This window comes from Lithobates pipiens, unplaced genomic scaffold, assembly GCF_037356315.1.
Source record: "Lithobates pipiens isolate NorthernLeopardFrog02 unplaced genomic scaffold, aLitPip1_a1.2 Scaffold_16, whole genome shotgun sequence".
Classification (NCBI taxonomy): Eukaryota; Metazoa; Chordata; class Amphibia; order Anura; family Ranidae; genus Lithobates; species Lithobates pipiens.
In genome coordinates this window covers 652,007,820-652,079,908 of record NW_027507748.1, presented here as the reverse complement: position 1 = coordinate 652,079,908, position 72,089 = coordinate 652,007,820, and the positions used below count along the sequence as shown (strand labels likewise).

The window sequence follows — 72,089 nt, the reverse complement described above, 5'->3', positions numbered from 1 at the left end:
TTGCGTTCACAGGCAGATCAGTGGCTAACACCGCTCAATTTGACAGTTGGTAAAGTGGTGTGTGACAATGGTGCCAATCTGCTTAGCGCATTGAAATGGGGCAAAATCACGCACGTGCCATGCATGGCACACGTCTTAAACTTGGCCGTGCAGCGATTCGTTGTCAAATACCCTGGGGTCCAGGACATCTTGCGGCAGGCAAGGAAAATCTCGGCCCATTTCAGAAGATCTTACACAGCCATGGCTCGCCTTGCTGACATTCAGCGGTGACACAATCTGCCGGTCAGACATCTTATTTGCGATTGCCGGACGCAATGGAACTCAACCTTCTATATGCTTGATAGGCTGCTCCAGCAGAAACGTGCAGTTAACGTCTACCTGTATGAACTCTGCGGCAGAAACGGTTCTGGGGAGCTGGGGTTTTTTTCACCGCGCCAGTGGCTGCTCATGCGCGACGCATGCAGACTTCTGTGGCCATTTGAGGAGATCACCAAACTGGTCAGTCGCAGCCATGGCGCCATCAGTGACATGGTACCTTATGCCTTCTTTATGGAGCGTGCATTGCGTCATGTCATTGATCAAGCTGTGGAGGAGCAGGAGCGGGAAGATGAGGAAGTTGCAATGCTGGATGAATTCCCAGGGGGGGCTACTCAAGTGAACAACAGGAGTCTGAAGAGGAGTCAGAGGAGGATGGTGCCAGGGCGGATGAGGAGGAGCAAGAAGAGCATGCTTTAAACCTTTCTGGGATCCCTGTTGTGCGTGGATGGGGAGAGGAGAATGAAGAGGACGACATTATCCTGGATGATGAGCAGGAGCCAGGCCACCACACCGTTTCCACTTTAGTGCAAATGGGGGCCTTCATGCTCCAGTGTTTTAATAGGGACCCCCGTATAAAAAGCATAAGGGTCAAGGACCAGTACTGGGTGGCAACGTACTTAGACCCCGTTACAAACACAAAATGGCGGAAATGTTACCGCCGTCACAGAGGGCTGTCAGAATGCAGCACTTCCAGGCCTTGCTTCGAGAAATGCTGCATTCTGCTTTTGCGTGCGCTGGCAGAGGAGCAATTCCCACTCCCAGAGAAGGAGTTGCGGGTACCAATCCAACAGCGCCTGCAAGAAGAGGCCGGTTTGAAGATGTGTTGGTGACTTCGGATATGAGGTCATTCTTTCAGCCGACCCATCGACAGGTGTCATCCGGATCCAGCATCAGGGAACGCCTAGACCGACAGGTGTCCGACTACATCGGGTTAACGGCCGATGTGGACGCTCTGAGGAGTGATGAACCCCTGGACTACTGTGTGGGCAGGCTTTACCTCTGGCCAGAGCTTGCCCAATTTGCAATCGAACTGTTGGCTTGCCCCTCATCCAGTGTCCTGGCCATGTGGTGGGACTATGTTTGCACAGCTATTAATTATTTTGTGGCTGGGCTGCAAATTTGACCTGTAGGTTTGCGACGTTCGCCTCCCATTGAAGTCAATGGGGCCCGCAGTGAACGTTCCAGTTCATGAACTATCGGCCTCGTTCGCGGTCCGCGTTCACGAAACGTCCCGTCGGAAGTTCGTCCATCACTATACAACATTAGTTTTTGTTCATGGACAACGTTTGAACAACGTTGTCCATGAATAGGGATGAGCCGAACACCCCCCGGTTCGGTTCGCACCAGAACTTGCGAACGACCCCCGCGTTCGGTACGAACGTTAGAACCCCATTGAAGTCTATGGGACTCGAACGTTCGAATTGGAAAGTGCTAATTTTAACGGCTAATATGCAAGATAGTGTCCTAAAAAGGGTTTGGGGACCTGCCTCCTGCCTCAGGGGACATGGGTCACTGCAAAAAAAAGTTTTAAAAACTGCCGTTTTGGCGGGAGCACTGATTTTAATGACGATTAAAGTGAAAAAAAAAGTGAAATATTCCTTTAAATATGGTGCCTGGGGGGTGTCTGTAGTATGCCTGTGAAGGCATGGGCGCTTTAATTTTTATTTTATTTTTTTATTGTTCATTTTACTTTATTTATGTTAGTTTGACATTTTTTTCCCCAAAAATATATTTTTGATCACTTTTATTCCTATTACAAGAAATGTAAACATCCCTTGTAATAGGAATATGGGGTGACAGGTCCTCTTTACAGTGAAATCTGGGGGGTCAATATGACCCCACATCTCACCTCTAGGCTGGGAAGCCTGAAATAAAAAATAAAAAAAAGATTCTGGCTTTGATCGTACTGGCGAGTTGGTAGAAGCACCGGAGGGCGGTGAGGGGTGGGGGGGGGGGCGTCTATGGCTGGGTATTTCAGGGTATCACCGAGTATGGCTGGGTATCTCTGAGTATGGCTGGGTATGGCAATTTATGGCAGGGTATTACAGAGTATTGGCGGGGTATTGGTGGGGTACTACAGAGTAATAGCAGGGTACTGCAGAGTATTGGGGGGTACTACAGAGTAATGGCAGGGTACTGCAGAGTATTGGGGGTACTGCAGAGTAATGGCGGGTACTGCAGAGTAATGGCGGGTACTGCAGAGTATTGGGGGGTACTGCAGAGTAATGGGGGTTACTGCAGAGTAATGGGGGGTACTGCAGAGTAATGGCAGGGTACTGCACTGCAGAGTAATGGCAGGGTACTGCAGAGTATTGGGGGTACTGCAGAGTAATGGCGGGTACTGCAGAGTAATGGCGGGTACTGCAGAGTATTGGGGGGTACTGCAGAGTAATGGGGGTTACTGCAGAGTAATGGGGGGTACTGCAGAGTAATGGCAGGGTACTGCACTGCAGAGTAATGGCAGGGTACTGCACTGCAGAGTAATGGCGGGGTACTGCAGAGTAATGGCAGGGTACTGCAGAGTATGCACTGGTATTGCAGAGTATTGGCAGGGAATTGAGGGGTTAAATTCGGTGAGCAGCGATGTGGGCACTGCAGATGCAGCCCACATCGCTGCTGACACCGATCTCTTTCCCCTCCGCTGTACCGATCGGTACAGAGAGGGGAGGGAGGAACAGGCGTCATAACATGGTTTGTTTCCAAGTGATCACTCCATCATTTGACGGAGCAATCACGTGGTAAACGGGCGCTATGAGCGGCCGTTTACCGTGATCCGTGATGCGACCCGGCGGTCACGGATGCTCTCGAGTGCGCACACCTCGGGGCACGCGAGAGCAGAATTCTGGGAGGCCGTTAATTAACGGCCTCTCAGAGTTAAACAACCCCCCTGAAGCCGTTAATCGGCAATGGGCAGTTGTTAAGTGGTTAAAGCTAGATCACTAGCTATATAGGTGAGGTGAATATAGTGGTGTATACTGCAGTCAGGGCACAGACAACAACCACTACACAGCAGCAAGATAGGAAATCAGCCAAAAACGATTGGTGTGTACTGTGTTGAAGGTACACAGAACACCCACTGCTTCAGATGCTAAGTAACACACTACACGAGGCCGCCTCAAAGGCTGCCTTATATAGTGTGGGGCGTGCACTACACAGCCTGAGCTATGATTGGCCACCGGCAGGATGCCTGTGGCCAATCATGGCTCTCCTCGCTGCCGGCGCTGCGATTGGCCAAGCATGCGGGGTCACAGTGCATGCTTGGCCAATCATGGGGCAGCAATGCACTGCGCCACCGCAGTGCATTGTGGTCTGCGCGCGCGCCACTCGAATTTTGACGCGAACGGCCCAAACGTTCGGAATTCGCCAAACAGCCAATGTTCGAGTCGATCGTACGTTCGACTCGAACACGAAGCTCATCCCTATCCATGAACAACATTATATTTTGCGGCTCAGCTGTTTATCTAAACAAAGCTAAACTATGAACTGCCATATAAGGAACTATTTAATGAGTATAAAATAGTGCATTACAGCTTGTTCCTGGTGCTGCTGAACTACAGTTTCTTGCTTTGCTTTGCTTGACCGCACTAGTACATCACCCACATGCTGATAATAATCACATGCCCTTTTGATTAATAGCTATAGCTACTGTATATTAGCTATACTCTTATGCCGCGTACACACGATCAGACTATCCGGCGGACTTAGTCTGGCGGAAAAACCGAACAAATGGACCTGCCCACACACAACCGGACTTTTCCGGCGGGACTAGCGAAGGAGGGGGGCCCCTTATTAAAGGGGGGCTCCCGGATTCCGATAAGCCCCCCGCCCACAGACCCCAACAACCAACGGCCAGGGTTGTCGGGAAGAGGCCCTTGTCCTCATCAACATGGGGACAAGGTGCTTTGGGGTGGGGGGGCAGCAGGGCCCCCCCTTCCCCAAAGCACCCCCCTATGTTGAGGGCACGTGGCCTGGTACGGCGCTCGCTCTTCCCCACCCCCTTTTCTGACCGTCCGGGTTGCGTGCTCAGATAAGAGTCTGATATTGACCTGGGAGGGACCCCCACGCCGTTTTTTCTACATAGAGCATCCCCATACCAGGTGACGGGCTAGCGACGTGTCAATCTCGCCCATGGAGGCGGCAAAATTGACTTCCTTCGCTAGTCCCGTCTACCTGGAGTCGTGTTCAAAATGAACGGACTTTTCTCCGTGAGAGCAAGTCCGTTCATTTCAAAAGTCCGGTTGACTAGCGTACAGACGGCCAGATTGTCCGCCGGACAATTTTTGAGTCAAAACTACTTTCTAAGTCACCGGAGCCCACACACGGGCAGATTGTCAGGCGGACCAGAGTCTGATCGTGTGTATGTGCCATTAGGTGTATCTGTGGATATATGATGGTGAGATGTATGTGTGTATGTGCAGCTGCATGTCCCCTTTTTAATTGACAACATTGTCTTTCTTTTTAATGGTCTCTGGTTTATATATGTGGTCTCTGTTGTGTAGGTTTATTGATGTGGTTATTTTTGATATTTATTAAGATTCAGTAATCAACTTACAGGTCTCTCGCCATTCTTCTTGGAGGGAATCTTTTTCTCTCTTTTTTTCTAGAGAGCGAAGTGGGGCACAGAAACTCAGGTAAGAAAAAGACCCCTGAACTACACACCTGACTGGTGCCCTAGTAGCGAGGTCTTGGCACAGATCGAGACTGGGTTGACCGGAAATCTGTGGTGAGGGTAACATAAGTGTAACATGTATACCTTTACCTGAAATGAACTGGCGTTCTTCCCCTCCTTTTTTTTTTTTTATTAATATATTTTTTTATTTTATTATTTACCTGGGGAGATAACGTCCAACCTGGTGAAGGATGAAACCTGAACCGACCACAGGGTTGTGTGGTTGCAAGGGTCTCAATGGTTTGAGAGTGTGTGCTGCAGAAAACGTTTGTTGCAGAAACAGCCTGTGTCTGTGCTGCAGAAAACGTGGTTGCAAAGGGACAAATAGCTGTCTCAAAGGTAGTCTTTGACAGGCAAAGACACAAAAGAGAAAATTTACTGTGGAGGCTTAACAAGGTCAACAAGCTTCTAAAGGTGTTCTATGAGATACAAGTTCACACCAGGGCTCTGGAATATTTTTTCCTTTTCTTTGACATCAGTCTGATTGTGGTCTGGCCACAGCAGAGACTCTATATTGGATGACATCCGTGTGGGATGGTGAATAAAATATAACTGTATGAGAAATCAAGTATGTGACAAGATGACTAATATTAAAAAATGTGCTGTGCCAAAGCAAATTATGCAATGCAATCTCTGCCAGTTTATGTGTGTCGGATTTAAAAAAAATCACTTAAAGTATGTGAAAAAACCTGTGTCGCATACAGTAGCGGCTAGTGGTTTTTTGTTTGGGGGGCTGGTAAACAACCAAAACCCCCCTGTGGATGCAAGCATGAGCATGTAGGCTTTTCGTAAGTGCATGTGAAGAGCAGTGATCTGAGGTGTGACTGCGCACAGAAATCTACCTCCCAACAGTTTGAGATGGGAATGAGGGACACCTACTAACAAATGTATATAGGCATAGGACACACCCCCTGCCACACCCCCTTAAAGGAGAATTAACTAAAAAAAGTTTAAATAAATCCAGAAGGGCTTTTTTTTACCACTGTTATTCCATTATATTGGCTTTTAAAATGTACAAATACAGAAATTTAGAAATCAGATGAAAACTTTAGGCTGGGAAACACTTTTTGAAAGATAAAAAGTGCATTTTATATACAACTATATGGATCAGACCAAAATGAGGGAAAAATGAGGGGGAAAGAAGAACTGAGCGACATTGCTATAAATCAGGGACAGTCCCTCGAAATCAAGGACAGTTGGGAGCTATGCTTCCTGACACAAATACTAAAATCTGATATAGGCTTGAAACATATCAAGGTAATTTCCACAGTAAAAATAAATAAAGTTTGTATACTGTACCTTGTCAGTCAATCAGCACTGGGAACACTGGTGCTCAGAGCAGATTCCTATATACCTTCACATGCATACAGCAATGAGTCTGAATGTTTATTCAAAGCAAAAGCCTCTTGGGATACTCACGTCACCCATCCCAGAAGGTTTTGGGGCAATGTGCAATGTGAAAAAGGGGATGAAACCAAGAAATGCAAGGCCATGACCAGCCAAATAAGTATTACAGGAAAAAAAATTGCAGATTGTGTACTGGAGGGAGTGGAAATATGTAAAGTACATAAAGAAGGTGGCAGTATGCTTTAGGCCTTGTTCACACGGGCATACTTAAATGTACACCCATGTGAGGGCCGTGTTTCGCCAGGATGGGATCTGTAACGAAAACGTCCCACACTCCCCTTGAGTGCTTTCGTCATATACCACTTCCTCCCAGTCTGAATATAGATATTCAGACTGGGAGGAAGTGAGATTAGATATTCCAACCGCTCACAAGCACAAAACACGATGATACTTGTTTAGTTGCTGAACAAGGACTGTTTATTGGAACCAAAATACAAGTCTTATACACAGTAGAAGAGGAGGTCCCCCCTCCTGCTCATATTACTCTAACAATACACCTGTAACCAGAAACAGAATTAACATGAGCTAATTACCTAATCCTTTAAAGCAGCCGATGTGACTCCGTGCCCTCCTGAGCATTGTTATGATTAATCAGGATTTCCCTACAGGTCAGATTTGTTGTCACCGAGCTTCACACAGTAGATTATACATTATCATAAGTAGAAACACAGGACACCTTCTCACAATAACAGGAGCTGCGACAGGAGTTGGCCTGTCTTCTACATTGTACAGAGGCCAATGTGATCAGCTCTCTCGACTAAAATGTTGAGTTCAGAATAAAAAAAAACAAGAATAGTCTTTACATATATCCTGGGAGATATTGTGGATAAATATTACTCTCCCATTTTAAATAATCCAAGATATATTTTTTCTGTCACCCTGTGCCAGGATGGCACAGGGTGGCACAGTGTGACTTTTGGAACAGGGTAACTAATGCCGTGTACACACGATCAAACAATCCGGTGGAAAAGTCCAGCAAACTCAAGTACGCCGGACAATCTGCCCGTGTGTAGCCTCCGGCTGACTTTTTTTACCCAAAAGTACGGCGGACTTAGAAAGTAGTTTTGCACTCCAATCTTTCCGCGGGACTCACATTTCGGCAGACAATCCGGCCGTGTGTGTGCCAGTCCACCGTACTTTTGAAATGAACGGACTTTTCCCGCCCGGAGAAAATTCCGCTCATTTTGAGAGCGTCTCCAGGTAGCCGGGGCCAGCGAAGGAGGTGTCGCTGTCCCCGTCACCTGGTATGGACTTAAAGGGGAATCCCTACTCCGAAAAATCAGCGTGGGGGTCCCCCCCAGGTCCACATCAGACCCTTGTCCGAGCACGCTACCCGGCCAGCCAGGAAAGGGGGTGGGGACGAGCGAGCCGGCCAGGCCGCGTGCCCTCAACATGGGGGGTGCCTTGAGGAAGGGGGGCCGTGCGGCCCCCCACCCCAAAGCACCTTGTCCCCATGTTGATGAGGACAAGGGCCTCTTTCCGACAACCATGGCCATTGGTTGTCGGGGTCTGCGGGCGGGGGGCCTATCGGAATCTGGGAGCCCCCTTTAATAAGGGGGCCCCCGGATATCAGCCCCCCACCCTATGTGAATGAGTATGGGGTACAGTGTACCCCTACCCATTCACCTGTGGGAAAAATATACAAAAAAAACACAACACACAAGGGTTAAAATAGTTTATTGCACAGCTCCAGGGGTCTTCCGTTTTTGGGGGTCTTCTTGCCGGACTCCTCCGCTATCTTCTGCTAGTTCTTTTGCTAGCGGAGGAGCCCGGCTTTCTTCTTCACCGCTTCTTCCGACTTCGGGGGTCTTGTCCCCCTCTTCGGTTCTGCTTGCCGGGCCACCGCGCCTTCTTCTAGCTCTTTTACAGGCGGTGGCCGGTCTTCTGTCGCCGCTGTCGCCATCTTCTGTTCTTCTCTTCTTCTCTTCAGATGTTGCCTCATCGCTCTCTCCGCTCACAATGACGGGACACGCAGCGTGCGGCGACTTATATAGGGACATCACCGGATGAAGAGAAGAGAAGAAGAGAAGACGAGAACAGAAGAACAGAAGACGGCGACAGCGGCGACAGAAGACCAGGCCACCGCCTGTAAAAGAGCTAGAAGAAGGCGCGGTGGCCCGGCAAGAAGAACCGGAGAGGGGGACAGGACCCCCGAAGAGGGGGACAAGACCCCCTTAGTCGGAAGAAGAGGGCGGCGGCGAAGAAAGCCAGGCTCCTCCGCTAGCAAAAGAGCTAGCAGAAGATAGTGGAGGAGTCCGGCGAGAAGACCCCGAAGACGGACAGAAGACCCCAGGAGATGTGCAATAAACTATTTTAACCCTTGTGTGTTGTGTTTTTTATCCGATGGACCCTGACAACCAACGGCTAGGGTTGTCGGGAAGAGGCCCTTGTTCTCATCAACATGGGGACAAGGTGCTTTGGGGTGGAGGGGCTGCTCGGCCTGGCACGGCTCAGGAGAGGGGGGCGCTCGCTCGTCCCCACCTCCTTTCCTGGCTGGCCGGGTAGCGAGCTCGGATAAGGGTCTGATGTGGAACTAGGGGGGGACCCCCACGCGGATTTTCGGCGTAGGGGTTCCCCTTCAAGTCCATACCAGGTGACGGAGCTGGCGACGCCTCCTTCGCTGGCCCCGGCTACCTGGAGACGTGCTCAAAATGAGCGGACTTTCCTCCACGTGTGTGGGCATCTCATCGAAGCATCTGTGTATTCTGTGTAGGCAAGCACGGCCTCAACACAGCTTAAGTACGATTGTGTGAACAAGGCATTAAATAAACTAAATGTCATTCAGTTTTGATTTACATGTACAGTAGACATTGGATTATGAGCATAATTCGTTCCATAACAATGCTTGTAATTCAAAGCACTCGTATATCTAAGCGTAATTCCCCATAGAAGTCAATGGAAACTCAGATAATTAGTTCCACGGTGACTTCCATGGTATGCAAAGGTGGGGGACACTGTAGATGCGGCTTGGAGCCACTTGTATGCACTCAGAAACACTCGGAGAGGTTTGGAAACCTTCGGAAACAAAGTGAATCCGAGTGGCTTCGAGTGCATCCGAGCGGCTCTGAATGTCACTGATGCCCCCACACCTCTGGCCAAATGTGGTACTGCACACTGCAGTGGCTTGAATGCTGCTCATTTTGGGAGACAACACTTGCAAACCGAGTCGGGATTTAAAAAATATAAGCTTGCATTGCGAAACGTTGTCAACCGCATTACTTGCAATCCGAGGTATTACTTATTAATGTGTGCCAGGTGACATGGCAAGTGACAATCCATAACATGTGGCAGGTGCCGTGGCAAGTGACAATCTGCATCTGGTAATAGGAGACGTGGCAATGACAATCCGCAACTTGTGGCAGGTGACGTGGCAAGTGATAATCAGCAACGTGTGGCAAGTGACAATCCGCAACGTGTGGCAAGTGATGTGGCAAGTGACAATCTGCTTCTGGTGACAGGCAATGTGGCGTGTGGCAGATGACGTGGCAAGTGACAATTTGCGACGTGTGGTAGGTGACAATCCGCAAAGTGTGGCAGGTGACGTGGCAAGTGACAATCTACATCTGGTGACAGGTGATATGGCAAGTGACAATCTGCAATGTGTGGTAGGTGACGTGGCAAGTGGCAATCCACAGCTTGTGCCCGGTGACGTGGCAAGTGACAATCTGCATCTGGTGGCAAGCGACAGTGGCAAGTGACATACTCAGGGCTCCCACAGATTCTGCATTATGGTTACTTGAACTATTTCAACTTCAATTACAATGTAATAATATAAATAACACGCTTCAATCACCTGCACACCATAACAACCATGGTGCCATGATGATTGAAGTGCCAACACCAGCAATTTCAGCGATAAATTGCCCGCAAAAAAACATATTTTCTGGCAGTGCCCCTCCCAAGACTAGACTCTGGATCTGCCTCTGCATAGACACTCCTAAACCTTGTGGACAGCCTTTCCAGAAGAGTTGAAGCTGTTATAGCTGCAAAGGATGGGCCAACTCAATATTGAAATATTGAACCCTACAGACTTATGCTGCGTACACACGATCGAATTGTCCACATTACGCAGGACAATTAGTTTGTGTGTGGGCTCCAGCGGACTTTTTCATCGTAAAGTCCGGCGGACTTAGAAAGTAGTTTTGACTAAAAATTTGTCCGCCGGACTTGGCTTTCAGCGGACAATCCGTTCGTCAGTGTGCTAGTCCGGCGAACTAAGAATGACGCATGCTCAGAAGCAAGTACGAGAAGGAAGCTATTTGCTACTGGCTATTGAACTTCCTTTTTCTAGTCCTGTTGTACGTGCTGTACGTCATTGCGTTAGAAATCGCTGGACTTTCGGAGTGTCCGTGTGTGGCCAAGTCCATTTGTTATAAAGTCCAACTGTTTGCCGGATTGTTTGCCAGACCAAGTCCGCCAGACATTCCGATCGTGTGTACGCGGCATAAAACTTGGGATGTGTGTAAAGGCAGACATCCCAAAACTTTTGGTAATATAGTGTATGTAAAAAAAATAATAGTCACATCATTATTAGATGGAAGCTATACGCTATCTTGGAAAAAAATCCATAACCACTAGCCAGCTAGATCTTTTTAATTTTTACATTTATTGCTTTAATAGCCCTTGAAAAAAGCTGCCCCTAAATGTATTTGTCCTCACCTAAAACGCCTACCCAAAGACATTAATTCAAATAGATGATGGCCAGGATGAAAATAATCATTTGCTATTCTCTCAGTGGTAACGGGACTGATACATCTCAGCAAAAGCAGGAAGTTCGCAGCCCACAATCTTCTGAATGAAACACTTTAGGTTCATTAATCATTATATATCTAGATAGTGTTTTGCCCCTATTTATCATGAGCTGAACTCAGCTATGTACACAAAAGGTCTATTTCCCTCAAATATTGTTCACAAATCTGTCTAAATCTGTGTTAGTGAGCACTTCTCCTTTGCCGAAACAATCCATCCACCTCACAGGTTATGGCATATCAAGATGCTGATTAGCCAGCATGATTATTGCACAGGTGTGCCTTAGGCTGGCCACAATAAAAGGCCACTCTAAAATGTGCAGTTTTACTGTATTGGGGGGTCTGAAAACCAGTCAGTATCCGGTGTGAACATAATTTGCCTCACACAGTGCAGCACATCTCCTTCGCATAGAGTTGATCAGGTTGTTGATTGTGGTCTGTGGGACGTTGGTCCATTCCTCTTCAATTTCTGTGCGTAGCTGCTGGATATTGGCAGAAACTGGAACACGCTGTCATATACGCCGATCCAGAGCATTCAAAACATACTCAATGGGTGACATGTCTGGTGTGTATGCTGGCCATGCAAGAACTGGGATGTTTTCAGCTTCCAGGAATTGTGTACAGATCCTTGCAACATGAGGCCATGCATTATCATGCTGCAACATGAGATGATGGTCATGGATGAATGGCACAACAATGGGCCTCAGGATCTTGTCACAGTATCTCTGTGCATTCAAAATGCCATCAATAAAATGCACCTGTGTTCTTTGTCCATAGCATACGCCGGTCCATACCATAACCCCACCACCACTATGGGCCACCTGATCCACAACATTGACATAAGCAAACTGCTCACCCACATGACGCCATACACACTTTCTCCAATCTACCCTGTACATTGAAAACTGGGATTCATCCGTGAAGAGAACACCACTCCAAAGTGCCAGATGTCATTGAATGTGAGCATTTGCCCACTCAAGTCGGTTATGAAGATGAACTGCAGTCAGGTCGAGACCCCGATGAGGACGACGAGCATGCAGATGAGCTTCCCTGAGATGGTTTCTGATTGTTGCAGCAGCTGTCCGGGTGGCTGGTCTCAGACGATCTTGGAGGTGAAGATGCTGGATGTGGAGGTCCTGGTCTGGTGTGGTTACACGTGGTCTGCGGTTGTGAGGCCAGTTGGATGTAATGCCAAATTCTCTGAAATGCCTTGGGAGAGGGCTTATGGTAGAGAAATGAACATTCAATTGAAGGGCAACAGCTCTCTGGTGGACATTCCTGCAGTCAGTATGCCAATTGCATGCTCCCCCAAAACTTGCAACATCTGTGGCATTGTGCTGTGTGATAAAACGGCACATTTTAGAGTGGCCTTTTATTGTGGCCAGCCTAAGGAACACCTGTGCAATACGACTAAGGCTATTGCTGAAACGTGTCAGCTTTATTGGTTTACTGTCACTCTGATGTACCAATAAACAACACTTTTTTGGAGTGTTTAGGATTACAGTGTTGCTGGCTCTACTTACTACTGATACACCTGTGCAATAATCATGCTGTCTAATCAGCATCTTAATATACCACACCTGTGAGGCGTATGGATTATCACGGCAAAGGAGAGGTGCTCACTAACACAGATATAGACAGATTTGTGAACAATATTTGAGAGAAATAGGCCTTTTGTGTACATAGAAAAAGTTGTATATCTTTGAGTTCAGCTCATGATAAATAGGGGCAAACACAAAAGTGTTGCGTTTATAATTTTGCTCAGCGTAGTTAGCAAAAAGGGTGCGTAGAGTATTTTTCCTATGTAATAATTCCCTAATGATTGCCTAAGCTCAAGACAAGTTTGCTTCAGATGTTAGAATATTAGTTCAGTTTCTGTGTTCTATGAACATATACTCGGTAATGCGACAATTAGGAATGAGCCGAACACCCCCCTGTTCGGTTCACAACAGAACTTGCAAACAGGCAAAAAATTTGTGCGTACACCGTTAAAGTCTATGGGACACGAACATGAAAAATCAAAAGTGCTAATTTTAAAGGCTTATATGCAAGTTATTGTCATAAAAAAGTGTTTGGGCGCCCGGGTCATGCCCCAGGATACATGTATCAATACAAAAAAAAGTTTTAAAAATGTTCTTTCAGGAGCAGTGAATTTAATAATAATGATGGGTTTACTTCCTCTTTGATTACCTGCAAAGGTAAAGCATAATGGACTACTATGCATCGCTGATTTGCTGATTCGCCGGAGCAGAGATGACGTCAGCTGCCTGGGGGCTACTTATGGGTTCTCCTCCCTTCCCCCGGTGTGTCACAATTCTGGCCCCTTCCTTGCCAACTGTGCCTAGCTTGATCCAGTCTGTACCTCTCTGCCTTGTTCCTGCCTTGCTTCTATTTGAGTACCCTGTTGAGATCCCCCTTCCTTGCAACCTTGCATTCCCTTATCCTTTTCCGTTAGATGGTTTTTGTATATAGTTAGTAGTTAGGTTCCTTTCTTATTTGTCTTTTGGGGTTTGTTTATGTTCACGTTTACTGTTTGCTGTGTTTGCTGTGTTAATGGTTTGCTGTGTTTCACTATAAATAAATATCACTTTAATATATATATCCTTTGTTTGGTCTCAGTTCCCTTGTGTAGCTATGTGTCTGGTCTCCCTAGCCGCTGATCCTGACATTCCAATCATGTGTACACAAGTCTGTCAGACAAAAGTCCAAAGTACTTGGGCGTAATGGTTTACACATGGCATTACGCCAAACAGAAATCTAAAATTATGGAAGGTATATGGAAATTGTGGGAATTTTATATGAAGGAAGCAAGCTTTGAGGTGGGGGGGGGGGATTTCCTCCTCTCCCTCTGCCTCTGTAAATCCCTGGGTCTACCAGTGCTCCTTATAATGAACCATGGCCACAATATATCTAGTTACTTATAATGTAAGGAGGTTGAACACCCCAAGTAAAAAATATAAGGTAAACAAAGTGTTGCATTTTTTGGGGGTAAATGTGGGCTGTCTTCAAGAAACACATACTGCACAAGCCTCTGAGTGCAGATTGAAATTGCATCTGTTCCCAGTATGGTTATATGGTGACTCGACATCTAGTCATTCACGAGGAGTGGCCATAGGTTTTGATAGGTCTACAGTTCTCACAGTTAAGAGAGAAGCATGCAGACCCTGAGGGCAGGTTTCTTTTTATAAAGGGGAGACTGTTCAACATGGAATGTACATTGGCGAACATTTATTCCCTAAATAAGGAACCGGATCAATTTTTAAGGAAGGTCTTGAAAAAACTTGAGGTATTTAAGGAAGGTAAACTTATAATAGCAGGAGATTTAAACTTGAGTATAGACCCAGTAGTAATGCAACCAGAAATATCACGATATTCTACGGGGGGGAGGAACTGGAGATTAAATGACTCTCTCATTCAGGATCTTGAGGTAAATAAGAAAGTTGAGCAAGAGCTGGAGAATTTTTTTGTGACTAATAACACACCAGAAATCCCGTGGTCAACTTCATGGGAAGAACATAAGGCCTTTATAAGGGGAATATTGATAGGAGTTGGAGCCGGGAAGAAGAGAGAGAAGGGGGAGAAACTTATATAGAGAGATTTATGACTTGGAACAAATGATGAGACCCCAGGGAATTCCGGAGAGACAAGAATTCAAAGAAAAGGAAAGGCATTAGTACAATTGTTAGAACAGGACAAAAAACTGACTTTTCATATAGTTAATAAAGAAAGGTATCAATGGGGTAATAAACCCGGGAAATGGCTGGCCAGAGTAGTAAGGGGAAAAAAAAGTTTATCCTTTATCCCAAAAATTAAAAATGGCACGGGGAGATAGTATATTCGTCTTCTGAAATAGTTATAGTATTTCATGTATACTATAGCACGTTTTATAACGTGAATCAGAGATGGGAGGATAGAGAGAAACATGATGTAGAAGTTCAGGAGTACCTGCGGGGGCCTAGACCCCCCCATGGTGCCTAAGGAGGAGCTTGAACAACTCGTAGCCCTGATTACTCAGGAAGAGGAAAAAGTATGGCCCTGGGAAAGAGCCTGGACCCTGACAGGTACTCTATTCTGTACTATAAAAGATTTCAGAAAATCCTGATACCTAAACTATGTGAATATTTGAACACTCTGGTAGAAGGAGAGACTTTGCGGGAGGAATCATTATTGGCCTATATAACTCTCATCCCAAAAGAAGGGAAGAATCCATCAGCTCCAGTGAGCTATAGGCCAATATCTCTGTTAAACATGGATATAAAGATTTTCGCTAAAATATTCGCATAGAGATTAAAACCGCTACTCCCGAGTTGGATACATAATGACCAAATAGGATTCGTCAAAGGAAGAGAGGGAAGAGAGAACTGCCTTAAGTCGATGTTTTTGATTCATGAAGTAGAAAGAGGGAGACCCCAGTCACTTTTCTGTTGATAGATGCTGAAAAAGCATTCGACAGGGTGGACTGGGGGTTTATGCTTGGAACACTAAGATACCTAGGTTTGGGGATTAAGATGATGAAATGGATATCTGCTTTTAATTATCACCCAGCAGCTAACATTAGAAGAAACTGGAATTTATCCTCATCCCTTGAAATATTCAACGGGACAAGGCAGGGGTGCCCCCTCTCTCCAATGCTGTTTATAATGGCATTGGAACCTCTGTAAGCAGCAATCCGTTAGAATTCAGACATCAGAGAGGTGAGAGAGGGGGAATGAGACTACAGGATAGCTGCTTATGCGGATTACTTGCTTTTTTATGTGTACAACCCTAGGATAACAATCCTGACTATACTGACTATATTGTCTAATTTTAAAATAAATATGTCCAAATCTGAGATTCTGAACATTAATATTCCAAGGGAGGAACGAGCGGCAATTCAACTGAAATTCCCCTTTGTATGGTGTAAGGATGGATTGGGGTATTTGGGCATAAAGTTGATGTCATCCCTGGGGACAATGTTTGAGGCTAATTATATACCAGTGCTTAAAAAGATTAAGGGACGCTTAAAAAATCTGAGACATAAACCTCTCTCATGGATAGGTAAAATTAACGCAGTGAAAATGAATATTTTACCCAGAATGATCTATATCTTCCAAATGATCCCAATAGCAGTGCCTCAGGTATATTTTAGGAAATTAAGATCATTGGTACTAAAATGCATATGGTCACATAAACGGCCCAGGACTGCATATGCAATACTGGTAAGGGAGAAAAGGAAAGGGGGATTAGCAGCAGCGGACTTTGGGAAATAATACCTGGTGATCTCTGTCTCCCGTATTACAGGATGGACGCATAATAAAGAGGGGAAAAGTTGGGTAAATATAGAGATAACACAAAGTAAGACAGACTTGTGAAAGATGGTTTGGATTCCACGACAATATTGGGACTTAGCAATTAGTACAAACCCACTAACTATAAACACTTTTGAGATATGGGAAGGGTTAGGGAGACTGCATCACTGGGAATATAATTCACCACTTATGTCTATACTGGGCACAAACTATTTTAAGCCGGGGAAAGAGGAACACATATTTCCCTAGATGGGCAAAAGAAGAGGAAATATTATTGCAATATGTGATGAAGGGTAATAGGATATATACATATACTGAAATTACACAGAAATGGGGAAACAAGCCACTAGATAAATGGAGGTATGCACAATTAAAGTACTTTACACAATCGCTACCACAACCATTGTGGGGAAAAGGGCACATGAGGTTAATAGAGAAATTATTGTGTTCCCCTCTGAGTGTAAATTGAAGTTTATCTAAAATTTATAAAATCTTGATTAAAGAAGTAGAACCTGAATTCCCGCCCTATTTGGGAAAATGGCTTTCTTTGGGATGAAGAACATAAAAGGAAAATTCTTGGGACAGCGTGTTTCTTGTCAGGTTATATAAGGACAATGGAAATGTGCTATAAACTGTTGGCGAGATGGTATGTAACACCATAGAGGGCACATAGGTAAGGGTCAGAAGGCCCCCAACCTGCTAGAGGGGATGCAACACCCCGGGACCTTTGTGCACCTGTGGGGGGACTGTACAAAGATAAAATCCTATTGGGTTAGAATTATAGCAACAATTTACCAAATAATGGGAGAGTGAATCAAAAAAGATCCCTGGGAATGCTTGTTTCATGACACAAGAAACATGATGGCCCAATGTAAGAATACTTTAGTCCCACACCATTTAAATGCAGCGAAAGGGCTGATCCTGAGCCCATGGAGAACTCAAGAAGTGCTGAATATAAAGGAGTGGGTAGTAAGAGTGGAAATGGTGAGAGCCATAGAGGAAACAATCCATACAGTAGAGGACTAGATATGCAGATATAGCAGAATATATGGAGAAAGTGGATAGATTATAAAAAAGCTGAAGGTTGGATGAACAAGATAGAGGTCTAGGATGGATAGGAGGAGGGGGGGGGGGGGTTGGGGTGGGTGGAAAAGGGAGAACAAATGTATATTGTAAGGAATGTTGATATGTGAATGAAATATATAATATAAGAGAGAATAATTAAAAGTCCAAAGTACAAACCCGCATGCTCGGAAGCAGAAGCATTTGTAATGGTGAATTAGCATTTGTGACATGGCAAATTATGAAATCTCCAAATGCAGCGCACAATTCTCTTCTTCTTTAATGGGATAATAATGAAGCTGCTTTTCTGGTGATACTGATGGAGTTATTGCAAACAAATTTTCAAAGGCTTTTTTTTTTCTAGTGATATCAAGAATAATATTATTATTATTATTTTTTTTTTTTTATTTGGGCAAGTTACCACAACATCATTATCCCGTAGTTTTTAAGAACAAAGATACAACTATGTTGGTGTCCCTTGTCAATTTTACATTGCATTTTTTTAAATGTAACTGTCATTTGTATTACACAAATAATCACAAGTATTATTTTCCACAATTTTTTTATTGTACATTAAAAAAAAAAAAAAAATCGACATGCTATCTGCCAATAGAACTTAACCAAAAAGTGCATTCTATGCATCCAAATATATAGAAAATAAGCCAAATCAAATCATTATTCAACCAAAAAAAAAAATGTCAAAGCAATAACTCCAAGGTCAATAATAAATAACACGCCATCTCCTCCGACTCTCCAACATGTCTGGTTGAAGAACGGCCACTCAGAAACTAACTGAAAAGCACAACGCAAAATGAAAAGCACGAATCAACACTCACCAAACTTCTTCTAACATGAAATTAGCAGAAGGAGCCCAAAGGGTGGCGCTAAAAAGCTGAAAAACCACGTAGTATGTCTAGTACGTCACTACGTTCGTAATTGTTGGCCAACATTTGTGTGACCGCGTGTTTGAGCCAACACCCTTCAAACAAAATTGAACGGTTTTGTTGTCAGAAGGTCTGATTGTGTGTATGGGGCTTAACTCTTGTTTGGCGCAGGAAAGGGCCCTGCTTAACTATTATTGTAAAAATTGTAATTACATGCCCCTGTTGAACAGGGTCATAAAAATTGGGCCTCGGGTGGTGGTGGTGGTGCCATAACACTGTAACCTCTCACAGATACTCTTGCTGGGTCCAGGAACGAGTCCTGCTTAACTATTATTTCAGAAATTTTAATTACACTTTGTTTTACAGCTTTGTGAACTGAGCCTATTGCCTTATGGATTAACTGAATTTACTGTAAGCACATATTTATTTATTTTTGGAATCTGTTTATTCAAATTTTTTGTACAAACATAAACAAAAACAAAACATATTTAATATGCTAAACACAGAAACAGTCAGTAAAACAACCGCTTGTGGGTACCCGCTTCTTACAATCATATAAAAGTATATAGCTGGATGTGTGGGAAGGGACTGAGGGTGACCCTAAGTTTGGCGGTGCCAATCATTTTAATAACACAAGGTATCCTCCAACAGACACGATAGTAAAGATGACAACTAGGAAGGGTAGTCAGAATCATCCGAGACAACAGATCTATACTGAGGCATAGTAACTTATTGCATTAGTCAAGCTGTTGAGGGTTCACCCAACCATGTACGCCATACCTTGTTGTATTTCTTGGGAAAACCCCTGTTCATCTTTGTATAGGGGAAGACTGTCATTCACTAAACGTTTCCATTGAGACAGAGATGGGGAGTTCTTCCACTGCATATCTATATTTTTCCTGCCATAGAAAAGGAGTATCCCAATCAAAGTTATTTTAGCAGCAGTCGGCACAATTGTTTCAACCAGTCCCAATAGACATACTTCCATCAATCAATCAGAGCCAGAACCTCTTGCCAATATGTCTTGATCTTTGGACAATGCCAAAAAATATGTGCAAATTCTCTGCGTGAGCTACTACCCCACCAGCACTCCGGTGAGACATCCGCATTCATTATGTGAAGCCTGTGTGGCGTAAAATATGCTCTGTGAACTATTTTAAATTCCACAAGGAGCTCACGTATGGAGACCAAAGATTTAAAAGGCAAATCCCAAACATCATCCCAGGCATCATTGTCCAGAGCAGGAATGTCACATTGCCACCAAGATCGGAGCCCATCCAGGGATGGTAGTGAAGAAAAAATCAGATGAGAATACAGATGTGATGCAGTCTTCTCACTACACTCCGTTCAGAGCACCCAATCCAATCCCAACTGGACAACCATGCAGGAGGACCGTGGATACAGAGCTGCAAAGGCATGGGAGAGTTGCAGATACCTAAAGTGAGAGTAATTGGGGATATTGTATACCGTGGAAAGTTGAGAAAGGGGAATCAATGACTGGTGTGATACTATTTGTGAGATTGTTTTAAGGCCATGTTTGGTCCAGGCATAAGGCTCCAAGATCCTATGGATTTGAGCCAGGTTGGGGTTCAGCCAAATTGGTGTATTAGGAGAAATGACTGTTCTTTAATAACTCTCACATAGGAGTCCCACCCTCCATGCCCACAGTGTGGTTAGCATGGAAGGGGTCAGATCATAGGCAGCTTTTGGTCCTCGTTAGACCAAGAATTTAAGTGTCTCCAAAGATCCAACTACTGCAGCCTCCAACAAGGTGGATATTTTAAACAAATCAGGGTATAGACACCAGGCCACCATTTCCAACTGAGTAGCTAGAAAATACTTATACCAATACCAATCAGGGAAGGCTATATCACCCTGTGTAAACAGTCTCATTGATGTGCTCAGCTTATATCTGGGTGGTCTAGGACCCCAGAGAAAAGATGAGAAAGTTTGGTTCAGTTTTATAAAGAAAGACTTGAGTAACCACTGTGGAGAGTGTCTAAATATATAGGTGAGGGGGCATGGCCTAGCGCATGGAGCGGTAAGACGTGCCTCTGTGGAGCTCCCGCACACGCCGGGCACACAACAACTTACTCACCCGCTCAGACGCCGCAAACAGGTCAGTAATGGGGAAGAAAGGTGGGGGAGACGGTCACCGTTCCCCCGATCCACAAGCTGACAGTTTTTTCACCCGTTTAGGGCATGATCATCACGGCCCCCCCGTCCAAGATGGCGCCGGCCCGGGCCTTAAGCACACACTCAACCTCACAGGGAGCTGCATCCCAGTGCTCCACACCCCATATGAGTACCAGACAGCGTGCCAGGTCCCCCGCAGACTCAGAAACTGTCTCAGTCCACTCGGCCTGCCATTCCCCTGACTCTCACAGATCCTATGGAGGATGGGACATGGAAGCCTACATCAAAGCCCTCTCCACAAAACATGATTTTGAGGCCTGTGTACAGAGACTTGAGCGCTCTTACAAGCAAAAAATCACAGACCTGCGCAGGGATGTTACAAACAGATTTGAAGAGGTGGAACACAACGCAGAGGAAACTGCGTCCATTCTGCAAGTCCATGAGGCTGTGCTGCATGAGCACACTTTACAAATCCAACAACTGATGTACCATCAGGACGATCAGGAAAACAGGGCCAGACGTAACAATATACGCATACGCGGTCTACCTGAATCTGTAGAAACCAAAGACCTGGCCCCTGCAGTCATCGCCATGTTTAATGACCTGCTGCACAGAGATAAGGATGCCCCTCTGGAACTTGATCGTGTTCACCGAGCCCTTGGGCACCGGAACCACAACCTGGAACACCCCAGGGACGTTATCTGCAGAGTGCATTTCTATGCGGCCAAGGGCGCCATTATGCAAGCCGCACGTACTCAAGACGCAATGCATTTCAATGGCTCTCCAGTGACTTTACTCCCCGACATTTCCAAGCTGACCCTGGATATGCGGCCGGCCCTGAAACCACTTACTGGGGCCCCCCAAGCAAAGCAAATTAAATATCGGTGGGGAATTCCATTCGTCCTCTCTGCATCCCATGGGAAGTCTGCGACATTCCGCACTCTGGGGGACCTTCCGAGGTTTCTAGGAACTTTTGAACTACCACAGATCCCCATTCCAGACTGGCCTCTCCAGGCGGTCACCCCAGGATTCCAGGTCACCACGGGCTGGCAAAGACAATCTAAAAAGAAGACCAAACGCTCCAGGCCTGAAGCCTCCAAGGCATCTGATGGATGACTACCTGATGCAACTACCTTGACTAACTTTTTTTTGCCTCTTCACAGGCTTCTGACCAGTGAAGATGCACCTGCATACACTGTTGTTGGGACATTCTGTTACTCTACCTAATCCCTTATCCTTTATTTCTTATCTGCACATGCAGGTATTATCACTCTGTTTCAGGGTACAGGCCCCCTATGATAGGGGGGGCAAAAGGTACGTACATTCATGTTTGGTGGGAGTGTGCTGTACTCCTCCCGTTTCTTATTAGACTGGGTGGGTGAAATTAACAACTTGATGCTCATGGAGGACATGCAAGCAAAGGTACTTGATAAACAGGCTAAATTCTCCTTTACCTGGAGTATATGGAGGCATTACTCTACTTCAGACAAACTAAAACGTAGACTCTTAGCAGTCACATCCACCTGAGCTATTGATCTACTCTCTGGAAGACCTTAGGTCTTATTCACTGAAACTTCCAGTCTCAATGAAGCTCACTGTCTCTTTGCCCGGCCCCTTTCCCCTCCTGTCCCTCCTTTCTCCCTTGTCTGCCTTTCCCCCCCGCTATTTTCCCCTATCTCTTTCTTCTTTCCTATCCTATCAGGCCTCTCTTGGCCTTTCTACGTGCTTACAGGCATCCTGGTTCACTAACTTGTAACCGCTGCACATTGAGGGTTCCATATGGACCTTGTCCTTTCAGTTAGGCTCGTCGTAGCAGACTTAGCGTTAATATCCGCCCTCCTCTGGTACTGGACGCAGCAGGTTCCCATAGGGGCGCCCAGTCCAGGGAGTAGGATACCCCGTATTGTATAATTTACATGCTTACTACTGTGAATATAGATGGGAACCCCAATGTGCTACATGACTGTAACAGTATGCCTTATCCTATCATTACCTGTAAAGTATATACCGTGTTTAACATTGTTGGACCAGCCAGTCCATTGTCGGACACCTGGCCCTGTTTCCACCTTATGTTTTTTTTTATTGACCTTACAATCTTTAATTGCCTATATTCTGATAAAAAAAGATTAATAAAAACTTATTGAACCTAAATATATAGGTGAGTTTGGGGATAATTTTATTTTTATTAAATTGATGTGCCCCCAACAGGGACAATGTTAACCACTTTCAGACCGGACCATTTTGCTGGCAAATGACCAGAGGTCTTTTTACACTTTGGCACTGCGCTGCTTTAACTGGTAATTGCGCGGTCATGCAATGTTGTACCCAAACAAAATTTGCGTCCTTTTCTTCCCACAAATAGAGCTTTCTTTTGATGGTATTTGATTGCCTCTGCGATTTTTATTTTTTGCGATATAAACGTAAAAAGACCGCAAATTTTGAAAAAAAATGATATTTTCTACTTTTTGTTATTAGAAAAATCCAATAAACTCAATTTTAGTCATACATTTAGGCCAAAATGTATTCAGCCACATGTCTTTGGTAAAAAAAAAGTCAATAATTGTATATTTATTGGTTTGCGCAAAAGTTGTCACATCTACAAACTAAGGTACGTTTTCTGGAATTTACGCAGCTTTTAGTTTACGACTGCCTATCTCATTTCTTGAGGTGCTAAAATGGCAGGGCAGTACAAAACCCCCCCAAATGACCCCATTTTGGAAAGTAGACCCCCTAAGGAAATTGATAAGAGGCATGTTGAGCCCATTGAATATTTTATTTTTTTGCCTCAAGCGATTGAATAATGACAAAAAAAAAATTTTTTTTTTTTTTACACAAAGTTGTCACTAAATGATATATTGCTCACACATGCTATGGGCGTATGTGAAATGACACCCCAAAATAAATTCTGCTGCTTCTCCTGAGTACGGGGATACCAAATATGTGGGACTTTTTGGGAGCCTAGCCGCGTACGGGGCCCCGAAATCCAAGCACCGCCTTCAGGCTTTCTAAGGGCGTAAATTTTTGATTTCACGCCTCACTACCTATTACAGTTTTGAAGGCCATAAAATGCCAAGATGGCACAAAACCCCGGCAAATGACCCCATTTTAGAAAGTAGACACCCCAAGCTATTTGCTGAGAGGCATGTTGAGTCCATGGAATATTTTATATTTTGCCACAAGTTGCGGGAAAATTACAAACTTTTTTTTTTTTTTTTTTTTTTTCACAAAGTTGTCACTAAATGATATATTGCTCATGCATGCCATGGGCATATGTGAAATGACACCCCAAAATAAATTCTGCTGCTTCTCCTGAGTACGGGGATACCACATATGTGGGACTTTTTGGGAGCCTAGCCGCGTACGGGGCCCCGAAAACCAAGCACCGCCTTCAGGCTTTCTAAGGGCGTAAATTTTTGAGTTCACTTCTCACTACCTATTACAGTTTTGAAGGCCATAAAATGCCAAGATGGCACAAAACCCCCACAAATGACCCCATTTTAGAAAGTAGACACCCCAAGCTATTTGCTGAGAGGCATGTTGAGTCCATGGAATATTTTATATTTTGCCACAAGTTGCGGGAAAATTACAAACTTTTTTTTTTTTTTTTTTTTTTTCACAAAGTTGTCACTAAATGATATATTGCTCACGCATGCCATGGGCATATGTGAAATGACACCCCAAAATAAATTCTGCTGCTTCTCCTGAGTACGGGGATACCACATATGTGGGACTTTTTGGGAGCCTAGCCGCGTACGGGGCCCCGAAAACCAAGCACCGCCTTCAGGCTTTCTAAGGGCGTTACAGTTTTGAAGGCCATAAAATGCCAAGATGGCACAAACCCCCCCCCAAATGACCCCATTTTGGAAAGTAGACACCCCTAAATTTAGGGGTACACTAGTGAGACTAGGTAATAAATGGCGGGTGCCCTGAAACTATAAAAAAATAACTAACCAACCAGCGTCACCTGTAACAGTTATATGGTGATCACTGGTGAAAGGGTTAACTAGGGGGCAATCAGGGGGCTTTATGCGGTAGTATATGGGGGTCCCTGGCGCTATAAAAAGCTGCGGCGAACCTAAATACCTACCTGCCTAACTAGCGTCACCTGTGACACTAATACAGTGATCAGAAAAACGATCGCTTATTAGGCTGGGTTCACACTGGAGCGATGCGGGAACGCCACGAATGCGCGGCGGGTTCCCGCATCGCATGCCTCCCGGCGGCAGTTCACACTGCCCTATGCGAACTGCTGGGAGTGTCAGTGAAATGTTAATGACACCCCCAGATCAGTTCGCATATCGCAGTGCGATCTGCAAACTTGGATCGCATGGTGTGAACACCCATGCGATCCGATTCTGCTGCGGACCAAAAAAAGGGTCCCGTGCGAGTTTGCGGCGGGTGCGGCGGGTGCGACACGAATTCAGCCATACTATCTGTATAGCTGAACTCGAATCGCACAGAGATCGGATGTGATTTGCACTGCAGTGCGGTGCGAATCACATCCGTTCTCATAAACCGCTGCAATGTGAACCCAGCCTTAGTGACACTGGCGACGGGGGGTGATCACGGGGTTAAACCTTTATTGGGGGGGTTAGGGGGGTACCTTAGAACTAAAGGGGGCTAACCCTAACTGCCCTAACAGTTATTAGTCACAAATGACACCCGCCGGGTGATCAGGGGGTTAAACCTTTATTAGGTAATAAATGGCGGGTGCCCTGAAACTATAAAAAAATAACTAACCAACCAGCGTCACCTGTAACAGTTATATGGTGATCACTGGTGAAAGGGTTAACTAGGGGGCAATCAGGGGGCTTTATGCGGTAGTATATGGGGGTCCCTGGCGCTATAAAAAGCTGTGGCGAACCTAAATACCTACCTGCCTAACTAGCGTCACCTGTGACACTAATACGGCGATCAGAAAAATGATCGCTTATTAGGCTGGGTTCACACTGGAGCGATGCGGAAACGCCGCGAATCCGCGGCGGGTTCCCGCATCGCATGCCTCCCGGCGGCAGTTCACACTGCCCTATGCGAACTGCTGGGAGTGTCAGTGAAATGTTACTGACACCCCCAGATCAGTTCGCATATCGCAGTGCGATCTGCAAACTCGGATCGCATGGTGTGAACACCCATGCGATCCGATTCTGCTGCGGGCCAAAAAAAGGGTCCCGTGCGAATTTGCGGCGGGTGCGGCGGGTGCGGCGAATGGCTGAACTCGAATCGCACAGAGATCGGATGTGATTTGCACTGCAGTGCGGTGCGAATCACATTCGTTCTCATAAACCGCTGCAATGTGAACCCAGCCTTAGTGACACTGGCGACGGGGGGTGATCACGGGGTTAAACCTTTATTGGGGGAGTTAGGGGGGTACATTAGAACTAAAGGGGGCTAACCCTAACTGCCCTAACAGTTATTACAGTCACAAATGACACCAATGCAAAAAAAAAATGACATTGGTGTCACTGTGACTGGGGGGCAGGGGTAATTGGGGGGGTGATCGGGGGGTAAAGGGGGGGTGTGAGTGTGCCTGGCATGTTCTACTGTGTGCGTAGAGTGTTGGTGCAACTCACCGATCCGCTCTCCTCCGTGTCGGAACGAAAACTACCGACACGGAGGAGAGAATACATCACTTCCTCTCCTGTGTTTACATTACAGGAGAGGAAGTGATGTCACCGGGGATTTCTATTCGTCGGGAGCGATCGCGAGGGGGTGGCCATGAATGAATGGCCGTCCCCTCGTCCGGGATCGCTCCCGAACGAATACCGACCGCCGCAGGCACCGGGCGGGGGCCCGATCGGGCCCCCGACCCGCGGGAGGCAAGGGACGTACATGTATGTCCTTATGCCTGCCCGTGCCATTCTGCCGACGTACATCGGCGTGCGGCGGTCGGCAACTGGTTAAGCTCTCTTATGCCTTCAGCTTGGTCTTCACCTCCAATATAGTTGGAGATACATTTAAGGAGAGGAAGCCTGGGCAGAAACCTGAACGCCTAGGTATTTAAAGGTCTCAACGCACTTTAGTGGAATATCCGGGGGGGGGGGGGGCTGTTGATTTAGCTGCCTGGTCAGTCGGAAATAAAAGAGACTTGGACCAGTTGACCCTAAGGCCCGTGAATGTGGCAAAGGAGTTCAAAGTCTGTAGGGCCCTCTGCAACGATCGACCTGTGTCATTCAGAAAGAGCAGCATGTCATCGGCATATAGGGCTACCCTCTCCTCCAGCAAGCCAATACGTAGACCTCTAATCAATTGGGAGGTGCGAAGAGCCTCAGCCACTGGTTCAATAGCTAAGGCAAATAATGCTGGGGAGAGAGGGCATCCCTGTCTAGTTCCCCTGTACAGTCTGAAAGGGGGAGACAGACCACCGCCTAAGTGCACCAAAGAAGTGGGGCAGCAAAAAATCACCTGCAGCCATTTAATAAAGACCATAGGGAACCCCATTTTGTGTAATGTTTCCCAAAGAAAGGGCTATTCAATGGTGTCAAAGGCCTTCTCTATATCTAGAGAAGCCACTGTAAACAAACCAGTGTTGAGATGTTGAGCATGTATGTTGGTGAATAATCTACGAAGATTGACATCAGTGGCTCTGTGTTGCATGAAGCCTGTTTGATCTGAATCTATCACCGAAGATAACATTGGATATAATTGAAGGGCAAGTAGCTTTGTGAGGATTTTAAAATCTTTATTTAACAGAGCAATGGGTCTGTATGATGCACAGGACTTGGGATCTTTAGGGGCTTTATATATAAGGGTCAGGTAAGCATGGTACATAGATGCCTGCAACCTCCCCTCCCCCAGGCACCGAGTGTATAGAGAGGCTAGCAGTGGTGCCAATAGTTTGCCATGTACAGTTTAAAAGTCAATTGGGAGTCCATCCACAGTCCAGTTGAAGCTATGCAAAATGGCTTTGCGAAACGCGTCAACGTAATCACGGACCGAAGGCGCCTAGATCGCTATCCCCAAATGTGGAGTATGATCACCGACATTGGCGTTATGTAAAATCAATGTACTCGGCAGAAAACCACTCCTAGCAACTCTATATACCACCCAGTGACTTCTGATCTAGCGGGGTTGAGTATCTCCTGAACGGGGACTTGGAAAAGGGCTGACAGCTGTCCAGCAACGGACGGAGATATCGGCCAAGTGAGACCAATTACACTATCTATGGTCAGTATATGGATTGATTGGATGGACCGAGCAGCGCTGTAGTGGACATTGTTCCACCCTCTGTAAATTTGAGGATTAGAACGAGGATATATAATCACGGCTGCCTATCGGTAACTGAACAGTGTGCCGCCAGGAAGGGGTAAAGTAACAAAGTTTTGCAAAACAAAATAGCTGAAAGTGAATTGTGACGGCTATGAGGTGATTGATATATAGAGTTGCTGTTTTCGCAGTTTGCTACTTTGCCTGTGACTAAGAACTTGGACTGATACAGAGGATATCTGTGGAAGTTACTTCTGAACTCTAAGTATGTCTTAGTTTACAAATAAGGGGAGAAAAAAAGATTCCCTTCTCACCAGCTTTGGAACTAGACAATCTAGTGTCTTATATCTTCTATAAGATCTTTAATAAGATAATATACTTTATGAACTTTCGAAAAAACTGGGTGGATAATAAAGGACTTGTTCAAGTGGTTTGAGTGCATGAACAACACCAGACATTAATTAATCGGTTGCTTTGCTAACCATGCAATATCACAGTATTATGACCTTTTTAGATCTTAAGGCCCATACACACGCTCAGACTTTTTGAAAACAAACATGCAAATTAGCTGTTTTGGAGCAATATCCGACCGTGTGTACGCTCCATCGGACAAACTTTTTTGGTTTTCATCTGACTTTTGTTGGCTGTGCGAACGGACAAACTTTCTGGCAACAAAAGTCCAATGGAGCAAAGTCGGATCGTGTGTACAGAAAACCATAGGACTTTTGTACAAAGTACAAACAGGCATGCTCAGAACCAATGCAAAAGATCAGACAACAATACAGAAGTTGACCAAAGGTGGCGGTAAAGAGCAGAAAAACCACATGATTTCGTGAAAGTTGGCTGAAAACGTCCTGCTGTGTGTATGCAATAAAAGTTCAGGCCCGACGCCCTTTGTACAAAAATCCAAGGGAAAGTTTGTACAAAGTCCTATCATGTGTATGAAGCTTGAGTTATAGGGAATAATTCACACACTGAGCTCCCTGTTACAAGTTAATATTATTTAAATACATTTATAAGGGAGATTACTTCCATCAGTGAGCTCCGTGTGTGAACGATCTGAGTGGCGCCTTGTCTGTATATTTGTCTTTTATGTGAGTGTTTTATGTTAAATTATATCTTGAATTTTGGTTGTAGGACGCACTAAGGATGCACGTGTTGGACTCTTTTGGTGTGTCACTAGCTGGGTCAGATGTAATCTAGTCATAGGCCAATGTGATTTTATATTTGTATGGTCTTTTTGTATTAATTATTAATAAACAGTTTAAATGAATGATAATTACTCTATATGTGTCCATTACAGCCACAGTAGCTGTCTTTCCTTTCTTCTTCTTTTTTTGGGTATGGTTACATCTTGACCATACTTAGGGAAGAGGAGAAATTTCCCTTTTTTTGTATGCTATTTTTGGCTACGGCTGTGGCCTCCGATAATTAGAGGAGAAACATAATAGAATACAACAAATATGACCAATGTAATTACTGTAGTGATGATATGAGTTCCGAGAAATCCTTCCCCCTTCCTTTTTTAGTGAGCCGGGGGAGGGGAGGACTAAATTGCACTAAGGACCTCTTAGGGAAAGGGCTGCACCAATGCCCCTCACTCCCTGTCCGAGAGCCAACCTAGCGCTATGCGATCTAGAAGATCCTTCAAGGCACCAGGCTGAAAATCCAAGGGTAGAGCGGAGACATACAGTGTCTCATAAAACTGCTGAAATGTATCTAGAATATCTGAGGGGGAAGTCACCGTCCCACCATCATGGATATTGAGTTCCGATACAAGTGTGAGTGGCCGGTCATACTGGGCCATCGTGGCCAACCCCCACCCATTCCTATCTTCCTGCTTGAAGGCACACTGTTTGTTTTTGTACGTATCAAGTGTAGTGAACTGTCAATTAACCCACCTGCGTGTCTTTGGAGTGTGGGAAGAAATCAGAGTACCCAGAGGAAACCTGCACAGGGAGAACAAGCAAACTCTAGACAGGTAGTGTCATGGTTGTGATTTGAACCAGTGACCCTTCTTCCTGCTAAGTGAGAGTGCTAACCACTACACCACAGTGTCCTGATCAGCCATGCCAGTGCAGCCACATCAGTATCCTGTTCTGCCACACCAGTGCAGGTTCATCATTGTCCTGATAAAGCACTTTGTGTAAAAAAAAGTTTTCATTTTCTTTCCATATTTTCCAAAAACTTGTGGCAAAAAAAATTACAATAAATTACCTTGGGGTGTTTGCGTTCCAAAATGGGATGATTTTATGCGTAATTCCACTGTCCTGGTCCTCCAGGGCCTTCACAAATGTGATAAGTAGTCAAGAAATTAGATCTATAATTTATGATCATTGAAAGCCCAAAGGTGCTCCTTGGCTTGTGCACCCCTCTATGCATCTACTGTAGGCTGTAAAAAAGTCTCACGCATGTGGTATCCCCTTATTTGGGAGGGTTGGTAGAATGTGTTTTGGGGTGTAACTGCATATACATATGCCTATGCCGTGTGTGAGAAATAACTTGTTAAAATTATGGTTTTGTGAAAGAAATACAAATTTTATAAAATTTCTTCATTTTCCAAAGAACCGTGGGAAAAAAATTACAACTTTAAAAAGTTTACCATGCCTCCTACTAAATACCTTATGAAGTCTGCTTTCCAAAAATGGGTAATTTGGGGGATATATGTACTGTTCTGGCATTTTAGGGCTTGAGAAATGAGATAGGCAGTCAGTACATTAGGACTGATCAATTTTCAGACACGTACTGTAGTTGTGGACGCTAACTTTCCTACAAACTAATATACATTGAGTTGGGTTATTTTTATCAAACAAATTGCAGATTAAACTTTGGTCTACATTTATGAAGAAAAATGACTTTATTTGCAAAATGTTATCTCATCCTGGGACTCATTAAGTATAAGGTCTTAGACCCCTTTCACACCACACCGCCCATTGCATCGGCGGTAAAACTCCCTCTGGGCTTTCACACTACATACAATGGTGCAGCTTTTTTAGGGCGGATTGCAGGCGCTATTTCTAACGCTATAGTGCCTGCAAAATGCCCTGGTGCGAAAGGGGGCTTAATCATACTGGGCTTTTTTTTTTTTTTTGCTGCTCCTAGAGGCATTTAGCTTTTATTTTTCTGCCTCAAAATGCCCCAGAATGTTAGCCTATGTGTGCATGTATACATAGGTGTTTAGAAGAGGCTAAAGGTAATGGCCTTTGGAGGAATAAATTATTATTCTGGCCAATTAAATGAATTAATGTCCAAGTGCTTGACACACCTAAAAGTCTTACACGCGTTTACAAGCATCAAGTGTTTTTTTTTTTTTTGCCAAACCACCACTGCCAGGAGGAAAGGTGCTTGGGAGAGATAGCAAAACATCCAGTGTATGTGGGGCCTAAGGGATAGGTGGTTCAACTTGCATCAGTCTAACAAAAAAGAAATATGAGCTATGATTGTACTGACATTTTAAATCCGCTACATACAATACAGCAGGTTCCTATGGTGGTGTATAGGGATGAGCTTCGTGTTCGAGTCGAACGTACGTTCGACTCAAACATTGGCTGTTCGTCCGTTCGGCGAAATCCGAACTCTTGGTCCGTTCGCGTCAAAATTCGTGTGGCGCGCATGGCCCACAATGCACTGCGATGGCGCAGTGCATTGCTGGCTCGTGATTGGCCAAGCATGCACTGTAACCCCACATGCTTGGCCAATCGCAGCGCCAGCAGCGAGGAGAGCCATGATTGGCCACAGGCATCCTGCCTGTGGCCAATCATAGCGCAGGCTGTGTAGTGCACGCCCCACACTATATAAGGCCGCCTTTGAGGCGGCCTCGTGTAGTGTGTTGGCATCTGAAGCAGTGGGTGTTCTGTGTACCTTCAACACAGTTACACACCAATCGTTTTTGGCTGATTTCCTATCTTGCTCTTGTGTAGTGGTTATTGTCTGTGCCCTGACCGCAGTATACACCACTATATTCACCTCACCTATATAGCTAGTGATCTAGCTTTAATAATAGAGCTTGCAGTCAGTAGTGTTAGGAGATAGTGCGTGCTGTCTGCGTGCTCTGTACCCAGTACATACCGCTATAATCCACCTACATAGCTGTTCTCTATTTGAGCCCAATTGCCATCTGCAGGAGTTATTGGAAGTTGTGTGTGCTTCCAGCACAGCACAGTATACATCTGTATATACCCCTTTAACTCTGCTGTTTTCTGGTTATTGTCTGCGCGCCCTGACCGCAGTATACACCGTGATATTCACCTCACCTATATAGCTAGTGGTCCATCTTTAATAATAGAGCTTGCAGTCAGTAGTGTCAGGAGATAGTGCGTGCTGTCTGCGTGCTCTGTACCCAGTACATACCGCTATAATCCACCTACATAGCTGTTCTCTATTTGGGCCCAATTGTCATCTGCAGGAGTTATTGGAAGTTGTGTGTGCTTCCAGCACAGCACAGTATACATCTGTATATACCCCTTTAACTCTGCTGTTTTCTGGTTATTGTCTGCGTGCCCTGACCGCAGTATACACCGTGATATTCACCTCACCTATATAGCTAGTGGTCCATCTTTAATAATAGAGCTTGCAGTCAGTAGTGTCAGGAGATAGTGCGTGCTGTCTAAGTGCTCTGTACCCAGTACATACCGCTATAATCCACCTACATAGCTGTTCTCTATTTGAGCCCAATTGCCATCTGCAGGAGTTATTGGAAGTTGTGTGTGCTTCCAGCACAGCACAGTATACATCTGTATATACCCGTTTATCTCTGCTGTTCTATAAAAAAGGCATCTGCAGGAGTTAGTGGGTGTTGTGTGCCTCCAGCACAATATAAACTACCCAACTACTGTTTTACCCAACTCCCTTCAGGCCATTACCATGTCTGGAAGGCCAGCAAGGAGAGGCAGACAGGCGCGAGCCGATAAAAGAGGGCAAGCAGGCTCTGTGTCTAGAGACAACAGTGCTGGTCGTGGACGCGGTGCATTGTCATCAGCACGTGGCCATGGGACATGCTTGTCCTTCTTTTCTGCAGCTGGACATGTTGAACCGCAACATGCCAACGACTTGGTAGAGTGGATGACCAAGCCCTCTTCATCCTCCTCATCCTCTCTCACCCAGTCTCAGGGTAGTAGCAAAGCAGGTGCCAACGCATCGTCTTCCCTCCTCTCAATGTCATCATCAGTGACTCCTTCCCTAGACCCACCACGTCCTCCTGAGGAGTCTCCTGAACTCTTTGAGCACAGTGTTGGGTACATGCTCCAGGAGGATGCCCAGTGTTTGGTGGGCTCTGATGATGACACTCAGCTAGAGGAAGGCAGTAGCGTGAGCGCAGAGAGAGGGGATGCTCAAGAAGGACAGCAATCTGGCAGTCATGTTCCACAAGCTGCAGCATACTGCCAGGTTTGCTACAGCGATGAAGAGGGAGGGGATGATGAGGGCACTGACTCTACATGGGTGCCTGGAAGGAGGGAGGAGGAGGAGGAGGAGGAGGAGGAGGCACATGTCCAACGAGGCAGGATGCCCTCCGGGGGCCAGCTTAGGGGCAGCACACCGACTGAATCACACCGCAGAGCTCTGCCTGCGCAGAGCGCTTCCTCTGCGCGTTATTCTAAAAGTTCTTTGGTGTGGGCCTTTTTTGAGACGAGTGCATCAGATCGCACCGCTGCTATTTGCAACATATGTCTCAAGCGTATCTCACGTGGCCAAAACATCAGCCGCTTGGGCACCACATGCTTGACCAGACATATGTTGACCTGCCATGCAGCTCGTTGGCAAGCGTACCTCAAAGACCAACACCAAAGAACAAAGCGGACCTCTCCTTGCTCCTCATCAGCTGGCATCTCCAACCCCACTAGACCTTCAGTCCTCTCTGAAACCTGCTCTGAGAGGAATGAAGGTGTAGAATTAGGTGTGTCACAGCCAAGTGCTTCCGGGAACTCTGCTAGTGGTACATCCACATCCGATTATAGCAGGCAAATGTCCCTGCCCCAGCTGCTGGACCGGCGGAAGAAGTTTACTCCCAGCCATCCACATGCCCAGCGGTTGAATGCTAGCTTGGCTAAATTGCTAGCACTTCAACTGCTGCCTTTTCAGTTGGTAGACTCGGCCCCCTTCCGTGAGTTTGTACAATGTGCGGTTCCTCAGTGGCAGGTCCCCAAACGCCACTTTTTCTCACGGAAGGCGATTCCGGCTCTCTACCGGCATGTGGAAGGCAATGTCCTTGCCTCACTGGACAGGGCGGTCAGCGGTAAGGTGCATATTACCGCTGACTCATGGTCCAGCAGGCATGGACAGGGACGTTACCTGTCTTTCACGGCCCATTGGGTCACTCTTCTGGCTGCTGGGAAGGATGCAGGACAAGGTGCAGTAGTGTTGGAGGTTGTTCCGCCACCACGCCTCCAAAATGCTACTATTGGTTGTGACACACCTCTCTCCTCCACCCCCTCCTCTTCTTCTTCCTCCATGGCCTCTTCCAGTGCTCTGTCCTCAGAACCAGCGGTGCTCCGTAGGCGTTCCAGGGGCTACGCAAGTACGCAGGCAAAACAATGCCATGCCGTGCTTGCGCTGGTTTGTTTGGGGGACAGGAGCCACACTGGGGCGGATGTTTTGTCAGCTCTGCAGGGGCAGGCCGAGAGGTGGTTGACGCCATGCCAGCTTAAGCCAGGAATGGTGGTTTGTGACAATGGCACCAACCTCCTCTCCGCCCTCCGACAGGGACAACTGACCCATGTGCCCTGTGTAGCTCACGTCCTTAACCTGGTGGTGCAGCGGTTCTTGGGCAGGTACCCCGGCTTACATGATGTCCTGAAGCAGGCCAGGAAAGTCTGTGTGCATTTCCGCCGATCATTTAATGCCTGTGCTCGGCTGGCTGAGCTCCAAAAGGAGTTGAACCTGCCCAAGAACCGCCTTATATGTGACATGCCCACCAGATGGAACTCAACATTGGCCATGCTGCAGCGGCTGCACACGCAGCAGAGGGCCATCAATGAGTACCTGTGCGACTACGGCACCAGGACAGGGTCAGGGGAGCTTGGTTTTTTCTCACCACGCCAGTGGGGCATGATCAGGGATGCATGCACTGTCCTGTCACCGTTTGAGGAGGCCACAAGGATGGTGAGCAGTGACAGTGCATGCTGCATCAGTGACACTGTACCTCTTGTCCACCTCTTGGAGCATACGCTGCGTGGAATAATGGACAGGGCACTTGAGGCAGAACAGAGGCAGGAAGAGGAGGACTTCCTTGCCTCTCAAGGCCCCCTTTATCCAGACAGTGTTCCTGCTGTGCCACCCATCACACAGGAAGAGGGTGAGGAGGAGGAAGAGGAGGAGGAGGATGATTGTGTCAGCATGGAGGTGGAGGCTGGCACTCAGCATCAGCATCAGCAGCAGCAGTCTTATAGGGATGATTTACAGTCCCAAGAAACACGTGGACTTGTACGTGGCTGGGAGGAGGTAGCTGCGGATCATGTTGTCCTTAGTGACCCAGAGGACTCCGGACCGAATGCCTCAGCTAACCTACGCTGCATGGCCTCCCTGATCCTGCAAAGCCTGCGGAAGGTTCCTCGTATTCTTCGGATCAAGGAGAGGGACCATTACTGGCTGGCCACTCTCCTTGATCCACGGTACAAGGGTAAGGTTGCCGACCTTATCTTGCCATCGCAGAGGGAGCAGAGGATGAGACATCTCCGGGAGGCCTTGCAGAAAGCTCTGTGCAACGCGTTCCCAGAGACTGGGAGGTCACAAACTCCTGGTCCTGGACAACGTGTTGCTGAGGCATCAGTCAGAAGGAGCGGTGGAGAAGGTGGCCGTCTGACTGATGCTTTCAGACAATTTTTTAGTCCGCAGCCCCAAGGTATGATTGGTTCCAGCACCCATCGCCAGCGTCTAATTTACATGGTGCAGGAATACCTAGGGGCAAGGTCAGACTTGGACACCTTTCCCACTGAAAATCCTCTGGCTTACTGGGTCTTGAGGATGGATCACTGGCCAGAGCTTGCACAGTATGCAATTGAGCTACTGGCCTGTCCTGCATCCAGCGTTCTTTCGGAACGCACCTTCAGTGCTGCTGGTGGCTTTGTTACCGATCACAGGGTGCGCCTGTCCACCGAATCAGTTGATCGACTGACCTTCATCAAGATGAATCAGTCTTGGATCACCCACAGCTACCAAGCACCTGAAGCTGATGTAACCGAATAATTTTTTTTGAAATACCACATCCCTTCAAGACTGCCTATGCTGATGCTGAGTGACTGTCCTGTTATGTTGATTGTCTATCCTCTTCCTCCTCCGCTGATATGTTGGAAGAACATTTTTGGTTCTGGGTGATGCCAGCAGCCCAATTTTTCTGCCCCTGTTTAACAGGGGCGTTTAAGTACAATTTTTGATGCAATGCTTTGCAGCAGGGCTAATTCCTGCAATAAAACTAGAGTATATGGCAGAGGTTGGAGTGTGGTGGCACCAGCACCAGTGCCTAAGGCCCAATTTTTCTGCCCCTGTTTAACAGGGGCGTTTAAGTACAATTTTTGATGCAATGCTTTGCAGCAGGGCTAATTCCTGCAATAAAACTAGAGTATATGGCAGAGGTTGGAGTGTGGTGGCACCAGCACCAGTGCCTAAGGCCCAATTTTTCTGCCCCTGTTTAACAGGGGCGTTTAAGTACAATTTTTGATGCAATGCTTTGCAGCAGGGCTAATTCCTGCAATAAAACTAGAGTATATGGCAGAGGTTGGAGTGTGGTGGCACCAGCACCAGTGCCTAAGGCCCAATTTTTCTGCCCCTGTTTAACAGTGGCGTTTAAGTACAATTTTTGATGCAATGCTTTGCAGCAGGGCTAATTCCTGCAATAAAACTAGAGTATATGGCAGAGGTTGCAGTGTGATGGCACCAGCACCAGTGCCTAAGGCCCAATTTTTCTGCCCCTGTTTAACAGGGGCGTTTAAGTACAATTTTTGATGCAATGCTTTGCAGCAGGGCTAATTCCTGCAATAAAACTAGAGTATATGGCAGAGGTTGCAGTGTGATGGCACCAGTGCCTAAGGCCCAATTTTTCTGCCCCTGTTTAACAGGGACATGTAATTACAATTCTTGATATAATATTTCACAGGAGGGCCCCTTCCTGTGCCCACCCAGAGTAACGGTGAGGACTTATAGTGTTGTGGCACCAGCACCACAACCACCAAAGGTCAATTTTTCTACCACTGTTCAACAATGGCATGTAATTACAATTCTTGATATAATCGTTCACAGCAGGGCGCTCCAGCGCCCACCAAGAGTCACTTTGAGGGCTTACAATGTTGTGGCAAAACCAACACCTTGTTCCGCCATTTCTGCAGAGCATATAGGGCAGGCCCCTACTTTCAAACATCCAATTTACAAACATCTCCTACTTGCAAACGGAAGGAGACAACAGCAAGTGAGATGAAAAAAGATGGACGACAAAACAAATTATACAGGGGTGATAACCCTTCCCTATGTTTTCCAAAAAGCTTAAAAATCGTTTTTTTTGACTGGAGCTACAGTTTAAAAATGTACCAGTTGAAAATTACAAACAGATTCAACTTAACACAACAAACCTACACAGTCCCTGTCTTGTTTGCACTGCCTGTATATTGCTGTTCTGAGTATATAGGGCCTGGGGGCCACACGCATTTCCTTTTTTTAATATGGGTACGGGGTTCCCCTTAATATGCGTACAAGACCCAAATAGGCTGGTAATGGGCAGGGAGGGCTACCCATGGCATTTTTCTCAATGATTTTCAACCATATTGCAGGAACCAGATATAACATTAAAACCGCAAGCAGTTTTAAATGGTGTTATTTCCGTTTAATGTCATTTTGTGCAGGGACTGTTCTAAACACGGGAAACACGTGGCACTTCACAGGCATACTACAGACACCCCCCAGGCACCATATTTAAAGGAATATTTCACTTTTTTTTTTCACTTTAATCGTCATTAAAATCAGTGCTCCCGCCAAAACGGCCATTTTTAAAAACATTTTAGGCATTGACCCATGTCCCCTGGGGCAGGAGCCAGGTCCCCAAACCCTTTTTAGGACAGTATCTTGCATATTAGCCGTTAAAATTAGCACTTTCCATTTCGAACGTTCGAGTCCCATAGACTTCAATGGGGTTCTAACGTTCGTAACGCACGTGGGGTCCGTTCGAAAGTTCTGGTGCGAACCGAACCGGGGGGTGTTCGGCTCATCCCTAGTGGTGTACATTAGATGGTCTTCAGCTGACAATAGTGTCAGAACTAAAGTAAAGATTAGGAGGTCTTAAGGGTTGATCTACTAAAGAAGCATTAATTGTTCACTTGGCAAAATGAATGTTTAGCCTCATGTATACTTGGCACACCAACATGTAGAGCAGTATGCACCCAGTGATAAATGCTTGGAATGAAGAGTGCCTGCGTTCTGGGCATTTGTTCCTGGGTGCATACCATCCTAAATGTTGGTAGCACTTGGTGCACCATCCAGCCTACCATATATTTTTGTTAGGTTGCTGGCAGTGTGGCTGGTTGGGGCCCTTCCACCTGCATATAAAAGCTGCAGTCTCATGCACTATTGCTAAACGTCCAGTGTGCATGAGGCCTAATGCCGCATACACACAACCGTTTTTTCCGTCAGAATAAACTCTAACGGTTTTCCCAATGGAGTTCTGCTGAAACGGACTTGCCTACACACCATCACACTAAAGTCCGATCGTTTAGAATGCGATGACGTACAACAAGTACGACGGGACTAGAAAAAAAGTTCAATAGCCAGTAGCCAATAGCTGCCCTTGCGTCGTTTTTGGTCCGCCGGTATAGCATACAGCCGAACAGTTTTCCTGATAGAAATTGATTCCATCAGAAAGATTTAAAACATGCTCTATTTCTAGGTGAGTCAGAATTTTCGAAAAAAAAAAAATCCGCTGAAGCCCACACATGATCAGAATATCCAATTAAAGTGGAAGTAAACCCATCGATTTAAACTGTTAAAAAAAAAAAAGGGAATGCCGGGAATGCTAACTGCACATTGGCTGTGCTCTCAGCCAAACTATCAAACCATTCAACAGCTGGTGTCATAACGAATCACATGTGCAGCACCATAGCAGTTGAGGATTAAACAGAGGCAAATATGGCAGCTTCCTTGGCTGAAAACGATAGGGGAGTTTACTTCCACTTTAAATGATTCCATCTGACTTTTTCTGCCGGAAATTCCGATCGTGTGCACACGCCATAGTGAATTTGCTGAAGCCGCTTTTACTTTCATCATCCAATCATGCATACGCAAAATACCTATATGGTACAATTACTCTGGCACATCATTTAGCATTTTAGGTGTACAGAACATCTTATTCACTAAACTATGAGAAAATTCCCTTTCAAATGTGAATGTTCTATATTATTTTAGTAAATGTAGACGCCATCAGCTGGCAAACCCTAAAGTAAAAACATATTAGAATGTCATGAATATTTTGGCCAGTAGACTACATTTCCCTGATATTAATGCCACATTGGAGGTGTGCTATGCATATATATGCATGCCCACATTTTTCCCCTGGATTCAATAAAACAAGTGGCAAAACATCAAATCAGCTCATTTCAAAATGCCTCTAAAGTAAAAACAGACGTATATTCTCTTTGATCAAATTCTTTAATGTAAGCAAGTTTCGGATCAACTAATTGGCTAAACATAGATTCAGCCAGTGTAGACAGCTCATTTTTGGAAAGTCCACCAGTTCCTAATGTGAATGCTTCCAAAATTAGTTATGATCCTGTAAGCAATTAGAACATTATTCAACTACATTTTTAAAGCAACAAAATTTGGCTTAAAAGTGATTAAATTTCTGCGCATGTGTCTATTATCCAGGATGGTGATTTAGCTTTAGCCAGAGCAGACTGCAATATTAATAAAAAAAACAGTCATACACACTAATCCTTAACAATGCAATTACAAAAGAAAAGCAGAAAGCACAATCTGTGCTAGCCTTTCTACCTATGTTGTAAAAATACAGTAAAACCTTGGATTGTGAGCATAATTCGTTCCAGAAACATGCTTGTATATTAAAGCAAATTTCCCCATAAGAAATAATGAAAACTCAGATGATTCCTTCCACAACCATTTATTTATAGGTCTTTAGGTTAAAGCCCATATAAAAAGATTATAGCAATGTGACCAGGTTGTGTAACCATAAAATGTTGATCCACCAGGAGATTGGAAGCAAAATCCAGCAGGAGCTACAGAGTATAAAAGAGAAGTAAGGCACCTCTAAATGTAGCAATATGGTTATATTTAATGAAGGTACAACATTTAGCAACTGACGTGGTTGATGATTAAAAGAGGCACATCTAAGTATGCAGGCATCCAGGGTAAAGCTGTCCACATAGACCATCCTCCGAAACCACTGGCTCTCACCATTGTCAGTCTGCAATTATGACTGGGAAGACTATCCTGCAGTAGAGTGATCTAAAAGTGAGGCTTGAAGCTCTTATGGAGCACAGTGTGGAAGGGATGACATTGATGGTGTTTTGCTGAGGATGGTCTATGTGGACAGCTTTACCCCGGATGCCTGCATACTTAGATGTGCCTGTTTGTACCATATTGCTACACTTAGAGGCGCCCCTCTTCTCTTTTATACCCAGTTGTGATGTGACGCTACTTGTATATCAAGACATCGCTTGTATATCAAGTCAAATTTTATGAATTTTTTTTTATTGTCTTGCAAAACACTCTCAAACCAAGTTACTCTCAATCCAAGGTTTTACTGTATATGGCAAAGCATGAGCATAAGTAGTACACATATCAGCAATCCTGAAAGCAGGCTCCTTTATCTGGCCTCTTGAGTTATGTTGGCCTTCTCCCATACAGTGCCTGAATCCGAGCGACATCATCTTGTGGCAAGCGGTAACCGTCCGTATTCACGTATCGATAGGTTGGGAACATCAAAGCTGAACGATCGTTGGAGTGTTCCAGTCCCAAAGAATGACCAAATTCATGTGCAGCAACTAGAAACAAGTTGAATGCTGCCAAGAAATCAATTTAAAATAATATTTATTATCATAATTATACAAGTATGTCATTCATAAAAAAAGTAAAACATTGGTTTATTAAAAACTATAATTGTTGGCTAGGTAGACACAGGCTGACTTTACAACATAACATTTATAATTCTGTATTGCTGAAGATTACTCTTGCATAACTCTTACATAAAGCTGCAATGGGTATTGGGGCTTTCTTCAGACTGGTGTATATTCTCCATAAGACAGCCTGAGACATATCTCACCTATCATTAAACGTAGCCATTAGGTTTGCAGTAAATAAAAGAGCTACTAATAAAATTCACAAATGTACAGGAGCAGAACAAAATGACAAGAACACTAAAACCAAACTGTATAGTGTGTAAATAACTTTATTAGCTTCCAATGATGTGGGGAAGAGGGCAGCTGAATTCTGACATTATTGGCAGCAAAAGTGTTCCAGGCAAGGTTTACCTTTAATTTTATGCTGGTGCCTACTTTAATATACTTTGCAGACAGTTAGAACATACCTCAACAGGACGTGTCCAAAGAGACGCAATGCAAGTAAAATACCTACTTATTCAATTTAAGTCTTTGGGATTTTGCTGACCTATATTGGACATGTGTTCCAAATGAACTTTAATGCCACGTACATACCATCTGAATTTTGGGCAGCAAAAGACCGATGAGAGCTTTTCATCGGAAAAAGCGAATGTGTGTATGTTTCATCTGAATTTAGCTGGCCTAATTCCCGCCAGCAAAAATTTGAGAGCATGTTCTCAATTTTCCAGATGGAAAAACCTTCTATCGGAAATTACGATCGTGTGTATGTAATTCCAAAACTCACAAAAGTGTGCAAAACCATTACACAGAGCGAGTAAGTATTGGCATGTTTATTTAAAAATAAATAAAAATAAAACATTTACAATCACTTTAAGGCAGTAGGGGAACCCATACGGGATTTATAATGATGGTGTTTTTAAAGAGTTATGGCTCAGTATTGAGCAGATATGCTACAGCACCAGTTTTCTGCTCAGTTTAGAGAAAGTCCACTGGGGCCACTTTGGTTGGACTGAGATTTTCTTTACCTTCTTTTATTTTACATTAAAACAATAAGGGGATAATCTCGGTCAACAGGATATGGCTTGGTGAACCAATAGCCAGATTGTGTCAGTGATAAAATGTCATTATAAAGTACAGTTCTCTATATATGGACAAACTGCATCAAAAAGAGGAACAGTGTATGAGAAAACAAAACTCATTGACAGGGATGGACACGGAATGTGACGTTTGCTTAATGTCATTTAAGTTCAGTTTCCAAAAAGATCACATAACAGCGTCAGCACTTCTGTGACCCAGTGACTGCAAAAAAAAAACACATATTGGCGAGCATTAAAAGGAACGCACCACTCCATATAAGGTGCTTGATAATAATACATTGTGGGATGTGTCTGTTATTTTTTCCACCCCCTGCCATTATTTGTAACTATCCTGTACAGACAGTGGTGGTCAATGTTTTTGACATGGGGGAATCAAGTGCAGCACCCGACATCGCCAAAGGACTGCAAATACAACTCAGTGACTATTTATTGTCAGAGACAGCAAACATACATCAGGATAAAGTAAAGGACTGCAGGCATGATACAAAGTACAATAGATTTTCAGATACTGTAGAAATGATAAAAGAGAGGGTCAGAGACTGTGGACGTAATCATTAAAAATGGTCAGAGACTGCGGACATTTTGAAACAGTTTGTCAGGAACTGTAGACATAATATGAGAGAAGGTCAGAGACTGCAGATATGATAAAAAAAGATGGCCAGAAACTGTAGACATAATACAGGAGATGGTCAGAGACTGCAGTTATGATACAGGAGATCTTCAGAGACTGTGGATATTACAAGAGATGGTCAGATACTACAAAAATGATACAGACGATAGTCAGAGACTGCAGTCATAGTACAAAAATGGTCAGAGACTGCAGACATAATACAAGACATGGTCAGAGACTAAGGACACACAGCCATCTTTTCACATGGGCTGTGCCTATGGGCTCCAGATGCTTGGGGGCCCCTGCAGCCGCCCCCCTCCTCCAACAGGGGGAATTGTGTGTGGAGTGGACAGAGGGTGATCAGTGTAGTGGGTGGGGAAAATAAATGAAACCAGTCAGTACTGATTACTCACTGTATTAATTAATTCATAAGTGAAGCATAGTAAGTGCTTTTTACTATGATTCAGTTCATGAAATGTCTCCTGTTCATTCATCTGCAGTGCAGCTGAGGCTACAGAGAAAGGGACTGTTGAATGTCTCCTCTGACCCTTTCTTTTTGTCTCAAAAGTAAGATTTCAGGGGTCTGTGTAGAGCCCTGGTATCCCACCAAAGCCCCCTCCCCTACCCCAATAGTGTTGTAAAAAAAAAAAAAAAAAAATATATATATATATATATATATATATATATTACAATTAATTACAAATTAAAATAAAAAATTGCAAAATTGTAAAAAGATAATTAAAAATCTGTAAAAAAAAATCTGACTAAAATCTCTAATAAGGCTAAAGAGCCACAGCAAATGTGTGGCATAATTTTTCCACACCCGTTGTGTGCCACGGCATGATATGTATACCCAGGTCACCATCTCCCTAATGGGGGCGCCGGTGCATTAAAATGCCCAGTGCCCCATTATGCTGTTAAGGTGACACTGTGCAGACATACAGCAGGAGACATTGGTGGAGACTGGGGACATGCTTTAGGAGACAGTCATAGCCTGGAGACGTATCAGGACATTGAGTATAGTATAGGAGTGGAATATGTCAGGATTACTGCTTCTCAGTCGTGACAGGGAACAGGTGTCGCCATTCCCAAACACCTGAATTGGGAATTCTGCTTGTGATCTAATGTGCAGGCATGTCTAAGACCCCTTTCACACCAGGGCGTTTTGCAGGCACTATAGCATTAGAAATAGCGCCTGCAATCCGCCCTAAAAAAGCTGCACCATTGTGTGTAGTGTGAAAGCCCTGAGGGCTTTCACAGTACAGCGGTGCGCTGGCAGGACGTCAGGGAAAAGTCCTGCCAGCAGCTTCTTTGGAGCAGTGAAGGAGCGGTGTGTTTACCACTCCTCCACCACTGGTCCCCATTGAAATCAATGGGGCAGCGCTGTAATACCGCTGGCAAAACGCCGCTATTGCAGTGTATTGCTGGCAGTTTTCTGTTTCAAGGTTTTTATTATCAATAAACAGAATAATTACACAGTACGATGCAGTCATAAGATAAATAAAGCAACATATGAGCAGTAGTACTGGGACATAGTCCTTATGTAATAGAGTCAAGTACAAAACGAGATCATGAAGATCTGATCATAGAGGAGAGTAATTGTCTATTAAAACAATCAAGTGCCTAAAAGCCCGGAGTCGCCAGGGATGGAGAAATAAGTTACTCCCAGGAGTAAGGCTTGTGGTTTTTGCTGGCAGTTTTAGCCCTTTCTCAGCCGCTAGCGGCCGAAAATGCGCTGCAAATCCGGCGGTAAAACAGTGCTAAAAATTGTGGTGTTTAACTGCCGATGCTATGGGCGGTGTGGTGTGAGAGGGGTCTAAGGCTGGGTTCACACTTATGCTAATTGGATAAAGGTTTCCCTGCATTCCAATTTGCATGACAATAGACTGTGACCGGGTCTCAATGGTTCCGGTTCACACATCTCCGGGGTGGCTGGAGAGCAGATTGCACAGGGATCCTGTGCATCTTTGGCTTCATTTAGACTATAATCACACCTATGCATTTTGTATGCTTTTTGCATTTTGCAGATTTGCATTACAGTTAATTTAACATGGTTTCCTATGGACCACGTTCTGTAGAGCAAATCTGCAAAATGCAAAAAGCACTAAAAATGCATAGGAGTGAATCAAGCCTTAAAGTGGTTGTAAACCCTTACAAACCACTTTGACCTACAGGTAAGCCTAGATTAAGGCTTACCTGTAGGTCCAAGAAATATCTCCTAAAACTACACGGTTTAGGAGATATTTGCCAAAACACAAGCACGAGTGGCGGCTCCCGTGAGTGACGTCATCGCAGCTTCGTCGAATGACAGCGCCGGAGCAGCGAGACGCACCGAGAAGATGGAGGCTCCATACACAAGGGGACAGCGGTGACTTCGCTGGCTCCTGTGTCAAGTAAGTGACACATAATGGACTACTATACGATGCATAGTAGTCCATTATGCTTTACTTTTGCAGGGAATCAAAGAGGAAGTAACACCCATCAGGGTTTACTTCAGGGGTCAAGTCCTGGGGGAAAAAGTGTGGGAACTCCCATCCAAGATGCACTCCACCACCAAAAAAAGAAAAAATGATACTCTCATATGCACGAAAGCTTCAAAATTGGTATTTTTCATCCAATTTTCGTATTGTGTGTATGAAGCTTGTACTGTTAGTACATAAAAAAAAAATCCTCAATAAACATAAATACGGTAATTCTCTGAATAATCAGCATTCATTCAATTGTGCTTCCATGCAAATGTGAACATCATGTTCTAAACTTTATTGGGGGATGTTATTTTGTATATAGAGTGTGTATGTGGTGAGTTCACACTTTTCATTGAACAGAGTTTGGATAACACAGGGTTAAACAGAAAGGTCATAAATGAACTGCACATTATCTGGAAAGAATGCTTGGGGAGATAGTGATGTGTTCCTGCTTAGGAGATGTATGTTAGCTTGGGGGGGCTGCAAACTCTGCAGGGCTCCAACACACACTCGCTGCTATTCCAACCCTTCACATATTTCCACATAAACTTCCCTCCTGGCATTAAACTTTGCCAGGTATTGTGCTCAGCTTACCACCCCAAACTGATGTTCCTCCCTCAGCTCACCTCTCTCCCTGCATGTCCTGTGAGCAGAATAGCTGTGCTCCTCCTCTGGGTTCTCTCATCTTATGACACTGAAGATAGAGGAGGGGGGATTCAGCGGGACACACAGAGCAAATATGCAGGAGACTGGGGGGGGGGGGGGTTGACGAGACAGAAAATCAGGAGGGGCCGCCGGCAGGGAGGAGCGCATCACGAGAGGTCTGACTAAATACAATCTCTTAGCAGCAGGGACCCGATCTACCCATCAGCTAGCTATGATTGACAGGTAGATCGAAGAGGAAGCTGTCATGGGGCCCCCTACTGACAATGCCTGATTGGTCAGTGGCACTTACTATTGCGAGCTGTGTCGGTGGCTGCTAGCACCTGCCACACAGCTCGCATACTTCAAAGTCTTGCAGGACGTGGCTGCTAATGGGAACCAAGTTCCTGTTGTGGAAAAAGTACAGGAACTCCGTTCCCATGCGTTCCTGCAGGACTTGAGCCCTGGTTTACTTCCTCTTTAAGGTCCCAATTCAGGCAAAAACTCAGGCCTCATTTGTCCCTGAAATAGAGAACAGGGACACACCGTATCCCTGCTGTCAGCCACATCTTATTTAAATGTAAACCCAGCCTAAAGGTTCAATAGAAATCAATAGGAGAGCCATGTTTAGCTCGCCAAACCATCTTTAGTGTAAAGAGGGTCTGCACTGAATCTGAAGACTGATTCTTGCATTATTTTTAATATATACTGTATATACAAAGTTTTATGTCTCATTAGTGAACATACTTGTGCTCTACCATACATTTTCTCCTCAATGAAGAGGAAGTATACTGAGCACACTGTGGTTGAGTTGAGAATTTTTTTTCCTTATTTACAATGATGACAGAAATCTTAGTCAACAGGATGTGGCTTGGGGAATTAGTAACCAGATTTTGTCATTTAATGATGGAATGCCAGAATGATATAAGACAATCTCTTTGAATGCTGATTGGAAATCAATATTCTTTTACAAGATTTATGGACTTTATATCTTTCAGTGCAGGAAAGATAGTATTCATTAGATGGAGCTGACCATCATAAGAATTACACGTATTAGACACATTAATGTGATTATTGCGACAAGTGTGTGAATGCCTTGAAAAATACCCCAAATTTGTGTTAGCCAGGGTATTCACTAATATTATACCTGTGCAAAAAATAGAGGGTGATTCTGTTTGGTTGCTATGGTCAGTGCAAACACCTTTCTTTGGACAAGAATCCTAATTAAGGACAAGTATATAAGCAAGGGGTTGCATTATATCTAAAGCCAAAACTTTTTTTCCATTTTGGATACAGCAGAGAATGGTTCTTTCTCTTTTGTTTGCCATCTCTGACATAATAGAAAGCTTTCCTTTTATTACTTGTCCTGTAGTCACAACAGGGAGTTGGAGGAAATCTCTCTGGTTCACACCTATGCATTTTTTTGTGCATTTTCAGTTTTGCAGAAACGCACTACAGTACATTCAACATGGTTTTCTATGGGTCACGTTCACATCTGTGCATTTTTTTGGAAAGGGGCAGGAACCAGCAGGTTGTGTTTTTGGTTCCATAGACATCAATTGATCAAAAACGTGTATTGAAAAATGCAAAATGCACCTGGAATATTCATCATCTGCAACTTACATAGTGTAGGTGTGAACCAGACCTTCGTGAGGCAAAATAGTTGTCACAGGAACCAGTTTCTCCATAGGAAGATTTTCCTTCAATAACTGTTTTAGCAATAGTTCCAAATTTTAGATGTTCCCTCTTTTTGAGTGCATATTACAATGGTAACCATAAGAAATAGAAAGTCAACCTCCCCAGCTGGGAGACAGTGAAAGGCCTTGATGTGATTTCTAACCCTTCACTAAAAATGTTTGGCTTTTTACACTCTTTTGTTGCTATACTTAACTCTACAAAGCATTTGCCCCAGAATTCAACTGGGAAACCAACACTTCTGGAATGAAAGTGTCAATCCCCTTAGTCCCCCCCCGCCCCGCGTTCCTTGGTTTCTTCCTTTGTTCCTTCACACATTAAAGTTGGCAGTAATGACATGGAGCTTGGCAGGAGGAGCCAGTGAATGCTGCAGAGGACCCAGGAATTTGGGGGAAGATTTCTACTGAATGGAATTGTGTTCAGTGGCACAGGTGGAAAGTATTTACTGTCTTCTTTTACAAGTATGTCTCACCTTGCAAAGTTTAGTAAAACAATAGCATTGCTTTAAAGAAAAACTGTACCTATGGTATGCATTTTCCTTTAAGTCATGCCTCCACCACCTCTGTTCCAGTAATCTTCGTAGTGCAGCCCTGCCCAGAGGTGTACAGGCTTTCTTCCAAAAGCACCCTCTCCAAGTTCTCTCACTCCTACCAATGTGTGCTACAGCCCTAATAATTTCTAGTAGAAGAGCCAAACAAGTCAAATAGAGGCCACCATGAGTACAGGTCCCCATAAAAATGAATGTGACCTTGGCCCACGTGCACAAGATGATGAAGATGCAGTGGAGGCACTTTAGATAGAGAGACTGTGCAACTCCAAACATGGTTGCATAGTGGATACAGCTAGAACAGGGAGAAAGGCAAGTATCAGACAAGGTGGGCTGAACTTAGGGGGTGGGGCAATGCCTTGAATGTCTAGTTTTGCCAAAGGTACAGTTGTCCTTTAATCCTACTATAAGGGTGGCTAGAATGCATTTGCAACTTTGCTATATGTTTGATTAGTTAGGTGCTGCTATTTTTAATGGATGGAACCATTCTCGTCTTCACATTTTCAACGGGTGGAGTAAGTAAAAATGTTGTGTAGCATTTTATATGTGTTTTACTTAAAAAAGTGTAATAAAATATAAACCTCTGTTTAATTCCTGCCGGTGCCAGGAAGAGTATGTGTGCTGTGCTGTACCTGCACTAACCTACTAGTGCTAAAAACTAGTTTGTCATCTCAAATGCTATAATTGAACTTAATTCAAATACAGTAATGTTTGTAATGTTTACAATACCCTCTAGTTAAAATGGAAAATAAAGCTATGAAATACCTATAGAGGGAACAGCCCAGCTATAGGTATTCAGGTAATGCCACAGTGCACCAAGCACTTCCATTTCCCTCCAGTAACTTAGAGTTCCACATAAACCATGACATACTTGCTTTTCTAGTACCTTTGGCTACCCAGTCCCTTGTTGGAAAGGTAGGTAGAAGGCAGTTGACACACCTGGACTGTTTCTTGTGTTAAGGAGCAGCTCACTTTTCCATTTAAATTTTTTTCTGTGGATGTTCTACAAGTGCATAATTATAAAAACCTCCTTAAGATTAGATAGTGTACCTGCTCTGTTGTTTGACCATGTTTCATCTTCATCAAAGTGAGCATCACCACCGATTCCTGAGCCTGGAAAGTAGGCATGTGCTAGCACCCCATTACGACCATCAAAAGCCGACCCATCATTGTGACCTTTAAAACAATAATTTTTTCACATTATAAAATAACAAATACTAGTGCATTGTAAAATACATTATGCCATATTTGTTATTTGCCTTAAACAAGAATAGTTTTTCAGTCATATAAAATTTGCCTTACAGCCTATTAACCTAGTGGTTTCCCCTGTTTAAAATGGTAAACAAGAGATATAACATACGTAATTTATAAATGAATGGATTTGTGTATAGTATTTAACAAAAAGTCCCCTATGTTATGATTTTTTTTTTTTTTGGTGAGAGACTATCTTTAATAAGACATCCAGGGTCTAAAAGACCCTGCATATCTCCCCCTGTGCTCCACTGAATGTAATGCAATATATATAACACTGTATTACATCCTTTCCCGGCCTTGAATCTGTCAATAGGGACCCGGATATTACGTTACACGTAACTTCTGGATCAACTGTGTCTGCTCCCCCCCAACCCCCTCTACCCGGCGGAACCCCCTATGCTGGTCCTGGGCCCACAGAAGGGCAAGCGGAGCCAGATATAAATAAGGGGGGGGCACACAGGGTGTGGGTGGCAGCCCACGTGCCATGCCGAAACTTCTGCTCGCAATGGTAACCTGGCTTTGGGATTTGTTGAGCCCTGATCTTGACTATGGCTTTGCTTCCTGCACCTGCAATTACCTGTGCTCCACCATTTGGCACAAGATCCAGTCTCCGCATTTCAGCAACATTACAACGGTTGTCTGATCCCCAAATATGCTAGACCTAACTCAGACACCCGTACCATTCCTTGTCTTGTTACACCCTGTCACAAGCTTCATTATATATTGGACTGGAGGTGAAAGGGAAGCTCTCTTGTTAGATCAGCCTCTACCAGGTATGTGACAATAAATGTAATACATGACCAATAATCTAGCTCAAAATATAACATGTACCATGGGATAAACAAAAAGATCTTAGGAAAAGTTTAAAGTGGTTGTAAAGGCAAAAGTTTTTTTTTTTATCGTAACACATTCTATGCATTAATATAAAAAGCCTTCTGTGTGCAGCAGCCCCACTCAGCCCTCCTAATACTTACCTGAGGTCCCTCTAGATCCAGCGACATTTCAGGAATGTTTTGGCTGCCCAGAAATCCCCCCTCATTGGCTGAGACAGCAGCGTAGCGCCATTGGCTCCTTGCTTGCTGTGGGGGCACTCAACAGGAAGGAGAGGCCATGAGAGCCCAAGAAGGACCCAAGAAGAGGAGGATTCGTGCTGCTCTGTGCAAATCCACTGTGCAGGGCAGGTAAGTATAACATGTTTGTTATTTTTAACAAAAAAAAAAAGGACTTTACAATATAAATAGATACAAAATAAACTTCATTCAAATATAAATAGTATAAATAGTAGTATATAGTAGTATAACTAGTCATAGTATTTTATATAATTTATATAAAATTGTACACACACCAAGTTCACAAATATCCTTAACAATAAACAAAAATACTAAAATTAAATAGTAGTGGGGCATTGACAAAAAAGAAAAAAAGAGCAAGTAAATACATACTACTAAGGTAATACAAATGGTATTTTATATATGTGTGTTCACCAGGAAAAAAAAAACAAAGCAAACTATTCCCTTTACTAACTGCTGCAGCTGCTATTAGCGCTGTATAAACTGTATGTAGCATCAACTACATACAATATACTGCACAGTATCTCAGCAGCAGTACAGGGACTTCACGTCCCATACCCAGAACAATTCTGGATGAGCACACAAAACTTGGAGTTAGGATTTAAGAAATGCTTCCATCACCTACACCTCTCTTACGCCATGATCTACCCAGGTAAACTGTGGGAGGTTGCTGGAGGGGATCAATTCTTTTTGGCACTGGTGACTATTGCCATTAAAATGGTTTTGTTTGACAAAGTTGGAATACAGAGGCCAATCCAATATGGTAAATGTACAAACAATAAACTGGTTCCTCGCAAGAAAACTTGTGGGGGGTATATCCTTGACATAAACCTCTTGCCACACTTATAGGATTTGGCTTTAAAAGATAAAGAACACATTCAATTCAAGCTATCTCACAACTGGGGACGGGCTCAAATGTGTTCGGATCCTAGCCTAAACCCACCTGAACAACCCCCCCCCCCCCCCAGGAAGCCATCATTGGTCACTGCCAATCATAGGCAGTGAGGCATTTCCCAGCCTGCAGCTGCACATACACTCGCCCTGACTAGGCGACTAGGCTGCTTATGATTGGTGGTGTGCAGTGATGGCTTCCTGGCATGTTTGCTCAGGTAGGTTGGGACTAGGATCCGTACACACCTGAGCCCATCCCTACTCACAACTACACACCAGCTGTAAAGGATCAGATGGGGCTGAGAATAAATGGTTTCCAACAAGAATGTGGCTAGCGTGTCAATCGCTTAGCCCATGTCTTACGACGATGTTGTACATATCTGTCTAGCCATGATGCAGCTGCTCCTGGAGTGTTGTGTTGTATGTGTATGCGCCAATAATGATTTCAGTGTATTTTTAGGGAAAATATTGTTTTGACAAACATTTGTGAAACGATCAATGGACCTAACAGGTCAGTAGCACCATAATTTTCTCCTATCGGTCCTGTACTTTCAGAAAATGAATGGTTTGGGGGGTCTTTTACAAACTGTGAAAGCTGTAAGTGAAAAATGATGAAAAGGTGAAAAACTGCAAAATTGGTCTGGCCACCTGAAATTAAAAGTGGAGCGCAGGGCCTGGCAGTGAAACGGTTAATGATTTTTACAGAGCTGCATTCATTTGTGTTTTTCATATCTACCTAGAATTCATCTAATTGGTTAGGTACTGTATCACTGAACAAAACACTTCCAGGTGAAGATACCTGCATCCAATCAGCAGCAGGAAACACAAGAAAATTTTTGTGTGTTTTTTTTTTTTTTAAGATTAATTTACTTACCTGCGCTGGAGAACTGAATCAGTATATCAGCTTGACCATTTCCAACTTGATTAAATGTAAGTGGTGTGACTTGGCTCCAAACATCAAAAGCTCGCTTTATTGAATCATTCACCAAATTCTGGGGCAGGTCAGGAGTGAAATTCAGGATTCTGCATAAAAAAAGCAATGAAACAATAGAAAGACTTAGGCAGTAAATATTCAGGAACATAAGGTAAAATGACACATACCATATATCTATAACTAGGACATGTCTTATGTGTACTAACTAGAAAATAGTAGTTAAGAGTTGATTGCTAAGGCAACATTTCTGCTTCTCCTTTCCTCTAATTCAACAGACTACTTTCTCTATTAGAGGTGGGCTTAGGTGTCCTCCAAACTCATCTCGAACCCAAACTCTAAACTCCCGCTTTTTAGTCCTCCAATGAGATGTGGGCTGGGTCATTCCCCACCCTGCAGTTGACTTAGCAAACAGCTCATTGGGGTATATAAAATTGAGGGTTTGAATTTCAGTTTGGGGGACACCCAAGTTTATCTCTACACTATTAGCAGATATACTAAACGTGTCTTGGCTAAATGAAACAGTTGCTCCAGGCAGTGGAGAGATATACTGATCCCCTTAGCTAAAACTGTGATCATAAGTGTGTGCCTGGACACTTTCATATATTGTTTTTCTATTGTGGTAAGTAGTTCTAGGTTACAGTAGATTCTTGATTTCAGGAATCTTCTTTGGCTATGTGCCTTGTTGAACAGAGGGTTCTTATTGTAAGTAGTAATTCTTAAAGCCCAGCTATGGCCCAAACGTTTTCATTTACCCTATATAGAGTAGGGTAGGGTTAGAACAGGTTTTTATTGCTGTTGGTTCCACTATTGGTGAGGTTTCCTCTCATTTACTGCCAAAAAAGGAAGCGATAAGAGGTCATAAAAGAAAACTTTACTCCAAAAAATGCCTGGAGCTAGGCATTATTAAACCCAAAATATTTATTATATTGCAGCTTACCATTTCTAATGCAGGCCATACACAGTCGAATTTCGAACTAATTTTTTCAAAATCAGAAAATTTGTTTTTTTTTGTGATCCGATGGTGCCACCATTGATTTTCGAAATCCGGCCGACCAAGCCTTCAATTTCACCTCATGTTGCTACAGAAAAGAATTTTCTTGGCCGGGAATCTTCTTTTCTCTCCGTAAATTTTCTTTTATCTCCGTACATTTTCTTTTCTTATTACATTTCTCGCACGATTCTCCCATCATTGATTAGAAAATCTTTCGTTTTTCAAAAAATTTCCAACAAAATTGGCTGTTGCTGCAGCCCACTAATGGTGCAAAATTCATACTAAAATTCTTAGATACGATTTTCGAAAGAAAATTCTTTCGAAATTCGAACCATGTATGGCCGGCATTAGATGTAATGGCTGTATTTGTTTTCTTTTTCTGTCTTTCTGTCTTTTATTTCCCCCTGGTGATCTTGCCAGTAAGTCCATTGCTTTTTTTAACAGAACAAGCTGTCCTACAGATGCAGCAGTTAAAGAAATGAGACAAACCATTTAACACTGGCAGGGGTGCTTAGAATGGTCAGCTTTTATTAATTTGTGTAAAACCTTTATTCCAAAAGGAAAAAAAAACTTTTGCTGTAAATGCTTATAAAGTGGGAGCTGGAGTTTAGCTTTATTTTTTAGCGCAGTTCATCTAAATCTGCTAGTGCATCTAACATTACCACCTCCCCAGGCTCCATGTTATTTTAGTTAAAGTGTTTGTTACCCTAAGAAAAAAAAAGGATCCTGTTCCCTTAAAGCATGTTATAGAGCACAGTACTTGTGTTGTGTAATTTGCCCCCACCATATCCCCTAAAATGCTTGGCTGATCCTGCTTCCTGGCTATACCCTCCCCCTGTAAACTGACTACGGTATATCATGGCTGCTGAGTCCTGACACCATGATCTGTTTACAGGCCTCCGTCATCCACTGCCCTGCTCTCTTCTGTCCTTTGTCTCCAGTGTCCTCCTTCCCCCTGCCCTCCCTGCCTGTCAGCTCTGTCCACTCCACACTGCACACTCCACCCCTTTTGCTGCAGTGAAACCTATAATATAAGTATGCCATACCCTCTGTTATATAATGCTATGTGTCCCAGTGCTGTATAAAAAAGATGCTGATTATACCGTATATCAGAGTGTCTCCTGGCACTCACGTGACTCCTGGATCTCCCTCTTCTCTCCTTCCCTCCTACCACGCTGACGTCAATGGCAGTTCTCGGCCCCACCCACTATAGCTGTCAGACAGGCAGAGGAGAGAGCCGAGGAGTGACGTGAGTGCTGGGAGACACTCTGATATACGGTATAATGGGCATTTTCTTTATACAGCACAGGGACACATATTGTTATATAACAGAGAGGATGGCATGATCATCATATAGTGGGTTAACAACCACTTTAAGTGGAGACACTCTAAGACAGGAAGTCTATGAGCTTCAATTTGTAAGTGTACCTAAATCTGCTATTGCATCTAACAATACCATCCCCCAGACTGACAATGCTGCTGTCCAAAGGTGCCCTCTGTGCTCATTCATCTAGAGTAGGAACACTCTAATACAGAAAGTATCTTATTGGCCAGATCACCAGGTGAAAACAGAAGGGAAAAAAGCCTAAAAAAACAAAGTAATGCAGCCCCCATATCTAATGATTGGTAAGCTGCAATGAATTCCATTTTTGTTTATGGGTTTAACACTTGTTTTATAGGAGAAAGAGGGCTTTTTTGGTAGTATTATCTTGCAAAATCTTTTTAAATATATTTTTTAATGCAATTAATAGACAAACAAAAAAAAACACTTTTTCTACTTTGTTGTCTTAAAAAATAGTGTTACTGTGGATACAAAGTGTACATTTTATTTTTTAATTCGTCCTGATTAAAATGATACTAAAATTTGGCACAAAAGCATTCCTAAAGTGGATGTAAACCCTCACATATACCCAGTGAAGTGAACACCCTCAGATGATACACAGGATACACAGAAATGAAAAAAATCTCCCTACATAATTTTTACATGTATATCTGCTCTCTTCCCCTTTCTATATTCTTTAGAATTCTTATATCGTGTTAAGAGATTTGTACTTCCTCATTCTGCAGTAAGTGTAGTTTGGATTACACTGGGAGACAGCTGATTGGAGGAAAGGCACACACCTCCTTATAGGCAAACACTTGCAGAGCTGTCCTGTGAATCGTGCAGGTCTCTGCTAATCTATTTATAGCAACCTCCCACGACACAAACTTTATTCTCCTGTCTTGGAGAACTTGTCAGAAGTTATCATGCTGATAACAAAGCTATGGAGCAGGAGAAAGCCACGGGACTCAGTGCTTTGGAGAGAAATAAGAAAACACTGCAGATATACAGTATGTGCCCAGCTCAAATTTTCTTAATCGGGTTTATATCCACTTTAAGTTAATTTGATAATGGGAACAGGGTAATTACAAAAGTAACAATGTATCTCTCTATCCTGCATCTGAACAGCATTTATAAACACTCTGCCAGGGGGTCCATTTTTTTTACCTCTGCCCCAGGTTTCCTGTTTCAGGGTGATTCCCCTCACCCTAATTCTGATATATCTTGGTGAAACCTACCTGTAGGTCAGAGAAGTTTGTCTCCATCTTGGTCTTCCAGGAACAGCTCTGACCTCTGCCATATCAGGCATGCCACATCGTGGAGCTTTCATCATAGTCATTGTACCGGTATCCAGCCTCCCTGTTACCCTCATTCCAAAGAATCTTTGCATTTCTCTGAGCCTCTCCTGAAATGTGTTTCTTGATTGGTTTGCCATTGTGTAGTAATTTTTTAGGTAAGCCTTGTCAAAGAAAGAAATTTTGGTTTTATTGGTAACTTGACAAATGGTGTTAGCTTTGTGTCCCATAAAAAAAAGTATACAATCTGTAACATACAGTATGTATAAACAGACAATTTAAAAAATATGATTAAATTACTATTATACATTAAACGGGATGAAAGCTCTAAATTAACGTGCAGTTAAAGTAACGACGTGCACACATAAGAGGGCCTTCTGTACCCACTCACGATTGCACTGGGGTTCCATGCATCCTCATGCAGGCAGTCTTATTCACGTCAATTAGGATGTAGCGGCTGTACAGACACAACCACTCTTTTCAATTTGAGATCTATGCAGCTGAGATGGGGTATCTCTGAAAACAGTGAATTCAGGGGAACGCATGGATGTTGCATGGATGTCAGATTGGAACCAGCAACTGCATCCCAATTGGGGAGAATAGGACTGCCTGTGCACAGATGCATGGAACATCCTACATTTTTTAAATGTAGAGATGAACTTCAGGCTCAGGTCAACCTTTGCTCATCACTATTAAATGCTTTGGGTAAAAGCCTAGATTTTGGCAAAATTATTATAATTTTTTTAACACCTTCCTGCCTGGCCGATAGTAAAATAATGACCGGGGGGAGAACAGTTTTTTCGGGAGGATGTCATATGACATTCTCCCTCACGTGTGGCCTGCCGGACCACACAGCAGCACGATCTGTCATCGACAGTGTCCACCGGACACAGCAGATGAATGGTCACTGCACCGGCCATCCATTGAATAAAATTGTGTTGCTAGCTGTGATTGGTCATAGTGAACACATGGTGCAAACAGGCCAATCACAGCCTATTTGTACCATGTGATTAACTTTGACCAATCACAGCTAATCACAACAAAAGGCACTGAATGAACTAGTGTCATTCGGTAAGAATGGTTGCTTTCATGGTTGAAATTTATTGGTACATGCAATCATGTGTTAAAAAAAAAAAAAAAAAAAATCCTGATCACTTTCCCAGACCAGTACAGTGTAACTATGTAACTATGTAACACTGTATTGCACTGGTCACAGCGTGTTAGAGACAAAAATCATAAACAAAAAAATACAAAAATTTTTATAAAAAAATGATTTTTTTACATACTGTCACCAGTCAAAGTCCCTGATCACTGCCACGCCAGTTATATGATGACTCTGTACTGCACTGGTAACAGTATGTTAAAAATAAATAAATAAATAATTGTGAATTTTTTTATTTAATGTTTTCATTTACAAATAATTGTGACAAAAAAATACAACTTCAAAGAACTCAATGCCTTTTACTAAATACCTTGGACTGTCTACTTTACAAAAAGGGGTCATTCGGGAGGTATTTGTACTGGCCTGGCATTTTCTAGCCTCAAGAAATTAGATGGGATGTCAGTACATCAAGATTAAAAAAAAAATTGTATATACCATAGTTTGTGGACTCTATACATTTCCTACAGTCTAAATAATATACACGGATTTGGGTTATTTTTAACAGTGTGACAGCGCTGAAAACTGAAAATTTACCTGGGCAGGAAGGGGGTAAAAGTGGCCAGTAATGAACTGGTTAAAATCAGCACAAGGGAGGTTACTTACATTTAATGTGTCCCCTTTTGCTGGTGCCAGCTGTCCTAACTAAAATTTGTAGTCCTCTGCCCCTTCCTATCCCTCGCAGCTGTATTCTTCCATTGTTGTGGTGGTTAATATGAGCACTGGACCTGTCTAGGCACTTGTCAAGAGTGCCAACTATGCCCACCCATTCCGCCCATCCATCCATTCATTAAGACTATACTATTGCTTACAGCAATGTAAAGCGCTATATGAATTGAGGAGGCAGGACTTTCATTTATCCATCTGTCCTCCATTCATTGATTGCTTTTCATTAATTTTTTTCATTCAGAGTTATTTTTATAATCATTTATAACAGTAAATAGGATTTTAATCTTTTGCTTTTCTTGTATAAATCATTCCATGTCTGAAGACATTAAAATTTGCTGATTGCCTAACTATAAATATACGGCATTACTTTGATGACTAGTTGCCATAACCCTGGTATCTTTATTTACAGTAGGTGGCCGGTTTTCATGTAAAAGTGGTTCCAGCGACAGATTCGCCGCAAAATTATTTTTAATGGCAGCGGGAGAGGTGCCCCCCTCCTGCAGCTTCCCGGTCGCCTGCGAGCTTACTGGAGCCATCAGTAATCCCAGAGCTGATATGATCTGTTTGATGCATGGGCAGGAAGCCGAGTGAGGGCAAGATAGCCCCCACTCTGCTCTATGCCCTTGGAGGAATGAAGCAATGTCTGATATCACTCTCAGGCTTAAAGGGATTTGTTTTTTCTTCTTAAAATTAAAGTTACATATATTTATTTTTTACTTTTAAAAGTAAATGAGAGATCTGGGGTCTTGTTAACCCCAGATCTCTCAATAAAGAGGACCTGTCATGCTTATTTATATTACAAGGGATGTTTATATTCCTTGTAATAGGAATAGAAGTGATCCAAAAAATAATAATTAAAGGGATAGTGTAAAAATAAAAAGTAAAATAAATAAGAAAAAAAAAAGATTGAAAGCGCCCCATCCCTCCGAGCTTGCATGCAGAAGCGAATGCATACATAAGTCGCACCCACATAAACAGTGTTCAAACCACACATGTGAGGTTAGGTATCGCCGCAATCATTAGAGTGAGAGCAATAATTCTAGTGCAAGACATCATCTGTAGCTCTAAACTGGTAACCTGTAAACATTTTTAAAAGGATAGTTCACCTTTGCAAAAAATCTGCCTATGCAGGTAAGGGATGTTTGTAGATTAAAACAAACTGTGCAGCTCTGACTAAAGTTGAATAATACCCTTGCTTTAGGTGTAGGCCATTTACATAACTTATGAAGCCTGACTGGAATACTCCCAGGATGTTGCTAAGTCAGGCCTAGCCATCACTGCTCACCTCCACCATCACAGGAGTGAGCTCTTTCTCTGTTTCAAACCTCCTCACATACTCTTTCTCTCCCCTGATGCAGTAGCCCCAAGCTCAGCATTTGAGAACTCACTTCTGAGATGGTGAAGGGGAGCAGCGATGACAAGGCCTCGCTTAGCAACATGCTGGGAGTACTTAGCAATGTCCTGGGAGTATTCCAGTCAGGCTTCATAAGGTATGTAAATAACCTACACCTATAGCAAGTGTATTATTCAACTTTAGTCAGAGCTGCACAGTTTGTTTTTATCTACAGATGCCCCTTATCTGCATAGGCAGTTTTTTGGTGAAGGTAAACTATACCTTTAGGGCCAGTTCACACCAGATGCAGTTCCGTTCAGTTCCGTGTGCTTTTTTTCTGCACTAAAAAGTATTCCAGAGGCACTAGTTCACACCATGCAGTCAGTTTCTGGTCAGTTTCCGGTCAGTTTCTGGTGCAGAAATTGACCAGAAAATGACCGAATCTCACTGTATTGGTGCAGAAAAAACGGAACTGCACGGAACTTCATGGAACTGCATGGAACTACATCTGGTGTGAACTGGGAGATTTTTAAGTACAGTAGTTTGCCACCATTCCAAGATGTCGCCATTCACGCAATTTTAAAGCGTGACATGTTAGGTTTCTATTTACTAGACGAAACATAATCTTTCACGATATACAAAAAAATTGGGATAACTTTACTGCTTTTGTTTTTTTTTATTCATTAAAATCTATTTTTTTTACAAAAAATTGCGTTTGAAAGACTGCTGCGCAAATACACTGTGACATAAAGTATTGCAACAATACCATTTTATTCTCTAGGGTCTCTGCTAAAAAAATACATACATTAAGATATTGCTAATCAGGAATAAAAGTACATGGCTTATGTGAGTCTACAACATTTGTGGGAATAGGCTGACCTCTGCCAATCTTCAAGCAACACTATTGTTTAAATAAACCTGCCAATAAAAGCTGTACTTGTAAAGTAGATTGTAAATGTATTTTTCTATATTGCTTATTGAAGAGAAATCCTCTGCCGAAAACTCTTCTGAAACCGACCATTTTGGTAATGTCAATCTGCTGTGTCTGAGCTCAGTGGTTTCTCCTGTAGTGATTAAAGGTTTGGAGGTAGGTACCACAGTGAACAGTAGGGGGGGCAATAGATTGATACTCCTGAAAGTGTTGGTTTTAGAACTGACTTCAGGGGAGGATTTCTCTTAAATGAAGTAAGTATTTACAATCTAGAAAGGCACAGTTTTTATTGACAAATTAATGTAATCAACAAAATCACTTTATGGTATCCTAAATAAAACAAAATATATTCACCTAACTTTATTTTGTTAACATACACAGTGAACATACCTCTGCAGCCTTGCGATCCTCTGGAGTAATGCCTCCTTCATTTTTCCTTGGTGGCCTCGGCATTGCCAGTATGCCATAGCACAGTGAACACAGCATCAAGATTTTCATTTGGAGTTTCTGCATTGTGGCAGTCAGAATACACAGCCGGTGCTGCCTATAATAGCATCTTCTTTTATAGTAGACAGTAAGTCTGGCAAGAGACACATTTCACAATTCACCTGTCCCCTGACCATCCTTCCTTATATTACATTTATTATCACATATTAGCTTGGATTGACCCATCTTGTTTGATTTTGCGTAGTCATCTTGTCTATAAAAAACTTCCCTTTTTTTTGTTACTTAATACTGTTGCTTTAACTCTTTTACTGCCGGGCCCTGCTCTCTACTTTTAACCTTAGGGGTCCAATTTTTTTTGTTTACTTTTTGACTTTTATTTAATAATTTTTGACTTACAGCTTCCAGAGTTTTCAAAACCATACATTTTCTAAAAGCTCAGGAGAAATGGAATAAAACGAGGGTGCTACTGATTTTGTAGATCCCATGATAATTGTGCAAATTTGAATAATTTTAATCAAAACAATAATTTAGAAAAAACAAAACTAAAATCATTGTGAGCACACACACAAAAAAACAACAAAAACAACATAACTTACAAAATTCCATCTATAGTAAAAATTCCTTGTCTTACAAAAAGCAACTGCACATCCATCTGATGAATTGTAACTTGATAACAAATTTATTTTTAAGTAGTCTTTGCTGCCAAACTAGGTTTTATAATCTAGCAGTAATAGGCAAGAACTGAACTGTTGAATTCGTAGATAGAACCGATCAAAAATCTGTCGGAAGGTTTAAATTTCTAAATAAAATAAAGATATACCCTTTGTAACAATTCCCAAACAATGAAAAACATAGCATTGTCTATAAAGTTTAATAAAATGTTAAGAGAGAACATTTAAAACATTAAAAACCTCACAAACCCCAACCGCACATTCTAGAAATTAGGTAATTGTTATCAAGAAATACAAATTATAGAGCCACATTTCAGAGGCAACAGTCAGACATATAGCATAATAGCAGAAATAAAATGGAGGAGTTTTTAGTCAGCCATTTTTGAACAGGAAGAAATAAGTATTTTTTAGGCCAGAAATAAATTAAAGTGGAATATGTCAGATATGCAAAGCAGAAATATTACAGAGACATAGGCAAAAGACTGAGTGTAGGTAAGAGAAAAAAGGAGTATCTGGCATGGGTCATAAAACAGCAACAGAGTATATACGAAAATACAAAGGCTGGTGGTGGTCAGGGCAGACGAGAGATGGTTAGCATTATTCAGAGAAATTCTGAAGTAAGGGCAAGCAGTAGGAGCATTATTATCCAGAAACAGTTTGAGGTCAGGGCAGGCAGCTAAAAAAGCATAATCCGAAAACAAACCAAAGTCAAAGGCAGGAAGCAATCCAAAAGAGTAGGAGACTCCAATGAGTGGGCTAGGCTTTCAAAAACAGCAAGGCAAAGCAGGGTAGGAAACCAGATAGCAAGACACTATTACAAGCCCTGGGCCATAGGCCTGTGATTCTCAAATAGGAAAGGGAGAGGTGAGTACTGTAGCCACCCACCACATCAAGCCTGAAGGGATGCAAATGGCAGCCCCACACTGCTGCCTAGCAATTGTGATGCTATGTGGGAGGTGCACCACTACAGGTCAATATGAGTGAAGGCATCTCTCAAACAGGGCCCAATATCAATAGAGACACTGGCTGGGCAGAAGATGGCATTCGCCCTCAGCCAACAAAAATAAAGAGGGTGTAATTTATGTTACCTGTCAATGAAAACACAGTCTGGGTGTAGGCAGGTGCGTAAAATTCTTTTTTTGCAGATTGTATTTTTGTTGATGCTTTGTTTTGCTTTCACTGCAATACTATGTCTTAACTTGCAACAAGGATAGAAAGGGTTAGGTGTGCTGTCCAGTTTCATGGATGTTCATTGTGGGGTGGTAGATAAATACGGGAAGAGGAGCTTCAAAATGAGAGTTGCTCCGTGTATGGGAACCAGAGAGGAACCAGAGAGGAAATTATGTTGCAATATGTTTTAGCTTTCCCTTGGCAGAAAACCGGGGTTCCCAGGACATAGACATTATGGTCCTAAGGTCTCTTTCTGCATTATTGAGGTACAAGCAATTATTAGGCAAGGGCTAGCAGGAGGCACCAGGGGTTAGAGAGTTTGATCCAGTCTGGGAACCATGTTGTAAGAGTTGTAATATGCTGTGAGTTGTAATGAATTAAGTTTTTACAAAGTAAAGAGAAGTTCCATTGGCATTGCAAACTGCCTGGTCTGAAGTAATTTTAACACTTAGGAAAAGGGGTGCATGCATGGCGTATCACGTTACATGGGCATATCAGGGGCCAAGGCAGGGTAAAGTGAAAATGCAGTACCAGTGTCCTAACATGTGATTCAATTAACCCTTTGAGGGTTGGGCTCTTGTTATCAATGAGTACAGTTCTAGTGTCTAGGTGCATTATAGCAGCCAGCCAGTTGGAAATCTGAGGCGAGGTGATGGAGGTGCCTGATAGTGAAGGAGCCTGTGTGCTTGTTTCCCTCCCTTATGATCAGTACCCCAGTTTGGGTCCAATTGTGGTTCTAGGACCCAGTATAGAGCTTTCTGAGATACAAGTCTATCAAAAGTAGAGTATAGAGTTAAACATACATCAGCGTCACTGGGAAGAGGTTGCTGGGCTGTTGGCAAAATGCTGCATGGAGGAAGAGAGTGAGTTACATTACAGGAGTAGATTTACACTATAAAAGTTATTTAAATGCCTGCCCAGGAGAAGTGCTGCCAATAACGGAGAGTGCTGCCTTAATACTGTCTTAATGCCAAACCCTATATTTACGGCATGTGAGCTTTGCTTTTTCAGGTCCCCACATAAACCCTGCTCACATTTGAATGGGAAGCAGGAAACACAGTAGTTGCGTGAGCCTGTCTCATGATTCTAAAAGTAAGTCTTTGTAGTAGTCTGCATTTGAAGAGAGCGATATGAGACAATTTAGATCCAGAAAAAAAATGGTGTGGATTATGTCAGAGACACAAAAAATTCATATTACAGAGACACTCTGCATATCATGTAAGCCTGTGTATTAGGTCACATCTGCAAAAGGATCAATGATGCACTTTTTAACTTGGAAATAAAAATGACAGGGGTTTATGTCAGAAACACAAAACATAAATAACACAGAGACATGCAGCATGTCACGTAAACTTTTGTAATAGGCTACATCTGAACAGAATGAGATGAGACACTTTTTTATCTAGAAATAAAAAAATTGTATTGCATTATCTTAGACACAAAGCATAAATATTACAGAGACATTCTGCATGTTAAGTATGCCTTTGAAGTAGGCCACATTTATGGAGAGAGATCAAAAGATCAAAATGACATGGATTATGTTAGAGACACAAAGCAGATATTTTAGGCCGCGTACACACGGGCGGACTGTATGGCGGACTGTATGGCCTACTTAGTCCGTCGAAACACATTTCAGCGGACAGTCTGCTCGTGTGTGGGCTTCAGCTGACTTTTTCCGCGTGCAGTCTGGCGTACTAAGTATTTCGGAATTTCCGTAATTCTGTCCGTCATACTTTGGTTTCGGCGGACAATCCGCTCGTGAGTAGGCTAGTTCGACGGACTAAGAATGGCGCATGTTCAGAAAGGATTTACACGGCGGAAGGTTGCATTGCTGTGTATTGGACTTCCTATATCTATACTGTTTGTGCATCCGTGTGTGGTCAAGTCCGTTCATTCGAAAGTATGACGGACTGTCCGTCGGATTGTATGACGGACTAAGTAGGCCATACAATCGGCCCGTGTGTACGCGGCTTTACAGAGACATGCTGCAAACCATGTACGCCTTTTATTAAACCACATTTTAACAGGGAGAGACAAGGCATTATTTTATCCAAAAATAAAAATGGCATTGCATTATATCAGAGAGACAATGCAGACTTATTACGGAGACACACTGCACATTAGGTAATCTTTTGTAGTAAGTTGTACTTCAACAGGGAGAGATAAAGCACTTTTTAATACAAATTGCACTGGATTATATCAGATACACAAACCAGAAGGATTACAGAGATGCTGCATATCATGTAAATCTTTGTAGTATGCCTCATTTTAGCACAGAGCAATTATGCACTTTTTATTCAGAAATAAAAAATGCATTGGATTAAGTTAGTGAGACAAAGCAGAAATAGTTCAGAGACACATCAGACATCAAGTAAGCCTTTGCAGTAGGCCATTTTTGAAAATGGAGAGATGAGCCATTATTTATCCAGAAATAAAAATTACAGTGGAAGTATATCAGGGACACAAAGCAGGAATATAACACAAACATGTTGCATATCATGTAAGACTTTTTAGTAAGCACATTTTGAAAAAGGAGAGGCAATGTAGTTTTTTATTTTTAATACAAATGACTGTGAATTATACCAGAGAGTGACAAACAATACAGAAATATTACAGACACCTTGCACCACTTTTCAGTAGGCTGCATTTGAACAGGGCCACTTTTTTATCCAGAAATTAAAATTGCATTGGATAATGTTAGACTTGTGGCAAACATTTTACAAAGACACTGCATATCTTTAGCTTTTGTAGTGGGCTGCAAGACATTTTTTTTATCCATACATAAAAATTGTATTAGATCATGTCGGGGACACAAAACAGAAATATAGAGATGCGTTGCATATCATCTAAGCCTTTGTAATAGGCCTCATTTGAAATGAGAGGAAGCAGGCATTTTTTATCCAAAAATAACAATTACAGTGGATTGTGTCAGAGACACAGAGCAAACATATTTTGCAGTCAGTATTGGATCAATTGAAATAGGGTGTGTTTTGGGATGGACACACAGCTTGCAGCTTTTCAACCTACAAAACACATTGAAGGAATAAACATGTTACATAGACAGCATTTCAGCTATTAAAGTAGGTCTCATTTCAAGTTTTTTTTATTTATTCTCTCTTTTATTATTTAGTTCTCTCTAGTCCACTCTTCACCTTTTTATAATCTATCCACTTTTCCCATATATTCCGATATATCTCCAATGAGCCCTCAGCTGTATGGATGGCTTCCTCTATGGCTTGCACCATTTCCACTGTTATTACCCAATCTTTTATATTCTGCGCTTCTTGGGATCTCCAAAGGCTTGGGATCAACCCCTTTGCTGCATTTAAAAGATGTGGGACTAAAGTATTCTTGTATTGGGCCACCATCTTTCTTGTATCATGAAACAAACATTCCCAGGAGCCTTTTTGGATCCGTTCTCCCGTTATTTGGTAAATTGCTGCTATAATTCTACCCCAGTAGGGTTATATCTTTGTATAGTCCCACCACAGGTGCGCAAAGGTCCCCAGGGTGTTACAACCTCTCCAGCAAGTTGGGGGGACTTCTGCCCCAAACCTATGTGCCCTCTGTGGTGTCACATACCATCTCACCAGCAGTTTATAGCCCATTTCTACTGTCCTTATATCACTTAACAAGGAATACGCTGTGCCAAGAATTTTCCTTTTATGTTCTTCATCCCTAAGAAAGCCTATCTCTTCTTCCCATTTTCCCAAATAGGGCGGGAATTCAGATTCTACTTCTCTAATCAGGATTTTATAAATATTAGATATACTTCGATTTAAGCTCAAAGGGGAACAAAATAGTTTCTCTATTAACCTCATGTGCTCTTTTCCTCGCAATGGTTGTGGCAGTGATTGTGTAAAGTGCATTAATTGTGCATACCTCCATTTATCTAGTGGCTTGTTTCCCCATTTCTGTGTAATATTCAGTATTTATATAGCCCATTCCCCTACATCACATCTTGCAATAATAGTTCCTCTTCTTTTGCTCATCTAGTGAAATATATGTGTTGCTCTTTCCTCACCTTAAAGTAGTTTGTGCACAATATAGACATAAGTGGTGAATTATATTCCCAGTGATGCAGTCTCCCTAATCCATCCCATATGTTAAAAGTTTTTCTAGTTAGTGGATTTATACTAATTGCTAAGTCCCAATATTGCAGTGGAATCCAAACCATCTTATGCAATCCTGGGCCTTTTATGCGACCATATACATTTTAGTACCATTGATCTTAATTTCCTAAAGTATTCCTAAGGCACTGCTATTGGGATCATTTGGAAAATATGGATAATTCTAGGTAGAATATTCATTTTCACTGCGTTGATTTTACCTATCCATGAGAGAGGTTTATGTCTCAAATCTTTTAAATGTTCCTTAATCTTATTAAGCACTGGTATATAATTAGCCTCAAATATAGTCCCTAGGGATGCTGTCAACTTTATGCCCAGATACCCCAATCCCTCCTTACACAATACGAAGGGGAATTTTGGTTGAATTGCCAGTTGTTCCTCCCTTGAAATATTAATGTTAGGAATCTCAGATTTGGACATATTTATTTTAAAATGAGATAGTTTTCCATATCTACTCAGCTCCCTCAGTATACTCGGGATTGTTATCCTAGGGTTGGACATATAAAATAGCAGATCATCCACGTAAGCAGCTACCTTGTAGTCTTGTTCTCCCACTCTTACCTCTCTGATATCTGAATTCTTACGGATTGCTGCTAACAGTGGTTACAATACAATTATAAACAGCATTGGGGAGAGGGGGCACCCCTGCCTTGTCTCGTTGAATAATTCAAGGGATGAGGATAAATTATCGTTTATTCTGATTTTCACTGTTGGTGATAATAAAAAGTAGATATCCATTTCATCATCTTAATTCCCGGACCTAGGTATCTTAATATTCCAAGCATGAACCCCCAGTCCACCCTGTCGAAATGCTTTTTCAGCATCTATCGACAGAAAAAGCAACTGGGGTCTCCCTCCTTTGTACTTCATGGATCAAAGACATTTATTTAAAGCAGTTATCTCTTCCCTCTCTCCCTTTCACGAATCCTACTTGATCATTATGTATCCAACTCAGGAGTAGCAGTTTTAATCTCGCTGCAATTATTTTAGCGAAAGTTTTTATATCTGTATTTAACAGAGATATTGGCCTATAACTCGCTGGAGCCGATGGGTCCTTCCCTTCTTTTGAGATGAGAGTTATATAAGCCAATAATGATTTCTCCGGCAAAGTCTCTCCCTCTGCCAAAGTGTTCAAATATTCACATAGTTTAGGTATCAGGATTTTCTGAAATCTTTTATAGTACAAAATGGAGTACCCAACAGGACCTGGGCTCTTTCCCAGGGCCATACTTTTTATTGCACTTGCCACCTCTTTCTGAGTAATCGGGGCTTCAAGTTGTTCCAACTCCTCCTTAGGCACCATGGGGAGGTCTAGGCCCCGCAGGTACTCCTGAACTTCTACATCATGTTTCTCTGTATCATCCCGTCTCTGATTCCCCTTATATAATGTGCTATAATATGCATGAAATACTTTTGCTATTTCAGGAGCCGAATATACCATCTCCCCTGTTGCCATTTTTAATTTTTGGGATAAAAAATGTTTTACCTTACTACTCATTTCCCCGCTTTATTACCCCATTGATACCTTTCTTTATTAACTATATGGAAAGCCCGTTTTTTGTCTAAGGCCGCGTACACACGGGCGGACTATCCGTCCAACTAAGTCCGTCAGACAATCCGACAGACAGTCCGTCCTACTTTTGAATGAATGGACTTGACCACACACGACGAACAGACAGTCCGCTGAAAGCTTGCGCGATGACGTGTACGGCACGTACGACGGGACTAGAAATACGACATCCAATACACTGCATTGCAACCTTCGGCCGTGTAAATCCTTTCTGAGCATGCGCCATACTTAGTCCGTCGAACTAGCCTACTCACGAGCGGACTGTCCGCTGAAACCAAGTTTGGACGGACAATATTACGGAAATTCCGAAAGACTTAGTCCGCCAGACTGTCCGCTGAAAAAGTCCGCTGAAGCCCACACACGAGCGGATTGTCCGCTGAAACACGTTTCAGCGGACCAAGTCCGTCAGACAGTCCGCCCGTGTGTACGCGGCCTAACAATTGTACTAATTCCTCTCTTTTTACTTTTAATTCTCATCCCTGTGGAATTCCTTGGGGTCTTGTCATTTGTTCCAAGTCATAAATCTCTCTATATAAGGTTCTAAGTTCCTCCCCCCTCTCTTTCTTCTTCCCGGCTCCAACTCCTATCAATATTCCCCTTCTAAAGTCCTTGTGTGCTTCCCATAAAGTTGACTGGGGGATTTCTGGTGTATCATTAATCGCAAAAAAAATCTCCAAATCTCGCTCAACTTTTTTATTTACCTCAGTGTTTTGAATGAGAGAGTCATTAAATTTCCAGTTCCTTCCTCCGGTAGGCTCTAATGATATTTCTAATTGCATCACTACTGAGGAATGAATAGATAGAGTTATTGCTTTGATCTCCACTTTTTTAACAGACGGTAATAATTGATGTTCTATAAAGACGTAAACTATCCTAGAGAAGGACCCATGGACTGGGGAATAGAAGGTATAATCCCTTTTCCCTGGGTGCCTAACTCTCCATACATCTACCATCTGACATTCACGTAGCATTTTTTTTACTGCCTCATGTCTTTCAGGTGTATACCGAGATGAACCTCCCGTAGTATCCACCCAAGGATTTATAATCAAATATAAATCTCTTGCTATTATAAGTTTACCTTCCTTAAATACCTCCAGTTTTTTTCAAAACCTTCCTCAAAAATGTATCTGGTTCCCTGTTTGGGGAATAAATATTCGCAAATGTACATTCCATGTTGAATAATCTCCCATTTATGAAAAGAAACCTGCCCTCAGAGTCCACCTGCTGCTCTCTTACCATGAAAAATGTAGACTTATCAAACCTATGGCCACCCCTCGTGAATGACTAGATGTCGAGTCGCCATAGAACCATACTGGGAACAGAGGTGTTTTTAATCTGCACCCAGAGGCTTGTGCGATATGTGTTTCTTAAAAACAAATTACATTCGCCTCCAGAAAATGCTCTTTATTTACCTTATATCTTTTACATGGGGTATTTAACCCCCTTACATTATAAGTGACTACATTTATTGAGGCCATGGTTCACTATAAGGAGCACCCAGCAGACCCAGGGATTTGCAGAGGTGGAGGGAGAGGAGGGGAGGAGGAGAGAAAAAAAAAAGACCCCCCTAAATTAATCCCACCCCCTCCCCCCTTAACATATATGTTCAATGCATTGGTCCTGCGACATCTCTCCAGATGTCTTCCAGTACCCATACCACTAAGGGGGAAATTACTCCTGATCTTATCGGCCCCCTACTGAGCCTTCAACCACCCTCACCCGAACATCGTTTTGTTACACTTTAATACAATTTTACTACTACTGATTCTTCAATCACATTTGGGTGCAGATGCCAGCATAACAGGTAAGGGAAACAGGAAGTGAAACCTTTTGACTTCACAGCCAATCTTCTACTGCCCATGCACTGCACCTTGTGAATGGTCCCATAGGCTTTTGGGACTTGTGATGTGTCCCAGAAGACTGTGGGGGAAGGAGGGGGCCGAACTTCCGGCTCAGATTGCTGTAGCGGTCTGAGCAGAAAGTGAGAGTGGGTACCTGTCAAAGCGAGGTACCCGTTTCCTCCCCCCTAAAAAAGTGCAAAATGTGGCATGGGGGGGGGGGGGGGTGCAAAAGAGCAAAGCTTCCCCCTTCGGGGGGAACTCTGCTTTAAGTGCTGTGCAAACTGTTAGAAATCCTGTATTATAATAATCTATTTACTGAGCTTGCATTTTAAACTAGACTGACTAGAGTCACACATTATTAAAAAATCAACATTAGAGTGTATGTTGCCCTATAGAAAGTAAAATATTGTGCTGGCTCTATACATATTAATACAAAAATTAGTTGTATAGATTTTAAATGGAAGAGATAGCAGGCAACTTGAATTCAAAACATCAAAGTTAGAGTGCATTATTTAACTGTAGAGTTCCAGTCATTTTTGTGTTTATTAAAAGTCAGCAGCTACACAAAGTGTACACCCACCTGTCCCAGGATTCAGCGATGTGGCTGCCCAAGACATTGATTCTCTCCCTCTCCTCTCCCCAATGTTGGCATTACAACTGTGGGAACTTGGCTGTGAAGCCGCAAGCGAGACGCGCTGCACCTCCTGAATGGTAGGGCAATCTTCTGGGACTTGTGACAGGTTCCAGAAAATTACAGAGAGGGAGGGGGAGAGAAGAACTGCTTGGATTGCCTAGGCAGTCCAAGCAGAAGCGGGAGTGGGTACCTGCCAAAACTGAGTGTTTAAATTGGATTTAAAGTCATGATTTAGCCTGAATCAAGCACTTTATATTTACAACTGAAGAGCAGCTGCATAAACATGAGGAGTGGCATATTGACATTGCCGAAGCAGCATAATACACCACAAAAAATGACAGGCCAGCAGAGCTAGAAGGAGATGGAAATGGTGACAAGTCAGCAGCATTGGAAGGAGATGGTAATAGTGGCAGGCCAGAAGCAGTGGTAAGGGATGGTAATTCTTTATGGAATAATAATTTGGGGCCAGTAATTGTGCCTTTCTGTTGGCAGAGGAATCTAACTTCTTATGTCACTGAAGGGAAAAGTTTCCTCAACCTCTTACACAACCCACATATGTCCTGGTAAATTGGAGGGGTGAAAACTACCCCTGGAAACCTGTCCCATGTCCTCCTTGTCCTCACTGCCAGGACCCATACCCTCCTCATTGTGCTCCTCCTCCTTTGTGCGTTCGCTGGGGCTGCCTCACAGGAATGTCAGGATAATATGGGTCCTGAGACAGCAGGACTTCCTCTACTTCCTCCTGCTACTATGCTTCTAGTGCCTGGTCTATTACAGTATGCTTGTGGCTCAATATTCTGGTCACCACTTCAAACAATGACAACACAGTACACACATCCTGAGCCAAAATCCCAAAGCCCCAGAGACAGATATTGTCCTGTATTTGCACAAATACTCAATTACAGCCCACTGATACAGCTACTGTTAGGGTCCAGGTGTGGAAGCCCGACTTGTAGGAGGAGACCTCTCTTACAACGCTGGTTCAGGAGCCGCTGGAATGGAGACAGCGGTCTCGAGAGCACAGTGGGTAGGAGTGCCTGCTGGATAGGACCGCTGGAGCTGGTAGTAGAGCGGAGGATCCTCTGGAAAGGCTGAGCGACTGGAGGTAGCTGGAAGGCTGAGAAATGCAGACAGTAGCTTCAGAAGCCGATCACTGAACAGGCAGAAGGCTGGAGCAGAGTCAGACGGTCCGGGTCAAGGTAAGTAGGCAGGTGGCAACAGGAGGCAAGAGGTGTCGGTAAAACTGGCAGAGGTCGGCAACGGAATCGTAGGCAGGAGAGGTAGCGAGGTCAGGCAGGCCGGGTCGGGTTCGGAGAAGGCAGAGAAGTCAAACAGGCCGGGTCGGTAACGGTAGCAGGTAATCAGGTTCAGAATCAGGTATTCAGGCACACAGGAGCTGAGATGAAACAGCGCCGCACCGGCGCGCTTGAGGAACCTTTAAACGTTCAGTGGCGGGAAGTAGCGCACGAACGCCACTCACGACCACGCGAACGAGCGCGCGCACGAACGGTACACACGACGATGCATACTAACGTGTAAACGAACGCGCACGCGAACGCGAACGCGCAGGGAACACGCGTCGACGCCTGTGTGAACGCAGCTGTGCCTGTCTATTGCTGGTAAGTTCCTGACATTGCCCCCTCCCAAGGGGCAGCCTCCGGATGCCCAACAGGTCCCTCTTTTCTGGATGGGCAGACAGGTATGCACGAATTAACCGCCTGGCATGGATATTGCTGTCAGGCTCCCAGGAATTGTTCTCCGGCCCAAACCCCTTCCATTTGATCAAAAACTGAATACGTCCCTGTCTTCTTCTGCAATCGAGGATGGCCTCCACCTCGTATTCCTCATTTCCATCCACTAGGATGGGCTCTGGAGGTCTAGTTCCTCTATCAGGAAAAGGATCAGGGACGGCAGGTTTCAGCAGTGACACGTGAAACACAGGGTGAATCCTAAGCGAC

The 72,089-nt window shown here is 43.6% G+C and overlaps 1 protein-coding gene across 1 annotated transcript; it reads right to left on the bottom strand.

The window, feature by feature from the left end:
• Positions 1 to 39,318: 39,318 nt before the first annotated feature.
• Positions 39,319 to 60,224, bottom strand: LOC143984075 (collagenase 3-like). The gene is made up of 5 exons (XM_077484384.1): positions 60,059 to 60,224; positions 55,520 to 55,740; positions 51,910 to 52,058; positions 48,871 to 48,996; positions 39,319 to 40,707 (listed from the first exon to the last, which is right to left on the bottom strand). The coding sequence occupies exons 1-5, from the start codon at positions 60,179 to 60,181 to the stop codon at positions 40,529 to 40,531; spliced, it is 798 nt and encodes a 265-aa protein (XP_077340510.1). The 5' UTR covers positions 60,182 to 60,224; the 3' UTR covers positions 39,319 to 40,528.
• Between the last annotated feature and the right edge of the window lie 11,865 nt (positions 60,225 to 72,089).

Excerpts from the sequence above, each read along its gene's own strand:
- LOC143984075 (XM_077484384.1), bottom strand. The coding sequence starts at position 60,181 with ATGCAGAAACTCCAAATGAAAATCTTGATGCTGTGTTCACTGTGCTAT. Across the intron at positions 55,741-60,058 it reads AGGATCGCAAGGCTGCAGAG|GCTTACCTAAAAAATTACTA; the intron begins GTATGTTCACTG and ends TTCTTTGACAAG. Across the intron at positions 52,059-55,519 it reads CAAACTTCTCTGACCTACAG|AATCCTGAATTTCACTCCTG; the intron begins GTAGGTTTCACC and ends TTTTTTATGCAG.